Source organism: Mustela nivalis, assembly GCF_964662115.1.
Source record: "Mustela nivalis genome assembly, chromosome: X".
Taxonomy (NCBI): Eukaryota; Metazoa; Chordata; class Mammalia; order Carnivora; family Mustelidae; genus Mustela; species Mustela nivalis.
The window spans coordinates 3,098,102-3,170,190 of NC_139040.1; the positions used below are offsets into that span (position 1 = coordinate 3,098,102).

The following is a 72,089-nucleotide window of genomic DNA, read 5'->3' on the forward strand; positions in this document are numbered from 1 at the left end:
CTGGAAAAGGCAAAACTATAGAGACAGTAAAAAGATCAGTGGTTGCCAGGGGTTGGGATGGAGGGAGGAAGGATGAATATGTTGAGTACAGAGGTGGTTTTAAGAAAGTGAGACTATTTGGGGCGCCTGGGTGGCTCAGTGGGTTAAGCCTCTGCCTTCGGCTCAGGTCATGATCTTGGGGTCCTGGGATCAAGCCCCACATGGGGCTCTCTGCTCAGCGGGGAACCTGCTTCTCCCTCTCTCTCTGCCTGCCTCTCTGCCTACTTGTGATCTCCCTCTCTGTGTCAAATAAATAAATAAAATCTTTTTTAAAAAAAAAGACAGTGAGATTATTTTGTGTGATACTACAACAGTGGATACATGTTATCATACTTTTGTCCAAACCCGTAGAATGCATTCCACCAAGAGTAAAGCCTAATGTGAACTATGGACTTTGGGTGATGATGCGTCAGTGTCGGCTCATTGATTATAATGAATGTACCACTACGGTTTGAGATGTTGATGGCAGGGGAGGCTCTGAGGAGGGGGGAGTTAAGGGGATACATGGGAACTCAGTTTTTTAAGTATACAGTTTTGCTGTATACTTAAAATTTTTGTAAAAAAATAAAGTCAATTTAAAAATTTTTAATGTGCTATAGTTCTCATTTAGGAATTTTTACAAGTCATAGGTTTGGGAATGAGAAGTTCAACACACACATTGAGCTAGTTTGCAAGATACATACAGTCTGACAGATTCTCAGAAAACCTAGTAAAAATTCTTTAGAACATGAAACATAATGACATTACACCAAAGAAGTTGAAGCTTAATGCAGAGAGAAGACCTCTTCAAGCACCAAAACACACACTGCATACTCACAATGAAAATAATTAAATATTCAACATACTGATGCTTATTTTGTTAAAGGAATTATGTGCATTTTAACATGGGATCAGAGTTCAGGAAGCTTGCTCCTTGAGTTCTGTGTGACAATTAAATCTTTTGCTGTTTCTGGCTGGAGGGATCCTGCTCAGAGTCACCCCAGTGTCCTGGGCTACACTTTCTGCACTGGAGATAATCATGAAGCTATCTGAAGGTTATTAGAAGTAAGAAACAGATTATTGCTAAGTACGCTGACTAACATAACCTAAAAAAATTAAAAAAAGAAATGGATCATTAGTAGTAAAATCAAAGCTAAATGAAACAGGTAACAACATAAAAATCACTCGTTATTATGGAATTGTTAGAGTTAAGCTTTTTTTGTTTTTGTTTTTAAGATTTTATTTATCTGAGAGAGAGAAAGAGTAGGGATGAGGGGCAGAGAGGGAGAAGCAGACTCCCACGGTGAGCGGGAGCCTGATGCAGGCCTTGATCCCAGCACCCTGAGATCATGACCTGAGCTGAAAGCAGATGTTTAACTGACTGAGACACCCAGGCGCCCCAAGTTAAACTTTTGAAACCCATCATATTAACAGAAAGAACACACACCTTCTAGAAAGAAAGCTACATCTATTTCTGTTAAATAAAGAACCATGTGTTTGGATGATATAAAAGATGAATAATGTGCATTCTGTAGAAAACATCGTGTTAAGGATAGATAGAAGTCAAAGTCTGGAGGTTTCCCTGTCACTAATGTGGGTTGAGCAGAGCTGCTCCTGTCCCCCCAGTGGACTCCCTCTCCATTGCAGGTCCAGCTGCCTGAAGGACTCAAGCAAACAGAAAGCATATGTTAATATCAAACTCAATAGAAAGAATTCTAAAACGGGACACAATATGGAATGACATTCATTCACTCAACACATCCACTGTATACCTATTCTGTGGCAGGCACAAGGCAGTGCTCTGAGCATACGGTGTCAGCAAAATTGGCTGATATGATGCTTACCTGCATGTAGATGCATAGATCTCTAACGCTCACCCAGGTGGAAATTAGGGGGGGGGGGTCAGGCCAGTTGAGAACCAAATTGTGAAGCTCCCTCTGCAACTCTCTTGGTCACCATTGGGCTCTTGGTGTTTTGCGAAGCTGGTGACTTACCCAAGGAACTGCAATCATGGGGTTCCAGGTGGAAGTTAAAAAAAAGTCCAAAATCAAGGCGTGGACACAGCCACACTCCCTCTGGAGGCTCTAGGGAAGGATCCTCCTGTCTCTTCCAGTTTCTGTGGGCCCCAGGCCTCCTTAGCTTGTGGTCACATCACTGCGGTCTTTGCCTCTGTCTTCACATGGCCTTCTCCTCTGCATGGGTCTGTTTCAAACTCCCCCTGCCTCTATCTTGTAAGGATACATGTGACTGCATTAAGGTTATGAAGGGTTATCAAAGATCACTTACCAAAATAATCCAGATAAACGCCTCCTTTCAAGATCCTTAATTTAATCACATCTTTCTCCATGTAAAGTGATATTCACTCTTGACATACAAAGTAATATTCACAGGATGTAGGAATCGGTGAGTACATCTTTGGAATGCTATTTTTTTAGTCTACCACAAAATCCCTGTGATAATATTGAGCCCATCCAGATAATCCAGGATATTCTCCTCCTAAAGTTGGCTAAATAGCAGACTTCCATCTACCTGCACCTTTATTTCTTTTTTCACAATTTCTCAGGATTAAGATGTGACCGTATTTGGGGAGTCATTATTCTGCCTAGGAGACTATATAATGAAATATTACAGGGCTGAGTTCAATCCCTATGTTGAAGGCCTAACCCCCGATGTTTCAGAACATGAAGGTATTTGGAGATCCAGTCTTTAAAAGAGGAAATTAGTTAAAATGAGGTTATCAGGGTAAACTCTAGTCCATTATGACTCATGTCCTCATTAGAAAAGATTAGGCCTTGGGCATACAGAGGGAAAAGCATGTGAAGACACAGGGAGAAGATGGTCATCTATAAGCCAAGGTTCTTCAGTTCTGCCAACACCTGGATCTTGGACTTCTGGCCTCCAAAAGAACGGCACGACAATATGTTTCTGTTATTTAAGCCACACGGTCTGTGGTACTTGGTTATGGTGGCTTGAGCAAATTCACGCACTAATCTAATCCAGAGAGTTACTACCCCATCACATTCACAGGTTCCATCCATAGTCACGAGGTGTACAAGATATAAGGCATGTACACGAGGCAGTGGCGTTCTCGGGGGCATCTTAGAATCCTACCACACAGAGCAATTCTCACCAGAGCCTCTGCCAAGTCAGTTGGAAAAAATGGTTTAACTTCTCTTACTTATTCCATTTTACTGAGCTTTCTATGCATTCCCCATTCAACTTTCAGTCCCAGTTCTAGTTGGCCCAAGATGGGTCAGGAGGGAGGACTGAGCAAAAAGTGGAGGCAGAGCACCTCATATTTAAGCAGAAGCAGTAGAAGTACTAGGGGAGGGGCACCTTGGTGGCTCAGCTCAGGTCTTGATCTCAGGGCTGTGAGTTTAAGCCCCACAATGGGCTCCATACCACTATCAAAACAAAACAAAACAAACAAACAGAAAAAAAAAGAGAGAAAAGAAATACTGGGGGGTGAGGGGGAAGCATGGTGCCTTTGGTGTGTTCTACATTCAATTTTTAGGAAAGAAATGGAATGCAGAAGTGTGAGCAGACTTCATTTTTCACAGCCCCCAAACATGTTTATTTTCTATTGTGAATATTTTTAAAGTAGTAACATCAGGCTATGCAATATACACTTTTCTTTAAAATAAGTATTTCTATAGTTACATATAGCTGAGAAAAATCAGATTATTTCTATTCTATTTTTGTTGTCTTTACGCACATTAACAGGCCAGGGGTAAACTTGATGACATTGCGGATAATTGCAGAATTACACAGCAGAGCACTGGCCAGTGGTCCCAGACCCAGGTGCTAGGCTGCCTCTTGCTACCATCACTGGGAAGTGTGTGAAGCAGGATCCTGGGTGAATGACTGCACTTGCTACGTTCTGTGAAACCTGGTGAAACAGGAAACCCCAGGTGCCATACCCACAAAGAACACATCCAGCCGCACTGCTGCTTCGCTTGAATGCAGGCACAAAGCATCCGCCCCTGGCTACCCGGGTTTATAAAGAACCACAGATGTGATGGGAAGGGGTAAGATGGGGAGGGGTTGAGAGAAGGGATGTTTTAGGGCTTCAGAGCACGGTGCAGAGTCCTGGAAACGGAAAGCCCCAGAGACAGATGGTGGAAAGATTTTGATGACTCTCCAACTATTTCAGTTTTCTTCCTAAGGCAGAACTCACAAAATTTGATACAGAGGGACTGTGCCGCTATGTTGCCCCTTACTAGGTGCCCAGCCCTGCTGCAGCTGTAAGGTCCTCCGGAGGACGGCCCCACACCAGGTCCTGTCATGTCCTGACAATGACGCTGGTTCCATGCTCCGAAGTGCACGACTCCCATCCCTGCATTCGTATCTGTCTATACCCCTAGCTACGCCTATGTCTACACTGCATACTGCCATTTTCACTTCACGAATCTGTTGAGGCCCGCAGAAAATACGCTGGGAACCTCACCAGCATCAAACTCCTTCCTCAGGGGTGCTCACTGAGTGGCCCAAGTTAACCAAGTGATGGTTTGGGATTGGTCACTTGTCCGGCATGAACCCGCAGACACTTGGCACTGCCCGGCCAAAGTGATTGTTTCACAGGTGGGTATGTGAAGCCCAGGGAGGTAGCTGAGTGGCCAGGTGACTATCTGTGGTAGACAAATGGAGCCTCGGAATGACTGTGGCCATTCTGTTATCACGAGACAGGGAAGCCTGAGACTGTCACCAACACGCTGAGGAGGACATGCAGAGGGAATCACAGAGAAATGGAACAGGAACTCTGAACTGTGCGAATAGACTGGCCCCATCTCTGACCTCTTCCATTGTTTAAGCCAGTTTGAACTGTGGTTTCCGTTACTTCCAGTTGGCCAAGAACATCCTTACTAAACCAAGTGCGAGGCAGCGGGGATTCAGGGGACATACTGAAGCATACAGCATAGTGGAGGCAGGCCAACAAACAGGGCAATTTCATCCAATACTGTGTTCTGAGAAGCATGGAGGAGGCCTTTCTGGAGAAGCAACATGAGAGCTGAGACCTAAAGGGTGAAAGAGAGCCAGCCCTGGGAGGATCTGAGGGAGAGGGTCCTGGGCAGAGGGAACAGCCAGTAGAAAGCTGAGGCATGGGAGTGAGCATAGGCAGAACAGCAGGCTGTACAGGAAGTGAAGTGGAAGATGCAAGCAGTGACAGGAAGAGTATGTGGTGGCAGGGGTTATACTATTATAGTATAGTACAGTATAGTATACTGTCCTATTCATAGAGCAGATATGCCTAGGGTTAGCTCCTTTACTTTTGAAACCAGAGTCTCTTAAATGCCTGTGCTAGGTTTTCCCCTCTCTTCAAAGACAACAGTTTAAGAATTCCAAATAAGAGGAAGGCATCAGAGGAGCAGCAGTGGTCATTTCCTAATAGGCTGAAGCGGTTTCTAAGAGGGCTGTCCCCTGCACCAGTTTTCATAGAATTCCTAAACAGTGAAGCAAAGTCAACATGATGGTCAGGTACCCAAGAAAGCTCTCCCAATTTTTTTTAAAGATGATTTATTTATTTATTTGACACACACAGAGAGAGATCACAAGTAGGCAGAAGTAGGCAGAGAGGCAGGCAGAGAGAGAGAGAGAGGAGGAAGCAGGCTCCCCGCTGAGCAGAGAGCCCGATGCGGGGCTCGATCCCAGGAACATGGGATCATGACCTGAGCTGAAGGCAGAGGCTTAACCCAATGAGCCACCCAGGCGCCCCAGCTCTCCTGATTTTAAGCAGAGCCTTCAATATATAGCATTATGCAGAACTCTACCTTTGCTTATTAAAGTATCTATTTCAGGCCAGCTTTATACAAACATCTTCAAGTCTAGCATTAAAAACAAACATTAACAATTCCCAATTCCAGCAGCAGTTCTCAAATGGGCTTCATCAGATACGGCCCGTTACCAGCAACTATTTTCATTCCAGGCCCCACCCCCAGAGGTTCTGACTTGGTAGGTCTGGGCAGTAGATCCTAGAAGGTGATTCCAGTGGTCTCTGCAATGCCGCTCTAGGTGTCCTGAGTTCCCCGGACATTTTATAATCTGTACTTTTGCATATATATATGACCACATATCATCTTTATATTTTGACACTGAGAGGTCTCAAATCTTTTTTAGAGGAGGACAGTATTTATTAAGAACTAGCTAGAGCCCTTAGAAGCACAGAGATTAGCTGGAGCGCCAGCACAAGGTGGTTAGAGGGCCGCAGGCAAAGGCAACTGCCGCAAGGAACGGACCGCCCCTCACTGAATTATTTAGCCACAAATATTACTCCTTTCGCAGTACCTGAAGCCCATTCACTCCCAAATGAATTTTCTTTAAAAAGCCACAGGGCAAGATGCTGCTTTCTTTCCCCACTGCCACACCACTTCTGATGGGGTCACCACATAGTGGGTATAACCAGCCCTCCCTGTCTTGGTACCCTTCAGAGACCCCCACCAGTCTGAGCACCTCTGGTCTACAAGTATTGCATAAAGGCCTACCCTTGACAACTCTATAGATTTTATATGGTATAAACAGAAGCAAATAAGGGCTAAAAAACAGAGATGCTAATAAACTTACTATTCATTCAATCAGGACACATCAAAGTCGCATTTCGAACACTTTTTTAATGACAACAGACGGTAAATTTATACAAATTACAGGCTGGAATATAATGGATACAAAATCCATCCAAGTAACAGTTAGAAAAGTATCACTTACAAAAGTAAATCTGATTCAAGTGGCTAAAGAACTCAAGCCCCCCATTTCAATAATTACACACAGCTTTCAAAATAGCGCATCTAATCCCCATCCCTAGTCAGGGCACTATTCAAAGACTACAGCATACTCAACGACTCTACTGAGTTAAAAGATTCTAACATCTTCGGCAAGGATGTCAAGAGACATCTCGTAGCAGATTCACTATGCAAAATTCCAACAAGAATATGTGAACGTTCTTTGCAAACTGTAAGGTGCTGTGCAGATGTTGTTAGCTATTGCTATTATTGTCCAGTGAGAGTTCACTGAACTTGAGAAAAAGGAAGACTAGCATGTATAACTGACAAATATGACTGACAGAATACCTTAAAAGGAATGCAGAATCCATTCTTAAGAACATGAAGCAATGCAACAGGAAAGGAAAGTGTGGCCAGGAATGAGGGTAAATTGGGGAATTTCAGACTATTTTAGTGAATATATAAAGCATTTGACTATTCATAAATTACATGTAATAGTTATTGTTAAATTCCCAAAGTCCCTGAAAATAATTTAGTTTCTCAGGTTACCCTTTCCCCTTCTGCCAAATGAAGAAAAAAATCTTGTCAAGTTATCCAAGTGTTGCTTTAGCCAGCTCTTGCAAAACTCATCTTCAATATAAGAGTAGAATCTGAACTAATAGAGTTGTACTCCTCTGTTGGAGGACACACATCACTTGACAGCCGAGAAAATCTGCTACTGACCTCAGACAAGTGACGAATTCTGTGCCACTGCTGAACCATTTATAAAGTGGGCCAACAATGGTCTACGACTTCACTTGATCATAAATAAAACAATAAACATGAACTTGTCTAGAGATGAGAAATACACACTAGATAGTAGTTTCATATACCTTTGGCTATCATCTTTCCTTGCGCACACCTTATTTAACTGTTTTTACTGGTCTCCGTGGGTACTCTTAGCTGTACATATAAAATTTATATGAAAATGGCAGGTAAATATCAAACATGTCAATCAGCTGGCTCTTTTGGCAAAGATAATGAGATTTTTATGATGAAAATAGCCTAATTATTACAATGTATATGCTAGATTTCCATGAAATAGGAGGTTTTTAAAAAGATGTTTAAGTTCCTTCGGTAACAGCTCAAAACTGAATTCTGCTGTTAATACGTAAAACAGTGTCTATCCACTTGAAGAGCTAAAAACATCAGATGCATTCTACAACACACTTCATTTTCTAGCACAACAGGAAAGAAAAGATTATATTCTGGCAGGTGGGCACAAAATGGGAGGTAAGATGGGGAAAGCAATGTGTTTATCAGTAGCTCGTGCTGACACTTCAAGTTACGCTTCCTAATTGAGGTTATTCTTACAATCCCTTTTCAAACAACAGTGAACATAGTCCTATCTTAAAACACATATGAGGGCTCAATTTTAGCTTTCCTTTCTATACATCCTGAAGTACGTACATTGTGCAAGAGGAAATCAGTGGGACATCTTGAATAATAAATCTGTATGTAAAATACCATATGTCATTTTAACAGCAGCGAAGTAGTGAATTAACAGAACTCCGGAAAAAAATTAACTGGTTTGAAAACAAGCCTGTACTTTAACAATCTCCAATATCAACTCTAGCTTCCAATTCTAACTTTCAAACACTTGGTACTTTTTCCAAGAGTAAATTACAACTGCTTTTGCATGAATCTCTGGTTTAAATACTTGTAGAAAAACATCCATATCATTTTCTACTCAGCAAACATCTGAAATCAGAATAATCTAACATTGGGCATTCTTATTTTACAAATAGCATGAGACCTCAACAATACAAAACCTTGGCATTATAGAAAAGAAATTAGGTGGGTAACAGTTCTACGTGTAACAAGGCTTCTAAAGGGACAACCATTTAGAAATCTACCACACAGTACCCCAAACTTAAACCAGGGTATTCTACAACTTTATATTAAATTTGTACAATTTTATACTAAAACTGTAGTCTTTAAGAAAACACTTTACAGTTAAAATAATGGCTTAAAGATATTTAAACTGCAGACAATGTTTAACTCTAAGCAAAATAAGAGTCCTACAATAGTCATCTTTCACTTTTTCGCAACAATTAAACACAAATGCCTACTTACTTTATGCTTAACCACCTCCCTATTCCTTTAGTCCAGCTGCACAACGAAAATAGGGGTGAACAGAAAAATCAGTAATGGCAAAAACAGCAACAGTAACAGGAAATTGGACTAGTAAAAAGGAGTAAGGGTAGGATGTACTTTTTCAAGAAAATGGCCAAAACCATTCATCCAGAAAAATAATGTAAATAACTGTGAGACAACACAGGCAGAATTTGAACTTAACAGAATTTGAACTAAACCAAATGTTTAGTGTGCTGAACTAGCATTAGGAAATGCACATGGAATATAAGCCAAAATAATGTTTATCTCCAGCTAGAAATATCACATGGAATTTAAATTCTCTTCCTGTTTCAATACACATTTTTCCAGGTGTGTTTTTAGACTGCACACAAGTAGTACCAAGTAGCTGGAAAGAACAGACTAAGAGTACCAAAGTAAAACGGCAGGGTCTTTTCCCATCAGATAGGACCTCACGATTACATAACTATATACATCTGGGGTATAACAGCACTGATTAAAAAAGACTCGACTACCAATCCCAGGAATACTTCCTGGATGATAAAAATAATCTACTCTCATGAAGTATGTGAAAATGGGCACACCTAAATGTAAACTCCTACCATATACACTATTGAAAAGTAGGAAAAACAAACTGAAAGGGAGTTTACACAAACCCTGTAATGAAAGCATTACTTCACTATTCAATGCCAGAGCAAAGCAGATCATTAAACAGTTAGCCTAAAAGCACAGGGTAGCCTGCAAAGGCTAAGTGCCCAGGTAGCTATCTTTTTGCTTTGCTGCCTAGATCCTTCAATGAACCAGTCCTTTCCCACAAAAGGGTGTGGGTGTGATCTGGCCTAGTCTTCCCATGAAATAATGTAATGAGAAAGATTCCTATTGACTAGGAATTACACTCGATGCAAAATTTTCAGTGACATTCAGATGAAGTCCAAAATCCACAATTCAAGCAATTTCGCACAGGAATTTACAACCTAGAATCCAATGACCCAGGACTTCAGTAAAAGTAAGGGAAAGTGCTCCAGTGAAAACCAGCTCAGATTTCCTTCACTGTGTACATCTTAACAAATCCAGAGAAATGAACCTTAAAACCAACCAAAAGACAAAATGCTGTAAAACATTTTTGGTTGTGAGATAATCAAATTCTTCCCAAATGTATAATTAAGTTAACATACTTATTTGTGACCAACTTAACATTACAAATTCTCATTTGCAAATGAGAGACTCGGACAGTTAAAACTGATGATACAAATCATTGCATTAGAAGGATCAAATTTTACACTATTCAAATGTGACTCCTTCAGATTGATTTTAACATGTTCTCAACTTTATTGAAATTATTAATACCACAGACACATTTACCATTTTTAAAAATCCATTTAATGCTATCAAAAGGTGATGTTCAATTAATCCTGTTTGCCTTCACGCCACTGTCGTGAGCCTTCATTCCAGGCCACATAAACAAAGAGGGCCAACACCACGTGGACGGCGACCACCGCAACAATAGCAGCATAAAAATAGCTGTCCCTATTGGACATTCCAAAGGCGCCTATCAAGAGAAAAAAAGTTTCCATTTTATTCCCAAATTTATCAAAGTGCAAAAAACAAAGCATACTGCTTTTTATTAGCTATATATTTATTTAACCAGTCAGGCAATTAAAAAAGGAATACTTTGGGTGGTGATAAATCAAGTTCATTTAAAGATCTGAATACCTCCTATACACAAGAACATTATTCTGAGTGAAAACTGTAATGATCACTTCACTCACAGATTTCAACATACAAAGGGGGACTTAATTTTCTTTTTCTACTAATGTCTGCTATCAAAGGTACACTGCCCCAAATTCCTCCTCCCATGTCAGCCAAGTCTTGCTGTCAGAGGTATAGTAAGAGAAAGAACTTGCAAGCCATTTCACAGAACCCTCAACAAATATACTGTCACGCTAAAATGACTCAATGATGAACAAGTTAATTTCATGAAGGAAGACTCACTTGAACAACATGATTTTTGAAAAGCAAAACAGAAACAGATGGAAGAAGCAAATTAAGAACACCCAGCTTACAGATATAAAGAGATCATAAACACATAGAATCTTAAAAATACTAAGGGGGAAATGTCTTGTTTTATCATTTAGGATTACCTTCAAAAACATAAGATTTAGTCGTGAAATATAGCCCAATAGGTACTGTGATCATTAAAGCTGTGAAGAACAGGAGCGTCTTCAGGGTAGATGCTAATGAACTTTCATTTCTGGAAGAAAGTAAACAAAGAGAAAATCAGAACCTGCACAGCCATTTCCAACTGGTTTTGTATCCATAGAAAAGATGCTGGAAACCCTGCCCCTGCCTTGGGAGCACTGGACAGAGGAAGAGGAGTCAGGAACTCAAAATGAGAAGATCCTAAAGACCTAGAGAACACCCAAGAGACTGCCGTTCAGATCCAGTGCGAGAGGAAGCATCAAACTATGAAAGTGGTTTGTAGTGTCCAAAATGCTATGCAAGCATACCCTAATTACAGAATATATAATGGAGACAGTAAAGGAAAAGAGAGAAAACAACTAATGACGTTCCTTCACAAAGCACACTATCAAAGGCCAGCTGGATACAGTACAAACAAGGCATGAGAGATCTCCAGAGAAAAAGCAGTCTAGAAATATTTAGATGCAGCTGAAGGAAACTTAATTTCTTTGTAATTAAATAGCTATAGTACACCTTAGATAAGTCTTCATGCAACATAGACTCATTAAAAATTTAATGTCAAGAGGCGCCTGGGTGGCTCAGTGGGTAAAGCCTCTGCCTTCGGCTCAGGTCATGATCCCAGGGTCCTGGGATCGAGCCCCACATCGGGCTCTCCGCTCAGCAGGAAGCCTGCTTCCCCCCCCCCTGCCTACTTGTGATCTCTGTCAAATAAATAAATAAAATTTTTTAAAAATTAATGTCAAAACACCTTCTATTCAGTGAATTCTATTTGTCCGGAGGTTATTTTAAAATCAAGGAAATATTCCAATGGAGAAAGTTTTGATCCAGAATACAAGAAAACCATTCTGAAGAACGGAATCAAGCTTTTCAAATTTATACTTGAAGAAAAACAAGTGTGATAATCTGTAATTAAAACATTAATACAAAGACTAACATAAAAAAGATTAACATAAAAGCACAAACGAAACTGGATACAATAAAAATGTCCATAATAAGAAAATGATTTCACAATTGATGTGTATCAATATATGGATCCAACAAAAAACACTCTGACCATTACTCGGAAAGTCCTTGTGTGACAAATGAACAAGGCAAACTCCATCGTATTATGTGTATCAGGGATCTGCAAAATAAGGCCTAAGGGCCCAATGCCTATTTCTATAAATAAAGTTTAACTGGAACACAGACACACCCATTTGTTTATGTATCATCTAAGGTGGCTTTGGAGCTACAAAGGACAAGCTGAGTAGTGGTACCAAACTATATGGCCCTCAAAACTTAAAATATTTGCTATCTGGTCCTTTACAGAAGAACTTCACCAACCCCTGACATATACTATTCCAATTATGTTAAAAATGTGTGCAAATATAAAAGGACTACAGATTAATATACAAAATAAAGTTATTTCCCCATTTTCAAAATGTTCCTTAATGTTGTTTCACTGACTTTTCAATAAGTAGATATATGTCAGGATTTGTCCTATGCATTGCTACAAATGAGCAGCACTACTGCAAAGTGAAGCGACAGTAGGTTTCCAGCAACCATGGACACATCTGTACCTCATACATACCACCACGTACATTGTAAACGCAGTAAACCCTACAGCTTTAATCATTTAGCTTAAGGTCCTTTTTCGTCTCTTAAATCTATCATCAGACTACCTTAACACACTTCACGCTTTATGCTTATTGTCAACACTTGACCTTAATTCTCTTTCTGGTAATCCTCAGAGGCTCCAGTTTTTGTTCGTATCTTTTTTTTTAAGCTTCTATTTATTTATTATTTGAGAGAGTCGGGGTGGGGGAGGGTCAGAGGGAGAAGCAGACTCCCTGCAGAGCAGGGAGCCCGATGCCTGAGACTCCAGGATAATGACCTGAGCCGAAGGCAGTCGCTTAACCAACTGAGCCACCCAGGCGCCCCTGTCCGTATCTTTAGGAAGGAGCTAACCGTGCCTTCATTGTCCCCCTCAAAAGAGCTTATCCTCTAGGCACTTTTCCTGATCATTCTGCCTGAAATGACTCATTGCTCTGGGATGCCATCACACTTAGCTCATACCTGTTATTACAGGACTTAACATGCCACCTTGCTTCCTATTAGACCTGCACATCTCTCTGGAGCCCTAGAAAATCCAGGCAAAGGGGTTCTTTTTTATTTTATTTTATTTATAAAAAGCAAAGGGGTTCTTTTAAGTGTGTAAATAATTATTAGCAAGGAGGTTTCTGGAAGCCCAGAAAGGAAGGGAACATCTCAAGTTTACGGTTTATAAACAATGGTCTACAAACTTTTTTGACTATTAATCCACCTTAAATATAAGTTTTGAGCACAAAGCCCATATAAGGGCATACTGATTTTTTTGAACAGATCATCTACACACATATTATCAATTCATTACTTAAAATATAAAACATGTGTGAAACTAGAAACTTAAAAAGGATACGGTTAAAATAAATTCACATAGTAGTTGTAATATTTCCTTTCCCTACTTCAGTGGAACATCTTTCAACACATCCTCCTACGATGATCACTGAGCTACACAATCCTCATCTAATATAGTTATGCTTCCTTAAACTGTTTCCTAGTAGTAAACTTTTAGGGAAATTTACTGTGTAATCCTCATAAAGAATATGAGTAGCTCTACAATAGGTCTATAAAAATTAAACGTAAGTATTTGACCACTTCTTTCATGAATCCCAACAAAAAACATGACCTGGGTGTTTCTATAGTGAGTTCAAGTATGTGTTTTAGGCATGCAAAGTTAAAATATCTAACCTGATAAAGAAACCAAGCTTGAGAATCTAGGGAAAGGGAGTGTTAACTGGTTCTTTTGTTCTTCAAATCACCTCTCTTAAATACGTAGTATCTCACCTGGCCTTCAGAAAACATCATTATTGAAAAGATGCTGTAATACCATACAAAAATGTGTTAAGGCAAACAAAGGCATTTACAATCCCACCGCTTAATCCTAGTCTTTTCTTTTCTACATGCTAATTTCTAGCCGCACACTCGTATGCCAGGCATGGGCTCAGCTTAACAATTTGCAGTTTATTTTCAACTCTTTTTCATTTTTTTACCCTAAGCTCCAAAATTTTTTATTCTGGGTTATGACCTCACAAATATGGGACTAAGTATGAAGTTAAGCACACAGACTTTTGAAAACTAGCAAACTTCCTCTAATGTTAAGAGGACATTTTCTCTTTGGCTTCCAGCCACATCCCCGCCACAGCTGGCAGTTTTGCAGGCACAAGCCAGCTTGGGTGTAACAGGTGAATTATTCTAAAACAAAGTAACTGGTATCATTCAACTGGTTTCTTCTACAACTCTCTCATTGGGTGTTACAGAGACTTCTTAGAAATAAAGAACATGAAAAATCCAGAATTAAAGTGGGCCTCCAACAAAGAAATAACTTAGGATGAATCTTACTGCTGTCCCACTCTTTAAACCACCTATAGTTTACCCAGTTGATACGAACTTCTGCAGCAAGCAGTAGCAGACACAGCTTACCACTTCCCTTCTGTGGCAATCAAGACTTCCACTGCAACTAGATTTCACTGCAAATTGCATTATGACACACGAAAATCAGGTGTAGGAGGGCTACACTGTATTCTAAGTGTACCTGACAAAATTATCTGTTGGTATCCTAGTAAAAAGCAATTTAAAAAACATCTATATTGACATCATAAGAGAGAGAAAAGGATCACGGGGCTCCAAAGATTACAGGCTTTGGAATCAGTGGGATTGGTCAAATACCAGCTTCAACACTTACTAATTGTGTGTCCTGACTGTGTGATCTTGGGCAAGTCACTTATCCTGAGTAACTTCATCTTTTTTTTTTAAAGGGCGAACAACACTTTCTTAATTTTACTAAGGTACGTAATAAAGAGCCTAAGTTGAGTCTGGCACACAGTAAGTCATCATCAAATGGCAGGTAAATCCCTCCCCACCTTTTGGCCTACCCAGGTGTCACTGGCAAGGCTAGTGGGCCACAGTGGGCCAGAACGGCCGTTCTACTCCGCCACCAAAGCTCTTTCTACTAATTCCAAGTGAAGTAGTCTCAAACCAGGGGAAGCCCTACTCTTTCCTTCGTTCATTCATACAACAAACATTTAAGCCCCTACGATGCAGGCCCCGTAGGGGACAAGCAGATGGAGAAGGCCGGGTTCCTGCCCTCAGGGAGCTCGCCCTGCAGTGGGGAGAGACTGCAGAGAGCAAGATCGCAAAATAGACGACAGCGAAAGGAAGGGCTAGAACAGAAGCATGAGCTGAAGGCCCGCCGACCTCTACCCTAGGACCCCAAGCCCCAGCTTGCGTGCGTGTAGACAATGGAGACCCCAACCTGCCTCCCCCCTGCCCCAGCCCGCAGCCCGGCCCCGAGGGTCCAGACCTCACGCCCACTGCAGGCCAGCCCGCTCGGTTCGGGCCTTCCTTTCCAGCCCACTCCAGGCCAGGGCCAGGTCGCCTTGCGGTCAGGACTCCTACCCGGCCTGGGGCCCGCTCGGGACTACCTGAAGTCGGGTGGCTGCAGCGCATTTAGCGCCGCTTTATCCAGGCGCTCCATGGTGTGGCCGCGCCCGCAGCAGGTGCTGGGAGGCGGGGGGGCTCCAGGACCGCACTCACTGCCCTCGGTAGGCGACCCGTAGAGGTGTGCCGCGCCGGAAGTGCCGGCCAGAGCCGGGCGGCGGGACGCAATGCGCAAGTGCGGCGCGCCGTGGTGACGTTGAGCGGCGCCGGCGCCGGCGTTCACGTGACTTACCGGCTCGGGCGCCGAGGCGCGCGCTCTGTGAAGAGCTGTGTGTGCTCGAGGAGCAGGCCGGGCGAGTAGCCGAGCCACCCCACGTTGAGCCGGGACTTGCCTCGCAGCATGATCCTCCGAGGTGGACGGCGGTGCCACCGCCCCCTGATCGCGCGGGAGCACCTCTGGTCCCCCTCCGGAACCGCGTCGCCAAGCGGCGGTGTCGAGGCTGCCCGAACAGACGAGCCGCAGACAGGGACGACCAGGCAGAAGACTGTGGTCCTAGGCAACCAAGCAATTTCTGAAGACAACACAAAAAAGAAGTGCACATTATTTCCCAGCCCTTGAGAAACGCCTCCTAATTATTACCAACAGTGAAAGTCCAGCCATGGGAAAGTGGGAGGAGTTAGTTTACCACTCACCGGAGTCCGAATGTCAGAGCTGAAAAGAGCCCTTGCTGAGAGTGACCGTCCGGACCTGACGATGCCAATGACCCCAACTTCCACTTCAAGTTAAAAACATTTTGCAGCTGCTCAGAAAGCTGCCAATGAGACAACAGGAACTCAAATAGTAAGGGACAGATGGGCCTCCCGGACCCGCGCAAGCCGAGAGAGGTATAAACGACAACAGTGCGGTAAGCATAGGGTCAGGCTTGACAAAATAGGGTTGCCACTGGCAGCTAGTAAGAGGACAACCCTTACATGGTCAACGCCTGGAAAGGGCCGCTGACCACACATCTATTTTCTGCATCACATGGATACAAAGACCGCATGTGAAATCATAACTAAACAGGGCAGCTTAAAACAGCGATAAGCACTGTGGGCTGGGCTGCAAGAAGCCTGGGTTTGAGTTCAAACTGATTTCCTCTCTGGCCCTCATCTAGAACCTTAGGGAGATAAGAATAATCTAATTCCAGAACTAGCGCAAAATTAAAATTTAACTGTGGAGTTGGCAAACTGTGGTCAGCTGGGTGAATACATACAGCCTGCTCATTGGCAGTTTGCAAACAGTTTGAAACTCCTGAATGAAGAAAGGGTTTTCCTTTTTCAATGGTTGAAAAAAATCAAAAGAAGAGTTAATATTTTGCCACACATGAAAATGGTATGAAATTCAAATTTCAGTGTCCATAAATACAATTTTATTGGATTTCCACCATACTCATTAGTTTCTATCATCTGTAGCTGCCTTCAAACTACAATGGCAATATTATGTACTTGGGACAGAAACTTTATTCCTTTAATATCTAGCCCTTCACAGGAAAAAATTTGCCACCCCTGCTCTAGCTAATAACCCTATACTGAAGTTCTTGTACCCCTAGGGATCCATACTTGGAGTTTCTGAGAATAATTTTCAATATGTTAAAAAAAATCCTAAAAAATTCCATGTATTTACTTGCCATAAGAGATCAACAGCTACTTAGAATATGACCTTTCTTTGATTTTAGGCACTAATCATATCACATTGATGAGGTAATCCTGGTTATCTCGTGAGAAAATATACAAATTATTACTAAACGAAGCTGTAATATACTTCACCGACTAAATCTTTTAAAACATAGAGAATAAGCTCAAGAGGAGGGAAATTTGCTTTGTGACTTTGTGTATCTCCAATGCCTACATTAAGGGCCTAGTATATGGTAGGTGCTCAATAAATATTTAAATAAATGAACTGGGTCCACAGGAGATCAAAGAGCAAAAGGGTTCTTGGTAGCAAAAAGACTGCAAGCCACTGATATAGTAGTATTAGCTTGCTGGGGCTACCTTAACAATGAACTGCAAACTGACTGGTGGGAGAGAGTCTGCATTGTGCGCATGGAGGTCTCTTGGATCCCCCACAAAGGATCTGTGCACAAATAAAGATAGCCAGAAGGAAAGTACCTAGCACAAAGCAGTTTTTTAAGGACAGTGCATTCTCAAGTTTGGAGGTCGGTTGGGCCCAGAACTGGCAACTGCACTGGAGCTAGGGGGTCTCTTCTTTTGATGTTTGCATAGGTTATAGCTCATAACTGCTGGGGGGGGGTCTCCAACTGAAGTTGTTTTGTAACACCTCAGTAACTCCCCCTACCAGTTGTGAGGGGGAGTCTTCTGGCCCTACAGGGTTCTTGCTGGAACTGTCATGGCCATTTTCCTCCACAGGGGTGGGGATTGAAACGACAGTGTAAAACTGTAGGTTACCCTGGGGGTCGAGGTTGGAGAAAAGAGTGCAAGTTCTATACCTGTGGCTCTTGTTCTGTCAACCAAAGGGTATTAGAAGACTTAAGACCAGGATGTTAAAAGTCATAAAGTCAGGATGTTGTGCCGCAGGCTTGTAATTTGTCCTGTGTCTGTCACCACCTTTGTCTCCAGCTCATGTCTAACTTACTCTATCAGAATGGTTAAAGAACAGAAATTTATTGTTACATAGTTCTGGAGGCTAAAAGTCTGCAATTGAGGGGTTAGCAAAGTTGGTTTCTTCTAAGGATGGTGAGGGAGAATTTGTTATGTGCCTCTCACCTAGTTTCTGGTAGTTTGTGGGCAATCTTTTGTGATCCTTTATTTGTAGAAGCATCCCCTGGATCTCTGCATTTCTCTTCACATGGCATTCTCCCTGTGTCTGTATCTGTATCCAAATATCTTTTTATCAAGATGCCAGTCGTATTAGATTAGGGGCCTACCATACTCCAATATGACTCAACTAATCACACCTACAACCTAATTCTTTTTTTTTTTTTTAAGATTTATTTATTTGACAGAGAGAAATCACAAGTAGACAGAGAGGCAGCCAGAGAGAGAGAGAGGGAAGCAAGCTCCCCGCCAAGCAGAGAGCTCGATGCGGGACCCGATCCCAGGACCCTGAGATCATGACCTGAGCCGAAGGCAGCGGCTTAACCCACTGAGCCACCCAGGCGCCCCCTACAACCTAATTCTTAAATAAGGTCCCATTCTGAGTTACTGGGGGTTAGGAGTTCAACATAGGATTTGGGCTAGGAGGAAGAGAGACACAATTCAGCCCATACCATTAGTCTAAACTCCTTCTTGTACAAATGACGAAACTGTGTTCCATAGAGGAAAGGGAGTTATCAGAACACACATTTATCTAGTGGGGCCAAGCTTAAATCTTGCCTCCAGACCAGCACTTTTACACTCTCACATCAGCAGCCTGCGTGGCATTTGTGTGATAACTTAGACAAGAATCATTCTTAAAAGAGATCTGATGTGGGACAAAATGCATAATCTCATTTACATATTAGTGTTTGAGGTTTTTTAGCAAACTAAAGATGTCATACCTCTTTTTGTTGCTGACTTCACACTCCTCCAGCATTTACTGTGAGCTCACTGAGGTGAAGATAGAACTTTTAGAATAAATTCAATCTGTAAGAGAAAAAAAGAAATTAGCACTCTGGCCCCTAAACAAAGTCCTGCAACCTCCTACCTGCAGCAGCTGCTAAAGAACTGGAGGTCAGTGAAGCCCAAACAGCCGTTGCCATGGGAATGAAATGGCATGTTGGGGGCGTGGTCATGATGGAGGCAACCCTAAGGGGTGCCTCCTTTATTCCCTAAGAATCAGAAAATGATTCTTAAATAGCAAAAGCCCCAGTCTGGCCCTTTCAGTTCAGTTGAGAAAACAGAGCTAAATATGAGTAGTGACTTGCCCCAGACTCACTGGATTAGTGACAGGATTCAAGAATTTTTAGTTCCCAACTCTCAGTCCCATGTTTTGTCCATTGTACATATTGTCTTGAATCTCTGTATTATAAACCCAGTGACAGGAAGAGTGTACACCCAAAGTTGAGTTTGGCAGTATCCCTCCATTTTCTTTATTGGCTCACACAGCAACCCTGCCTCCTGACCCACCGCAGTCCTCCTTTAGGTAGCTGGTGGTGGGGTTGGATGGGAATAGCCATACTTGAAACACTAACTGGCACTTTCTAAAGCCAATCCTCGTACAGTGTGATATTTTAAAAACTAAGCCACAAGGAAAATAGAAATAAGCTCTATCATACAATCAATAAAAATCATCCTGAGAAGGGGGTGGGCAAAGAGAGAGTGGGAGAGGGACAGAAAGAAACTCTGGCTTCTTTATAATGTGGGGTGTGATTTTTTTTTCCTAATACAAATTGGTAAAATATGCCCCCTGGTGAAAAAACTTAGTTCCACTTCTAGAAAGAATACATAAGTGGTTTTGGCTGGGGTTATCTAGTAAAAACTCTTCCTTCAGGAATCCCTGGGCCATGAAATGCAAGTTTTGTTGTCGTTGGCTTATTTGTTGATGTCTTTTCCAACAGAAAATTAATTTATTTCACAAACTCTAATAAAATGCAAGTTTTACTGAAGGGTGACAATTTTTCTTCGAATCTAATAAAATGCAAGTTTTACTGAAGGGTGACAATTTTTCTTCGAATCCAGCCTCTTTTCATTATCTCATCTGCACTGGCCTCCAGACACCAGCAGTGCACAGAACAGTGTGCCTGCTGGTTCAGTTTACAGAGCCTATTCACAGTGTACAATTTATATACCAGGTAAATTTTATAGGTGGAAAAACTCGGGCCAAGGAAAATTTTGAAGTTGGTTGAAGGCGTCACAGCACCTCCTGTCTCCCAGCTCTCAATCACTTTACTAAAATTTACATCAGGCTACCTCTCCCAATGCTGTCATCCGTTGGAAAGCTAAGCTGGGATCTTAGAGTTGGTGAAGGGACTTGCCAATGGCGCCAGGGAATACTTGGGGCCCATGGAGGAAAACTATGGTCACCCGGCTGTCCCCACAGAATCTGAAGCCCAGGAGTTGAGAACTGTAGAGCACTAAAGGGAGCCCTGGGGTATCTTCTAGGAAAGGGAAAGTAGATACTGGGAAACAGTGAAACAGGCCCCATCACTTGCCAAGCATGGTACAGGTCAGCCTAGAAGCCCGAAGCCCCTGGCACATCACAGGGTTTTTACTATGAAGGGAACCCGTGAGGAGCGGCTGACCACCAGTTGCCCGTGCCAAAGAGAAGGATCCTGGTCCAAGAGCTTTCCAGACAGGCCTGCCACCACAAAGGCAACCTGAGGACTGACGGGACAGGCCCACACCCCAAAACAGACATACTTTGTGCTCCACAAGGGCCAGGTTTGGAGTACTTGTGATCCGTCGGTGAACAAAGAAGTCAGTGCGCAGCGAGGAGGAAGTGAAGCAGGGTCTCGCGCAGACCCTGAGATGCCGAAACACCGCAAACACCGCACACGGAGAGCCTGCGGGCCACTGGGCCTGAGACCTCGGAGTCCGCTTTCCACGTGGTCCTCCGCAACGCCACGTGGGCCAGTGGAGGGCGCGTGAGCGCGGCCCGCCTCAGTTTTACTGGGCCGTGATTGGTCTAAAGACAATTCCAGCTCTACGCAGGAGCAGCACCGCCTTCCGGCCAGCCGAGGGCGGGGCCTGGACGGGGGGGGGGGGGGGGGGGAGGAAGTCCCGCCCACCAGCTGCAGGGCGAGGCGAGACAGGATGGGAGCCTGAGGCCCAAGGAATGTTAGCGCTCCGCCACCAAATGGGGTCCCTGGGTTGAGATCTGGGTCTCCGAGCTCTTTCATTCAACAAAGCTGACCCTCGCAGCCCAAGCTGTACTCCTAATATCCGTTGAATGAAGTTAATACATAATTGATGAATAAGCAAGAGATAAGTACCAGTGAAACCCAAAGTTCTAGCAGATTCACAATGCGAAAGAGCAGTTAAGTTTTGTTTGGAATCATTTTTAGCTTTGTTTTCCTACTGTCTGTATTTTCTTTTGCTGAGGTATAATTGACGTATATAACATGAAGTTTGTTTCAGGCGTAAAACGTAGTGATTGCTGTTCTCCATTTTTACTTTTTCATTTCCCATGAATGAGTTGAAAACAGAAACATTGGAGAAAGGAAAAATGGAGTAGTAGCAGGTAAATGAAATCTTGAAGAAGCCAGACCCAGAGGACCTGGTGGGCACCATGTGAAAAACATAGAAAAGACAATAAAAGACAAAGCATGCCAGCCTGGCCACGCAGAGCCAAGGACTTCCAGACTGAGCGGTGCCAGACTGCTCTTCCCAAGCCTGTCGAGGAAGAAGACACCAACCACCTGCCTGCAGGGAAGCAGTGAGGGCATGTGGGTGCACTGAAGCTGTGGCTGTGCATGAGTATGGGTGTGGCAGTTGTGTGGGTTTGTGTGCAATGCTGGAGAGATAGTTTCCTCCCAACCCGGGAAACCTCTCCACAGAGGCTTAAGAGAAAGCTAACAACTGTAACACTGAATAGGTGTGAGACCAGAATGTGCTGCTTGTCACAGGTAACCAGCTGAAGGGATTGCAAAGACAGAAATCTCATCTAGCTAAGTGGATACAAAGCATTACATCTCATAGGCTGAATAATTTGCAGTCAGGAAAAAGCCAAAGGCAGGCTCATCTCCTCCCAGAAAACTGGAAGACAGGACATTATTTTCCTTGAGGATTACATTGCAAGAGTTTGGCTCCCAGTCCCCTGAAGGAACTTTCTTGAGTTGTGAGGAGACAAGGAGGCTTAGCCCTTAAAAAATTTACATACATTTGAAAGGACAGAGAAAGAGAGTGTGAAAGAAAAGAAAAGGAGGGAGTCTCTTCCAGTTGCTTTTCCACAGGGAGAATGTAACTTCTTATTTTTAATTTGCATTTGCCCTTATTATATCAAATTGCTAAAGGCCAAGGTGTGTGTGTGTATGTGTGTGTGTGTGTGTGTGTGCCTGTGTACATGTATTTGCACCCAAACACACACATGTGAGAACCTGCCGCTAAGACAAATCTCTTTGCTGGCTCCTTTGGCTCCCAGAGTGGTTCCCCTAAGAGTGGGTATAGAGCTGACCAAGTTCACTTTAAATGCCTAAGGGCCAAGCCAGGTGCTTTCCCAGCTTGTCTCCCACCCTCTAGGCTCTGAGCATCCCACTATGTGAAGCCCTAGGAAATCTAGATTTTGTTGCAAGGAACTATGTCCAACACTCCCCTGTAGTGCACAGGCTGGTACTGCAGGCCCAAGGAAATCAGAGTGGGTGAAAGAGCAACCAGCTTCTTGGAGAAGCCCATCCAGGCAGGCCTATCAGTGGGCCTTTGTCAACTGAGAAGGCAAAAGTTTACACCACAAAATAGCTGCTCTTTCAGAAATCATGATTTACTGAAGTTGTACACTCAGTCCTCTGATTCCAGGTCAGGCTGAGATCTGACTGTGAGAGAATACTAGTGAAAAGATTTCCCCTAGGAAGTTCTGCACCAAGAACAGCTGCCCATCACCCACTTTACCTTAACTTTAGTGCCTTGTGCTTTTTCTGGACACATGGCACTAACATCTGCCTTTCCACATATCCCAGGGCCTGGTCAAGAAAGCCACCATTCTCTACCTCTTCTCTCAAAAAAAGCCCTCAAGCCCCACTAGACAAAGTGGAGCAAATGTTGTCTTTGGGAATGTGTGGGCCAAGGGAGGCTCACAGCATCACAAAAGAATCACAAAAATAGTTACTGGAATCACAAACTGCCAAGTGGTTATCCTGTCTTTATTCCCCAGCTCCAGAAAGAAGAAACTCAGTGCCTCCCAAGACACCTGACTTGCTTTTCCAACCTCTGTAGTAGCAGAGGTCAGCCTAACTATCCCCTCTGCTCTGTGGACGCTGGCCTCTATTAACCTTGCCAGCACTTGTTGGTGACCACATTTTACTGCTGGAACATGTTCCTCTGTCAACAAGCCCCTCAAATCTTCTCTATGCAGGTGCTGCCAGATCTTCTCTGTACTGTCTTGGGTGGATTTTTAGAGCCATGTGTGTGTCCCCACATTGGTCACTGTGGCATCTCACCTACGCATTGACAAAGCAGACACAGAGGGCCAGTGGGGAAACAGCTGGATTACCACCGGAAAGAGCTGGACTTGGAGCCAAAGCCTGGATATGAATCTGGGTTCCTCCACCACTTCCTAGCTGTGGGACTACACACAGGTTGGTGCCCCTTTCTGGCCGTTAGTTTACCTTACCTGGAAATGGTTTGTTAGGAGAAGTTGATGACCTAATAAATGGCAAGGTTATAATGTGGCACAAGAGAAAGAGAGCTGGGCTGGGAGTGACTCTGTTGCCTCTTATTTACCCAACTGTTGGTGTCAGAACTACATGTGGGAGGGACTAACGGGAACTCTCTGCCCCTTCCGGGATATGCAAAGAAAAGCGGCAGTTGAAGAACTGTCTATTTTTTTGAGAGTATACTTCCTTTTCGAAGAACCAAGTCATTTCTTTCTTCGTTTTACAATCTCAGCACACCGCTTAGGTTGTCTTTATTCCACCGGCAGCTTTGTGATCTGTGGCAAGAGAAGGATTTCGAGGATGAAACACAACAGCAAGACTCCCACAGGTGTCGCCTGACGAATGGCTTCAGGAACAGGCTATGTAGCCTGAGGAAGAAAAGAGCAGGGAGAGCTCTGCCTTCGGGTATTTGAAGCGCTTTCACAGGGAAGGAAGATGAAATTAGGAGTGAGTAGAAAGCAGAAGGGGCTGGAGAACCAGGACGCAAGAACATAAGCCATGGGAAGTTTGTTTCTTTTCATTCTAAAGAATCGCTTTCTACCTGTTGGCCTATTAGAGCTGAGGTACAAAGCTATCTTCACCCTTGGTGGATGTTCACGCTGTTCTGGAGGATGTATTGCTTTTAGATGACCAGGGCCTTCTTCCCAAAATCAGATGATTTTGTGCTCTCTAAGCCCATGGTGAGATCAGGCATATTTTTTTTATAGCAGCTAGTACAGATTTGTGTATACAGTTGGGTTTAGCTGAATGAGTGAATGAATCTTTCTTTCTTCATATAACAGGGAAAGCCTGTGATGGGGTCTTATCCTTGGCCCCTGACTCGGGGATAGCGATGGTGTCCCACAGTAAAACATTTTTGCATGTAAATAGCACTTAAGTCTTCATGGTGGTTGTCAAACAGTGATGTCCTGAGAGAAGCCAGTGCACCAACCTGGAAACATTTTTATGATAATCATCTTCCTACAGAACTCGGAGCTTCAAAAGGAGGGCATTCAAATATCCCCCTAGAATGTTGCAGGTGGAAGGAACTTTCAAGATCACAGAATCCAACCCTTTCATTTCCCAGATGGCAAAGCCAAGGCTCTGGCTGGGGGGCGAGGGGAGGAGCATGTCTTTCCTGGCCTAAGGCCTGGCACATGTTAAGTACCTACCAGAGCCTTGCTGGCTACCTGCTTGACAGTGGGCCAAACAAGGCAATAGCAGAGTGGGGTGAGAAATCAGCCTTATCCTTCACCCAGACAAGGCAGCAGGGCTTAAACTAGACACAAGGGCAGCTGGAAGATGACACAGCAATTTAGACAGGAGCTGGAAATGAAACGGTGACATGAGATGACTAAGAACACTAGCCCACATGTCCCTCAGAGGTGACATGGAAGCCCAAGGAAGGACCATTTTTGTAGAGGAGGTGCTGGCAAATAAGCAGGGCCCACAAAACCAAGCCTAGTCTCTGCTCTGCATGGACAACACCCCTTCTGGGGATGCTGTGTCCCAAATTTACAAATCCAACAGCTTTCAAGGCTCCCTGAGTTTGTCTTCACTTGGAATGTGCTTCTCACTGATACTTTCGAAATCCTGCCCATCTAATAAGTTCAGCTAAAACGCCACCTCTTCTGAGAAGGATTTTTAAATGCCCAAGTCCTACTTCTTTATCTCCAAGACCCTAGTTGTCCTCTTCTTCAACTTACCTTAGTCTGCTTTGGACCAGTTTGGCGTGCTGGGTCTCTCTCCCTTGCCCAGATTGTCCTTCCCACTGTTCACTTACCAAACTCAGAGAACTTGCTTCATGCATACTTGCTGCTTCTCCAGTCCCAGGGATTATAGGTGCTAAGAGATCCCAGCAGAACACCCAGAGAAAGGGAGAGCTGAAAAAGAGGCTTGCTGCCTACCCGAATCCCCTTCACAAAACAGCACTCTGCCTCTGACAAGGCCCAGAGGAAGGAGGGAGCAAGGAGGGGAGGGAAGGACACGAAAAGAAGGGAGAGGAAAAAAAGAGAGAGGGAGAGGGGTGGAAAGAGATGGGGAAGCATTATTGAGAACTGAAAAAAACCCACACAAACTTTTATTATCCAGAGAGCCTCCTAGGGAGAGAGACACACAAAGGGTGGTGGAGTGGTGGTGGAACAGTAGACCAGATTCCCCATGTGAGGGGGAACACTTCACAGTTCCGTCCATTGATTCAACCATTTGTTCAATAATTGAGGGCCTACTATGGGCATGGTACTGTTTTGTTTCGGCTTTTGGTGGTATGGCCTAGTGGTTAAGGATACACAAGGGTTCAAATACCAGCTAGTCGTTTACTAGCTATGTGACCTTGGATAGGTTACTTAACTTCCCTGTGCCTCAGTTTCTTTATCTGTGAAATGGGATCATAATGGTACCTTCCTTAAAGGCTCTTGTGAAAATTAAGTGATTTAATTGACACCAAGTGCTTTGAACAGTGATCTGCACAAAGCACAAAGTCTATGTTAACCTTGGCGATTGCTTCAGGCACTGCAAATATATACATCAGTGAAAAAAACTGACAAAAATTTTTGCCCCTATTGAGCTTAAATCCTAATGGAGAGAGATAGACAATGGACAGAAACAACAAAGGAACTCAATCACATTAGGAGGTAATAAATTATGCATGAAAAAAAAAGTAAGTCAGGGAAGCTGGGAGTAGGTAGGTGCGGCCTTGCAATTTTAGGTACTGTGGTCACTGCGGGCTTCGCAGAGAGACCTTTTTGTCAACTGCATCAACTTGAACCTGCAGCTTGGGGTGGGGCCATCTCACTATCCAAATCTCACCAAGGCACCCAAGGTTGCTTGTGCTCAGGAATGTCTTTTGGGACCAAGAAAAGATCTTTCGAGGGAGTTCTCAGAGACCAGGTGCCTTGAGGGTGAGAAGCTGTTTGCTGTTGAGTTAGAGGAGGTGCGGAAGTCTGCAAGGTAAACAGTTGCGGCCAAGTTTGGCTGCTGCTGGGCCTCTGAGGAGCACACTGGACCCTTGCAGCTGGCACAGAGGTGGCTGAGGGAGCCAGAGCCCTTCATTAGCCCTTAGCTAATGAAGACCTGCAGTGCAAAGCTTGGCTCAGCCTTTCCACTCCCTGGACCTACATCACTTTTTCCCTAAACTCAGCTTCCTCTTACCTGGAAGGTCTGGTGGAACAGACTGGGAGGGCCCTGAATTCTTTTTTTTTTTTTTTAAGATTTTATTTATTTGACAGACAGAGATCACAAGTAGGCAGAGAGGCAGGCAGAGAGAGAGAGAGAGGAGGAAGCAGGCTCCCTGCAGAGCAGAGAGTCCGTTGCGGGACTCGATCCCAGGCTCCTGGGATCATGACCTGAGCCGAAGGCAGAGGCCTTAACCCACTGAACCACCCAGGTGCCCCGGGCCCTGAATTCTTAATGATGCATGAAGTACAGCAGGTTTTGCTGTGGGTGATTCAGAGAGAGTCCTTTCTGGTTTTCTTGGAGGCAGTGACTCCAGGAAGATCTATAAGCTCAAGGTATCTCCCAAGGGCAAGGTTTCTTATGAGAGGCCTCTCAGTTGGCACCCCTGCAACTCTAGTCACACAGGTCATCCTCAGAAGCCACTTTGCCAACCCCAACTCCCCCTTTTCACTTTTGGACTCCACAACTCCCCTTCATTCTATCCCAGTGCTGCTTGCAGAGGCTCAAGAGGTAGCTGTTTCACTTTGGAGTTGTTTCCCTGCTGTTGGATTATAAATTTCTCAAGGTCATGAATGTTTTTGAGAAGGTGACAAATTCTAGAAGCCTCCCACTGTAGCATGCATTCAACCATTTATTTGATAAATACTTATTGAGTACCTACCAAGTGCCATGCATTGTTCTCGATGCTGAGGAAGCAACAGTGAAGAAAACAAACCAAAGATCTTTCCTCACAGAGCTCATATTCTACTGGGACAAACAAGCAAAGAACATAATACATACATAAGACAATGTCAGCACAGTGAACGCTGCCATTAAGAAGAAATAAAGCAAAGTAAGGGGACTAAGAATGATGGGGTCCTTTCCAGTCATCGGGGACAGAGAAGGCTTCTGAGGTGGTGACATTCAAGCTCAATCTGAATGAAGCTATGGGCCAAGCCATGTCCCAGGCAAAGGAACAGGGAGGGAACAGCAAGTACAAAGGCCCTGAGACTAAGAAAAAATGCTATTATAGTATTATCAACTAGCTACTACAGAAATTTAGGTCAAAAGAGAGAACATGTCTTTTTCAAAGCATATATCAAGGAAGGAATGAATGAGTGAGAGATCTTCATATCAATGGATTACCACTATTAATATTTTTATGTATTTTCTTTCAGATATATTAACATATGGACACATGTACATACACTGTTTTTCTTTAATTGTTGCTCTGCAAACTTTTTTTTTTTTTTTACTAACTGGAAACAAGGACAATTTCCAATGTCCATAAACATTGATCTACATTGTCATTTTTTTTTCAACTTAATGTTTGTACCAATTTGAAGTATCTTTTTATTTATTGAGGTATAATTTACTTAGTAAAATTGATCCTTTTTAGGTAGACAGTTCTATGAATTTTTACAAACTTAGTAAGTCGTGTAGGATTCACCATCAAGAGAGTGAATTTCCAGGGGTGCCTGGGTGGCTCAGTCATTAAGCTTCTGCCTTCGGCTCAGGTCCTGATCCCAGAGTCCTGGGATGGAGCCCCGCGTTGGGCTCCCTGCTCAGCAGGAAACCTGCTTCTCCCTCTCCCATTCCCCCTGCTGTGTTCCCTCTCTTGCTGTATCTCTTTCTGTCAAATGAATAAATAGAATCTTTAAAAGAGAGAGAGAGAGAGAGAGAGAGAGAGAATTTCCCTATTATCCCAAATAGTCCTTTTCTGCTCCTTTGTAGTCAAATTGCTTTCTCCCACCTGCAGATCAGATTCCTGGCAAGCAGTTGTCTGATTTCTGTCAAAATAGTTCTGATTTTTTCAGAACGTCATATAAATGGAATCACATAGTATGGAGACCTTTGTGTCTAGCCTAGTTCTCTTAGAATAATGCTTTCGGAGGTTCATCCACAATCCTGTTTATCAGTAATTTATTATTTTTATTGCTGAATAACACTCCATCATATGGATGTACTGCAATTTGTTTATCCATTCACTAGTGGAGGGATACTTGGGTTGCTTCCAGCTTTTAGTGGTCACAAATAAAGCTATTATAAGCATTCATGTAAAGATTCTTTTCCAAATGATTATGTCTTTATTTCTCTTGGGTATATACTTAGAAGTGGGATTGCTAAATTGTATGGTAAAAGTGTGTTTAACTTTGTAGGAAACTGCCAAACTTTTGTCCAAAGTATCTGTACCATTTTGCATTTCCACCAGCAAAATATGAGAAGTCTAGTTGCTCCACATGGTTATTTACTTTGTAAATTTTTAGCCACTGTAATAAAAGTGGTTTTTTAAAAATTGGTTTTTCAAATATTGTTTTAAATTTTATTTTATTATTTTTACTGAAGTATAATCAACATACAGTGTTATGTTTGTTTCACCTGATACAATATAATGATTCAATGTTTCTATGCATTACTCAGTGCCCCATGATAAGTCTATTCTTAATCCCCTTCCCCTATTTGACCCATTCTCGCCACCCACCCCTATTTGACCCATTCTCGCCACCCACTTCCCTTCTGGCAATAGCAGTTTGTCTGTTGTTTTAATTCACTTTTTCTCTAATGATTAATGCTGTTGAGCTTCTTTCATGTGCTTATTTGCCATTCTTACTTCCTCTTTGGTGAAGTGTCAGTTCAAATCTTTGTCCATGTTGTAATTAGACTGTTTGCTTACTGCTGAGCTACATTAATTTCCTAGGGTTCCTGTAACAAATTAACACACATTTAACAGTTCAAAACAACCAAAATAAATTCTCTAACAGTTCTGGAAGGCAGAAGTACAAACCGAGTCTTATGTGTGTCAAAGTGTCAGCAGAGTTGGTTCCTTCTGGGGGCTCCAAGAGAGAATCTGTTCTTGCCTCTTCCAGCTTCTAGTGGCTGCTGATCATTCCATGGCCTTGTTGCTCCAGTCTGTGCCTCTGCGGTCCCATTGCCTTCTCCTTTTCTGTAGTCAAATCTCCTCCTGCCTCCCTCTTATCAGGACATTTGTGATGACATTTAGGGTCCATCCAGATAGTCCAGGATAATCTCTCCATCTCGAGATTGTTAACTTCATCACATTAGCGAAGTCCCTTTTTGTCACATAAGGTAACATTCATAGGCTCCAGGGGTTAGGACCTGCATGACTTTGGGGAACCATACAAACTTAGAGACTCTTTCAGATTTTGATTCACTGTCTTTTATTAGATATGTGCTTCGCAAATATTTTTTCCCTGCCTGTGGCTCATCTCTACATTTTCTCAACAGATCTCTTGAAGAACACAATTTTATAATTTTTGTTTTGATGAAGTCCAATTTATATATGTCATCAAATTCTTTTCTATTATGGCTTATACTTTGTTTATCCTCTCAAAATAATCTTTGCATAAGCCAAGGTCTTGAAGATTTTCTCTTATATTTACTTCCAGAAATTTTATAGTTTTAGGTTTTACATTTAAGCCATTGAACAATTTTCAGTTAGTTTTTTGTAAGTGGTGCAAGACACAGGTCCAAATTCATTACTTTGTATGTGAATGGTCAATTGTTCCAGGACCATTTGGTAAAAAAAAACTATTCTTTCTCCTTTGAATTGCCTTTGTACCTTGCCAAAAACCAGTTATATTCAGTTGATCTACGTGCTGGGTCTTTCACCATACCACCTTGTCTTGATTAGCATAGTTTTATAATAAATCTTGGAATTTAACAGTATGAATACTCCAACTCTGTTCTTTTTTCAAAATCATACTTTTGCTATTTTTTTGCTACTACATAGAAACACAATTGACTTTTTGTATATTGGCCTTGTATTCTGTTCCAGTAGCTTTTCTGTAGATTTCTTGGGAAATCTACATACACAATCATGTTGCCTGTGAATATAAACAGCTTTATTTTCTCCATTCCAATCTGAAGCCTCCTATATCTTGTCCTTGCCTTACTGCATCAACCAAAGCCTTGGAAATGATGTTGAGTACGAGTGATGACAGTGCACATTCTTATACTCCAAATCTTATTGGGGAAGCATTTGGTCTTTCACTGTTAATTATGATGTTAGGGATGTACTGTTTGGGTTTTGCTGTTGTTGTTGTTGTTGCTGCTGCTGTTGTAGATGTCCTTTTTCAAGAAGAGAAAATCCCCTTTTATTCCTAGGTTGCTGAGAGTTTTATTACAAATGGATGTGTCATCATGTGATTTTTGCTTCTTTAGACCGTTAGTGTGATGGATTACATTGATTTCTTTTTGAATGTTGAACCAACTTTGCATTGCCAGAGTAAACATCACTTGTTTTTTTATATATTATTTGATCCATATATTTTATGGATCAAATATATATCTGATATATATTTTATCCATATATTTTATGGATCAAATAATATATTTTATATATTATTTTATATATTATATGATCTACTGTTGTTGAAGATTTTCTCATTCTGTTCATAAGACATATTGGCTTTTAGTTTACTTGAGTTTTTTTCTTATACCGTGTTGTCTGGATTTGGTGTTGGAGTAATGCTGGCATCATATAATACTTTAAGAAGTATCCCCTTGTCTTCTCTTTTCTGGAATAGTTTTTGTAGAATTGGTATTACATATTCCTTAAATGTTTGGTAGAAGGTGAAAGTGAATTCATGTGCTTGAATTTGTGGAAAGATTTTAACTCAATTCCCTTCAATTCACTTAGTAGGTGTAGAGTTTCCTGATTGTATCTTTTCAACTTCTGTTTCATTGAAGTTGTGAAATTTATGGGCACGGAGTATGGTTTGTAGTCCCTTATTATCCTGTTAATGTTTATGGTATATTGTTATTGTTAATGGTTGTCTGATAGCACATTATGTAAAGTAAAAATTTATTTAACCATTCTGTTGTTGTTGAACTTTTAGGTTACATTTCACCATTATAAATATGATCAGTATATATGTATATACATCTTTATAGAGATGTCTGATTTCTTTAGATAAATCCAGCAAGCAGACCTTATATTTGTCTGTATTGCCCCATAAAAATCACCCCTAAACTCAGTGGTTTAAAACAACAAACACTTATTTATGGATTTAAAAGATTGTATTTATTTATTTATTTATTTGAGAGAGAGAGAGAGAGCACACAAGCAGGGGGACAGGCAAAGTGAGAGAGAGGGAGAAGCAGGCTTCCCACTGAACATGGAGCCTGACAGACCAGGGGCTTGATCTCAGGACCCCAGGATCATGACCTGAGCTGGAGGCAGATGCTTAACCAACTGAGCCACCCAGGCACCCAAACAACAAACATTTATGGTCTCATAGGTTGTGTAGGTCTGGAATCTAGGTGTGGCTTGACTAAGCCTTCTGGCTAAGGGTCTCTCACAGGGCTACAGTCAAGTGTTGGCTGGAGCTACAGTCATCTCAAGACTTGACTGTGGGAAGATCTGCTTCCCAGCTCACTTACATGATTGTAGGCAGGATTTCATTCCTTCTAGGCCATTGCACAGAGGGCCCCAGCTCCTCACTGGCCAGCCATTGACCAGAGGCTGTCCTTAGTTTCTTCCCACATGAGCATCCCTGTGGGGCAGTTCACAACATAGCAGGCGACTTCCTTCAAAGAAACAAGGGACTGAGAGACCAGGAAACAGCCAGCAAGACAGAAGCCACAGGCTTTTTGTACCTACTCTTGGAAGTGCATCCCATCACGCATGCCATATTCTATTTATTAGAAATGAGTCACTAAGTCTGGCCCACATTTAAGGAGAGGGGATTACAAAAGGCCATAAATACAAAGAGGTAAGGTTGTTTAGGGAGCATTTTATTATTTTTTTTTAAAATTTTTTTTTTTACTTTTTTATTTTTATTTTTTTTATGTTTTATTTTTTTTTAATTTTTTATTTTTTATAAACATATATTTTTATCCCCAGGGGTACAGGTCTGTGAATCACCAGGTTTACACACTTCACAGCACTCACCAAAGCACATACCCTCCCCAATGTCCATAATCCCACCCCCTTCTCCCAAACCCCCTCCCCCCAGCATTTTAGAGCTTTCAAGAGTATGTAGAATCTTTACATTGTTTCTTATAAAGAACTGTGATTATGGGTTCAATTCCAGCTCTTTCTTTCCTGTTCTTCAAATGACTAGTTTTTACAGATAATTTAAAAATAAAATAATGAGTCAATAGAAAATATTTATAATATATGTGTAAATAAAGGGGGAGGGGGTTTGGGAGAAGGGGGTGGGATGATGGACATTGGGGAGGGTATGTGCTTTGGTGAGTGCTGTGAAGTGTGTAAACCTGGTGATTCACAGACCTGTACCCCTGGGGATAAAAATATATGTTTATAAAAAATAAAAAGTTAAAAAAAAAAAAAAAGAATAGTAATTCAAGGATGCCTGGGTGGCTTGGTCATTAAGTGTCTGCCTTTGGTTCAGGTCATGATCCCAGCGCCCTGGGTTCGAGTCCCACATTGGGCTCCCTGCTCAGTGGGGAGCCTGCTTCTCCCTCTCCCACTCCCCCTACTTGTGTTCCCTCTCTTGCTGTCTCTCTGTCAAATAAATAAATAAATCTTAAAAAAAAAGAATAGTAATTCATTGAACACCCATGTAACTACTACTCAGTTTATTTTTTAAAACATATATCTCTTTCCTTTCCATCTCAGGACTAACCAATATTCTATTTTTTGGTTTTTGTTTATTATCCCCTTGATTTTATTTAAATAAACACCTATAGTTATTTTAATACAACATATTACTGAGTTTTGTTTGTTTTTAAACGTTGTACTGTACTGCATGTATTGTTGTGACTTTGCTTTTTTTGCAAGAGATGCTCCTGAGATTCATCTATTTTATTGCATCTAACTGCATTTATTGTATCTACTATATAGGATCCCATTGTTATACAACTACTATAATTTATTAATGCTTCCTATTAGTAGTAAATATTTGCTATAACCAACATGTGTGTGTCTCCAGGTGCACATGTACACAGGCTTCTCTTGAAGAAAAACATTGCCATTCTGATGGGTATATGTTATAGACTGAATTGTGTATCCCCCACCCCATTCCTATGTTAATATCCTAATCCCCAGTACTCACAATGTGACTATTTGGAGATTGGGTCTTTAAAGAGGTAATTAAGGTAAAATGAGGTTATTAGGTGAGCCATGATCCAATATGACAGGTAACCGTATAAGTAGAGATTAGGACACAGATAACATTTAAAGACCACCAGGGAGGACACAGTGAGAAAGTGGTCATCTGCAAGCCAAGGAGTGAGGCCTCAGGAGAAGCTGATCCTGCCAGAACCTGAATGTTAAACAAATTTCTATTGTTAAACTCACCAAGCCTGAGGTATTTTGTTATGGCAGCCCTAGGAAACCAGTAGAGTGTGGGTCTTTTGCGGTCTTTGTAATTTGTGTTTATTGAGTTTGAACATCTTTTCATACGTGTATGGACTATTTGGCTTCCTCCCTCCTTGAAATGCCTAGTAATGTCATTTGCCCATTTGTTGTTATTGTTGTTGGGTTATTTGTCTTTTCCCTGTTCTTTTATTGACCATCTTTCTTTATGTATTCCAGACTTGAACCATTTGTCAACGTATGTATTATAAACTATTCCTTCTCCAGTGTGTGGCTTCTCTTTCTACTCTCTTGATTTTTTTTACCATCCTCACTGGTCTATGCTGGAATATCTTGTGTATTTTTTTAATTTTAATAATATAGTGAATCCATGTGACCCCACCACCAATCACAAACTAGAAAATGAGTGATAACTTACATTCACCAATGGCCTCATCACCTATTCCATCCCTCTGCCATTCATTTTCTCAACATAGCTAACACTACATGCCAGGGTTTGTTTTATGCTCTTTATAGGTATTTATTCTTTCAAACCTGACCATAACCCTGTGAATTAGCTACATTTTACACGAGGCCACAGCAGCATAATCTTAAATTATTTGGCAAGGTCATGCCACATTTGATGACAACACCAGGATTTGAACCTAGGCTGTCTGTTCCTTAACCATTTTGCTATATTGCCCATTGTTAATCCCTATACAAAATGTGGTGTATCTCATTTAACTGCTTTTTAAAATTGGTGTTACCTATTAATGTTTGTCCATATAACCAACTCTTTAGTTCTGAAGTTTTATTAACTTTATTAGAAGGCAGCATACAATATGTGATTAGTTAGTTGAACAGAAGTTTTTTGTCACATATTTTAAATTATCAATTTCTTTATGGTTTTTACTTTTTTGTATCTTATTCAAGAATTCATTCCCAACTCCAAGGTTTTAAAGATCTGGTCTTGCATTACCTTCTAAAAATCTATAGCTTTGCCATTCAATTTTGTGATTTAAAAAAATTTTATTTTGAAATAATTTTAGATTCATAACAATTGGAAAAAATATTACAGAGAGTTCCTGTACTCTCCATTTATCTTCCACAAATGATAATAGTTACCTAGACATAGTTAACAATTATCAAAGCAAGGAAATTGATGTTGTGTGTCATACATAGTATCACAGTGTGATACAATTAACGAAACCACAGATCTTATTTAGATTGTACCACTTTTTACGTACAAGCTTTTTAAATTTGGGCGTACAGTTCATGAAATTTTTAAAATTTTATTTATTTTTTTGAGAGAGAGAGAGAGAGAGAGAGAGAGCACAAGTGGGGTAAGGGGCAGAGGAAGAATCAGACTTCCTGCTGAGCAGGGAGCCTAATGCGGGACTCCATCCCAGGGCTCCAGGATTTTGACCTGAGCTGAAGGCAGACACTTAATGGACTAAGCCACCCAAGTGCCCACACTATGAAATTGTCACAGCTGGCACGACAAATCAACCAGGAACGTGAGGGTAAAAGGATGGTGAAAAGAACTTAAGAGACAAAGAGATGGGGACAGGAGAAGCACTGAGGAGGACATCCAACAGTGCTAAGTTTATTCAAAGCATTAAGGCCATATATATAGTGATATTACTATAGGAGAAGCAATACACCTGTGTCTAGTTAAACTACCACGAGTTCCTCATGATGCCAAATGACTGATGCCAGTACAAATACAGCAAACCTGAAAGTAATTTATGGGCTGTACTGGGCAGCAAGGACCAGCAGTGAACTTTTGACCCCGACGAATGGTTCTCATTTGTTTAGCAAGCATGTGGGAAGTCACGTAGGTGAGTGCACAACATATAGCACAGACCCTTTCCCAGTGCTACTCAACTTTTCCCGTCCTAAACCTTTTGTTAGGTTATTCGGACTTTAAAGGAGGTGCAAGTCAGGGCCTGGTTTGGTCCTCGTCTCAAGCCTTATTGCGGCCTCCCACATGAAATTTTTACCCCAAGTTTACATTTATGCAACCACTATCACAATCGATATACTCTCTTGAGCCACCTTCCCCACAACTCTACCCCCTGCAGTTAACCATTGATTTTCATTATGACAGCTTAGGGGCGCCTGGGTGGCTCAGTGGGTTAAGCCGCTGCCTTCGGCTCAGGTCATGATCTCAGGGTCCTGGGATCGAGTCCCGCGTCGGGCTCTCTGCTCAGCAGGGAGCCTGCTTCCCTCTCTCTCTCTCTCTGCCTGCCTCTCCGTCTACTTGTGATTTCTCTCTGTCAAATAAATAATAAAATCTTTAAAAAAAAATCTCATTATGACAGCTCTGTCATTTTGAGAATGTGATATAAATGCAATCATACAGTATGTAACCTTTTAAAACTGGCTTTTTTTTTTTTTTTTTTACTCAGCATAACACCTTTGAGATCCACCCAGTATATATGTGTATCAATAGTTTGTTCATTTTTGTTGCTAAGCAGTATTCTGCAGTATGGATATCTGACATTTTCTTTATCCCTTCACCCACTGAGTGACTTTTGAGCTGTTTCTAGCTTTTGCATGTTACAAAGCTCCTATGAACATTCATAAGCAGGTTTATGTGTGAACATATGGTTTCATTTCTCTGGAATAAATGTGCAAAAGTGGGATTGCTGGATCATATGGTAAGTGTATGTTTAACTTTATTAGAAACTGCAAAAATGTTTTACAGAGTGGCCATACCTTTTTACATTCCCACCAGCCGTGTAAGAGTATTCTCACAATATTTCATTGATTTACTATTTGTTATTTTTATTTTAGCCATTCTAGTGTGTACTGATGTTTCATTGTGGTTTTGCCTTGTGTTTTCCTAATGACTAATGATAATAAGTATATTTTCATGTGCTTATTTACCATCTGTATTTCCTCTTTGGTCAAGTGTCAGTTTGAGTCTCTTACCTAACTGACTTCTTTGCTTTCTTACCACTGAGTTTAGGGAATTCTTAGAGATTTTATTTATTTATTTGACAGACAGAGGTCACAAGTAGGCAGAGAAGCAGGCAGAGAGAGAGAGGAGGAAGCAGGCTCCCTGCCAAGCAGAGGGCCCAATGCGGAGCTCAATGCAGAGCTTGATCCCAGGACCCTGGGATTATGACCTGAACCAAGGGCAGAGGCTTTAACCCACTGAGCCACCCAGGCGCCCAAGAAATTTTTATATATTTTGCATACAAGTCCTTTGTCAGAATGGTGTTGATGTGCAAATATTTGCTACTAGTCTGTGGCTTCTCTTTTTATTTTCTTATCAGTGTCTTTCACAGAACAAAGATTTATTTTTAATTTTGAAGAAGTCTTCAACTTTTAATGGTTATGCTTTTGATGTTCTGTCTAAAAATCCTAAGGCAAAACAATTCTCTCCTTTTCTTCTAAACATTGTAGAGTTTTATGCTTTACATTTAAACTTATGATCTATAATCGAGGAACTACAGAACACTCATGAAAGAAATTGAAGAAGACACAGAAAGATGGAAAACCATTCCACGCTCATGGATCGGAAGAATAAACATTGTTAAAATGTCCATGCTCCCCAGAACAATCTATACTTTCAATGTCATCCTATTCAAAATACCATCGGCATTTTTTGAAGTGCTGGAACAAACAATTCTAAAATTTGTATGGAACCAGGAAAGACCCTGAATTGCCAATGAAATGCTGAAAAAGAAAAACAAAGAAGGGAGCATCACAGTGCCTGATTTCAAGCTCTATTACAAAGCTGTGATCACCAAAAAAAGCATGGTACTGACACAAAAACAGACACATAGACCAATGGAACAGAGTAGAGACCCCAGAAATGGACCTGCAACTCTATGGTCAAATAATCTGCGACAAAGCAATAAAAAATATCCAGCAGAAAAAAAAGAAATCCTTGTCAATAAATGGTGCTGGGATGAAACTGGACAATTCTTTTACACCGTACACAAAAAGACAAACTCAAAATGGATAAAAGACTTCAATGTGAGACAGGAATCCCTCAAAATCCTAGAGGAGAGCATAGGCAGTAAGTTCTTCAACATCAGCCACAGCAACTTCTTTCAAGACACATTTCCAAAGGCAAAGGAAACAAAACCAAAAATGAACTTTTGGGATTTCATCAAGAAAAAAAGATTCTGAACAGCAAAGGAAATAGTCAACAAAACAAAGAGGCAACCCGCAGAATGGGAGAAGATACTTACAAATGACACTACAGACAAAGGGCTGATTTCCAAAATCTTTAAAGAACTTCTCAAACTCAACACCTAAGACACAGACAATCAAGTCAAAAAATGGGCAGAAGACATGAACAGACACTTCTCCAATAAAAACATACAAATGGCTAACAGACACACGAAAAAATGCTCAACATCACTCAGCATTAGAGAAATAAAAATCAAAACCACATTGTGATACCACCTTACACCAGTCAGAATGGCCAAAATCAACAAGACAACGAACAAGTGTTGGAAAGGATGTGTAGAAAGGTGAAACCTCTTACATTATTGATTGTGGGAGGCCACGTTAAGGCTTGAGACGAGGACCAAACCAAGCCCTGACTTGTGACTCCTTTAAAGGCTGAATAGCCGAACAAAAGGCTTAGGTGGATGAAGTCGAGTAGCACTGAGAAAGGGTCTGTGCTATGTGTTGGGTGCTCCCCTACTTGACCTCCCACACATTTGCTAGTCAGATAGAAATGATTTGGTCGGGGTCAGAAATTCTTGGCTGGTCCTTGCTGTCCTTGCATGGGCTCTAGACTACACCACTGTAAGACTGTGCTGTGCTTACACAAACTAGGTCTTGAGTGCCCTTGAAGTCAGTACATCTGGCGCTAGAGGGTCTGCTATTGGTGTTTGTGAAATAGATAATGGGAAAGCTTGAAGGATTTTCTGTGCATGTTGCAAACTCTTTAGTAATCAGCTAAAAATAGATACTTTCTTATGATTGTTTCTGTTAGCTATATAATGCCTCACAGCCTTGAATAAAATTGGCACTATTGGACATCCTCCTTGGTGCTCCTCCTGCCCCCATCTCTTTGTCTCTTAATTTCTTCTCACCATCCTCTTACCCTCTCGACCCTGGTCGGTTTGTCGCACCGGCCACGACAGTTGATGGGAATACAAGTTGGTGCAGCCACTTTGGAAAACAGTGTGGAGATTCCTCAAAAAATTACAAATAGAGCTTCCCTATGACCCTGCAATTGCACTACTGGGTATTTACCCCAAAGATACAGATGTAGTGGAAAGAAGGATCATATGCACCCCAATGTTCATAGCAGCAGTGTCCACAATACCCAAACTGTGGAAAGAGCTGAGATGCCCTTCAACAGACAAATGGAAAAAGAAGATTTGGTTCATAGATACAATGGAATATTACGCAGCCATCAGAAATGAATACCCAACATTTGCATCAACATGGATGGGACTGGAGGAGATTATGCTGAGTGAAATAAGTCGTGCAAAGAAAGTCAATTATCATATGGTCTCACTTACTTGTGGAGCATAAGGAATAGCATGGAGGACATTAGGAGAAGGAAGGAAAAAGTGAATAGGGGCATATCAGAGCGGGAGACGAACCATGAGAGACTGGACTCTGAGAAACAAACTGAGGGTTTTAGAGGGGAGGCGGTGGGGAATGGGTGATCCTGGTGGTGGGTATTAAGGAAAGCATGTATTGCATGGAGTGCTTAGTGTTATATGCAGACAATGAATCTTGGAACACTACATCAAAGACTAATGACTTACTGTATGGTAACTAAAATAATAATAAAAACAACACTGATAAAAAACACAAAAAATAAACTTATGATTCATTTTGAGTTAATTTTTTAGTAAAGTGGGGCCTGGTGGTTAGGAAAGGGGTAACCCCTTATTCAGATAGGTCAGGATGGCCAATAGGGGTCGACCTCACAGCGTCTGCAACACCTGCTGGGGGAACAATCATGCCCATTAGTGTTTCCAGGTTATGGACTGTTCTAGCTCCTAGGTTATAAGGCAAAAAACAAACAAAACAAAACAAAACAAAACAAAACAAAAACAATAACATCCAGAAGATTTACTGCTAGGCCCTCCATTCAGTCCTGAGGTCCCTAATCAGTCCTTCTCTTCCTTTTAGTCTTCTGATAACTATGTATTTTCATGGGTTTTCGATTACAATTAGTGAGAGGAACATGATGAAATGCATTTACTTCATCTGGTGTAGTTAGAGACCTACCTTTAAGTCACATGAAATTTATTTTTGTGTATGATAAGAGGTAGGGATCCAGTTTCATGTTTTCAATACACATGATCAGTTGTTTCATTACCATTTTACAAATAATCCACTCCTTCCCTTTCAATTATTTATAGAGACAGCTCTGATACCTGCTAAGGTCAGGCTCCTCACCTTATTCTCCTTCTTTGGGAATGCTTCAATTTTTCTTGGCATTTGTTCTCTCATATAAAGTTTTGAATCCACTTGTCAGGTACCACTGGAAAAAAATAAAAGTGTTGTGATTTTTGTTAGAAAAGCATTGAGGGGTGCCTGGGTGGCTCGGTCAGTTAGCATCTGACTCTTGATTTCAGCTCAGGTTTTGATCTCAGGGTCATGAGTTCAAGCCCCATGTTGAGCTCTGTGCCCAATTCAAAAGGGAAAAAAAAGGAAAGGCATTGGATTTGCAGATTAATTTGGAAATAAATGGACATTTTTACACAGTTGAGACTTCCAAACCATGAATACCATATATTTCTTAATTTAATATCCTAATTATTTCTTTAATATCCTTTTGTTAAATTTATCCCCATTTACTTTATATTTTTGATGCTAGGAAACTCTGAAGAGCCCACTGGAAAATTGCTGGTACTAATGAAAGAGTTCAGTAAAGTGACTAGACACAGACAAAACATGCAAAAAGCCAAGGTGGCAATATTTACTGGAATATATAATAGAAAAATGCTCCCCACTCACAACTGTAATATAAAATGTATAAAATATCCAGGAATGAATCTAACCTGAGAGATATAGTTGGCAGTAAACACTTTCAACAAACATAGGCCACGGAATAATAGGCTTAACATAAATAATAATAATAATGGCCTTAACATAAAACATTATTGCTAGGCAACAAGAAAAATACTAGCCTCCCAGGAGGAAAATGGGTAAAAGACTTGAATAATCACACAAGAAGTTATGTAAATTAATAGTAAATATTTTTTTTAATTTTTTATTTTTTTTAAACATATATTTTTATCCCCAGGGGTACAGGTCTGTGAATCACCAGGTTTACACACTTCACAGCACTCACCAAAGCACATACCCTCCCCAATGTCCATAGTCCCACCCCCTTCTCCCAAACCCCCTCCCCCCAGCAACCCTCAGTTTGTTTTGTGAGATTAAGAGTCACTTATGGTTTGTTTCCCTCCCAATCCCATCTTGTTTCATTTATTCTTCTCAACTATCCTATGATCTCCCTGATATGAGGAAATAGTAAATATTTTTAAAAGCTAACCTCACTAGCAAAGAAAGAGATTAAAACAATTAGACATATTCCACCCGTAAGTCTGGGCAGTACTTCAAAGATTGTTTCTTTGTGGGGTGACAAGGGAACAGAAACATCTGCTTCCTATGGCTCTGGTGGAAATATAATAAATGCACATTTCTGTACATCAACTCTTTTAATTCTAGACATTTGTTTTAAGGAAGTCATCAGACTAGCATGTTTTACTTTCCTCACCTGCAAAATGGGGATAATAGTGCTTTCCTCATAGAATTGTTATGAACGAACATTAATGAGAAAATTCCCTTAGCGATGCTAACCTGTACAATTTTTTGAGGAAACTGGGAAAAGGTGTCCCTACTCTGTGGATAAACTGTGCCTTTCCCAGACAGATGTCCAGGACTTGGCAAGTAGACAGGGCCTTTGTGCAAAAGAAACCTCTAGATGGATACAGTCACATGCCAGGGTACTTTGCCTTCAGAATGGAGAATTTGCTTTGATTTAAGGACCTATTTTGCCCCCTGGCTGGCACCTATGTTCAGTACACCTATATGGTGACCTTGGATTCATGTGGTTTTTAGCAAAGGGCCTAGCATTAAATGATAATTATATATCTTCTATTACTTTGTTCAAAGACACTCATAGACTGGTATTATAGTGGTGAAAAATTGAAACCCAAATGTCCAATAGGGGAATAATTATATTAATTTGGCACTTTCATATGATGGAGCTGTTTTAATCCATTTTTTAAAAGATTTTATTTATTTATTTGAGTGAGAGAGAGCATGAGAGGGGAGAAGGTCAGAGGGAGAAGCAGACTCCCCATGGAGCTGGGAGCCCAATGTGGGACTTGATCCCAGGACTCCAGGATCATGACCTGAGCTGAAAGCAATTGCTTAATCAACTGAGCCACCCAGGCACCCCAATTCATGTTTTTGAAGACAATTGAAAAATGTCAGAAAATTCTCAGAAAATATTAAGTTAAAAAATCAAGATCCAAACTGGATAGTGTGGTCCCAATTTTATAAAAATTCTAGTATATTTACATAAATACACACCAAAACTTTTGCAATTGTTTATACTGGTTGGGAGGCTTAGGGCCAATTTTTATTTCATGTTTTACCCTTTCTAATGGTTTTACAACTTGTCTGGGGTGTATATATTACTTTTAAAAGCAGAAAAAAATCACTTAAGAGGTCTCTTCCCTCTCTGACCTGCCTTCCTGGTCTTGCGGCCCTGGTCCTGTAATTGCTGCCTGGGAGCAGGATGCAGTCTGGTTTGTCATCAAGCTCTGAGCCCTTCTGAACCTCACCAGGTTTAAGCAAGTTGCCTGTGAACTGCCTAGGCCACTCAAGAGAAGTACTGTGTTTTTTTCAGGAAGTCTCCCGCAGCAGGTGGCCAAGGGCAGGTTGCTCTGCAGGACCACAAGAAGGGAGAAAAATGAAATCTTGACCCAAGTGTCTTATGAGGGAGCCAGACATCTCTGTCTTGCTCTTGGCCTTCTTTGCAAAGTGTGGCAGGGAAAAAAGTAGGTAAGATCCATTCATGGAACAATCTATCCCCGGGTCCATGAACACAAGTGGAACACCCTGCCTAGGAGATGAGGCGAGACATGTCTTGGGCAGAACAGATGGCTTGACTGGGGCAGCTGCCCAGACTTGTTAGACCAATTGAGGGAGCTATTTCCCATGATTTGTCAGTAGGTGGGAATAATGGCCAATCTCAAAAGAGAGGATTGAAAATAGTTAGGGAGGAGATCATGCTATTTACAACAACATGGACATACCTAAAGAAGGTATTACACTAAGTGAAATAAGTCAGACTGAGAAAGACAACTATCATATGATTTCACTCATAAGTGGAATGCAAAAAAAAAAAAAAAAACCACCCACAAATGAATAAATAAGCAGCAGATTCAGACCTATATATACAGACCACAAACTGCTAGTTGCTAGAAGGGAAGGGGGTGGGGGATAGGCAGAAGGAGAGAGGGGGAGTGGGAGATACAGACTTCCAGTAATGGGATGAGTAAGGCATGGCAATAAGAGGCATAGCAGAAGAAATATAGTCAATGGTATTGTAATAGCCAAGTATAGGGACAGATGGGAGCTACACTTGTGCTGAGCATGGCATAATGGATAAACTTGTGGAATATGTTGTACACCTGAAACTAGTGTAATGTGTGTGAACTATTCTGAAATAAAAAAGAAGAAAACAGAAACAACATTTTTATGGATTCAAAAAAAAAAAAAAAAAAAAGGTCGAGCCAGCAGGCAATAGAACAATGAGCTTCAGAGAGGACATTGTGGAATCAGAGCAGCTGGTTTCAAATTGCCTCAGACTTGCTAGCTGTGTGATCTTGGGCAAGATACTTAACTTCTCTGTGCCTCTGCATTCTCATTTGTGACATGAGCAGAATAATAGAGGCCACTTACCCCTAGAGTAGATATAAAAATGATACAATGATACGCACTCTTGCTTATGGTAAAGTCTATCCTGGGTAGAAGGGCAAGGGTGGGGTGAAGTATCCTCTGCCTCCCCACACCACCCATGGGCAGTTCCCAATGCCTTGATCTCAGTGCTTACCATTGGAAGCCAAGCATGGGTTTCTCATCACGCATCTGAACTCCGGAGGCTCATAGGCAGTCTCCTGGGTGTGGTAGAAAGCCCAGTGGTCTGGAGATCCAAGACCCTGGTTCCAGGTCCAACTCTACCACACACTTGATGTTGCTGCGGTAGTAACAGCTGCAATCTGCTTGTCTCCCAAATGAGGATAATCATCCTGCCCTTTATCCCTCACAGGGCTGCTGTGAGGATCAGATGAGATAATGGAAGGAAAATAATTTTGTAAAGGAGGGGTGATTAGTCTATGAAAGGCCTGGTGAATATTTTCGCATAAAAACTACCTCAATTTTGTACTCAAAGGGTGTTCTTTTCTGTACCATCTCTCCTAGAGTGCTTATCTGGGTCTGAATAATTGTGATACCTAGTCACATGGATTCGCAATTATCTCCAGTTGGTTTGCGCTCTTTCTATATTGAAAAAGGTGTGTTGTTGTCTTTTTTAATTCAGAACCACAGCTTTGTTGCATTTACCTTTATTTCTACCCTAAATCTCTCTGTCCATGAAATTACTCAGAGTAGGGGCCTACATTTTCTACCAGGAACTCATCTGGTAAGAGAGGTGGAGGGTTTACTCCAGATCTTCCATGGAGACACTAATCCCTGTGGGCCCACAGGTAAAGCTGATGCTCTTTGTCCAGGGCTGCACTGCTCTCTGACTAGGCTGTCACAAGGATGAACTAAGATGTGGTGGGGGGAATCAGGAAGACAGAGGCTAGTAGAAGCAGGCATTTCACTTCCTCAAGCAGAGTGTGGCGCTCTATGCACTTTGTCTAATTTGATTGAGTTGTCTTTGGGCCAGTAGTTTTGTTTTGTCTTTTATGTTCTACAGTTTAACTGTCATCTCCTTAAAAAAAAAATTACTATGGGGCGCCTGGGTGGCTCAGTTGGTTAAGCGTCGGACTCTGTTTCAGCTCAGGTCATGAACTCAGGGTCCTGATCTCAGGGTCTTGAGATCAAGCCCCACATGGGTCTCCACATTCAGCAGTCTGCTTAGAGATTCTCTCTCTCTCCCTCTGCCCCTCCCACTCATTCTCTCTCTCTCTCACAAATAAATAAATAAAATCTTTAAAAGAATTAGTACAGGTAGCTTCCTTTGAAGACATGTTTCTTTAGTGAAATCCCGGCGCCAATAGTGTACATTTTCTTTCTGGGCTCCCTTTTCCCAAAGGGGTGCTTACTTTCATGGAGAATTATGTCTGGCATCATGTGAGTAAAGTGGCTTTAAAAAACACGAAGGTGCCCACTTCCAGGATCATCTGAATGACATATGACATGGTAAAGATCTTTTGGGTGGGTGTTTCCAACACTCTTCACAACCCTGACCTATATGGTCACCTCTGCATAATGGGGGCAATGGCACATGGAAGGCAGAACTGCTTCTGGACTATTCATTTTTGGGGTGGGACTGTCACAAGCACAGAGCCTGTCCCCAAGCCACCACCTTCAGCTGCTACGAGTCATCTGCAACTATTTTAACAAACTGCCTAGTGTTTTAAAATTAAATAATTTTGTGGGATTCTGGCTTGGCAGAAAGCAAACAAATAGAATGAAGCTCATTTTTTTATGGGATTTGCTGTCTCAAACCTCAGGCATATTCAATGGTGGCACCTGTTTGATGGAGCTACTTAGATGTTTCATTTAACAAACACTTAGAGCACTTATTTTGAGCAGGGACTATTCTGGGTGATTTATAGCCATGAAACTCCCACTGAATCTTAGTAACCATACTTGATCAGAGGTGAATGCCTGCCCTGTCCACTGAGGAGCTTGGCTATCCTTGGTTGGGCAATATCAAGAAACTTCTAAGAAAACCTGAGGGTCAGGGTGAGGAAGTCATCAGTAGTAGAACATCTGACTCCAGACTCAATAGACCGCGCTGCTGTCCTGGCAGGAGCCAGGAGATCAGCCAGAAGAGCTGCCACGGGGAAGCTTACCTTAACATCCACTGACATTTGCAGAGGGTGGACACATCTATGTCCCACAGAGCATGCCTACGGGAGGTGTCCAGTAAGCGCTTGTGACAGGTACGGGGGTATTAGCCATTTTCCTAGGTATGGAAGCATTATAAAGGAGAGAAATTTCAAGCTGGAAGGGCCTGTGGAGACCGTTTAATGCACTCCTGCTGCTTACTAATGAGAAGACTGAGGCCTGGCACAAGAACTGAGCTGGGGTGTCTGGAAGGATCAGTTGCCTGCCTTTGGCTCAGGTCATGATCCCAGAATTCTAGGTCAAGCCCTGCATGGGGCTTCCTGCTCAGTGGAAAGCCTGCTTCTCCCTCTCCCAGTGCCCCTGCTTGTGCTCTCTCTGTTGCTGTCTCTCTCTGTGGCAAATAAATAAATAAAATCTTTATAAAAGAAAGAGAGAGAGAGAAAGAGAGAGAGAGAGAGAGAGAGAGAGAGAACTGCCCCAGATGCACTGCTAGTTAGGGGCAGAACTTGGGGTGTCCTATTCATGCTCAATCCAGAACTCATTGTGGGTACATGTGCTTTCAGTCCTCTGGGCACAGACAAAGGACAGCAGAGGACAGCAATGATGAGTGAGAAAAAGAGTTCAAGGCCTAGGCCTCTTGTAATTACAGTGAACATACCATTTATCTTCCAAACTCATATCCTTTTTAGAACAGAAGGGAGAACTGTTAATGATTACTGGGACACTAGCATAAACGGGTCTGTCCCTAGGAACCAGAGCATATGTTCACCATAATTAAAATTAATAAGACAATATAAAAAGCCCAACAAGTACTGCAAAGATGCTCATGAAATTCCAACATTGGCTGAGTGCTTTGCCTCCGCTAGCTCATTTGGTCTTCTCCACAGACTCACCAGGCCGGTCTGCTCTGCACACTGAGGAAACTGAGGCTCCAAGAGGTCAAGTCACTTGCTTGAGGTTACATAGTGGGTTAGGGCTCAATATGGACTGGAATCCAGGTCTGTCTTGAGTCCAAAACTCTTGCTGTCCACACCACCCTGAACTGCCTCACCTTTTGCTCACCCTTTTCACTCCTGAAACATTTCCACATGGAGAAGGGGTCTGGAGATCTGATGGGTGGTGGCAATTCACCGGCATGGGTATCAGGTGTACAACTTTGTGCAAGTCCCTTTATCACCATACCATCCACTCCCACCCCTAGGCCTCAATTTCCTTATCTAGGCCTCTCATTCAAGACCTTCTACAGGCTGGCCCCTGGGGATTGGTCTGGCTTTATTCCTACTCGCTCCCTGATCTTCAGCTAGACCGGCCTCCATGCAATTCCTCATGCACACTTTGGGCTCTCCTGATGCCAGGCCTGGACTCTTACACTGGCATGCCTTCCCCCACCTCACCCAGTGCAGTGCTCCCTCGTATTGGTCTTGCCATGCCCACTCTTGGTCTCCCCCAGTAAAGATAACTCACCCCAAGGGCATCTGCCTCCACTCCTAAAGATAGCTTTATGAGATCCCGGAGGGACACTCACAGTGGTGGGTAGCTCTCTCTTCACTAAAGATCCTGAAGCTCTGGCACCTGTGGTGGTAAAACCAAGTCCAGACATTAAGCAGAACTTGAACGATAAAGCTAAAACGCCCAATGCCTCAATCTCACACTTGGAGCCAAACCAGGGGTAACAAAGCGTGCCTGCTCTCCTGGAACCCAAGACAAACGCTGCTTTCAAGATGCTGAGCCACATAGCCAGGCAAGAGGACAGAAAGAAAAATACATATACACATCCATAGGAAGTAAGAAGGGAAACTTAGGAACAGTCTGCCACAGAAAGGCAGTGGAATTGTGTCTTTTTCTTACTTCTGCTTTTTTTTTAAAGATTTTATTTATTTGACACAGAGAGATCACAAGTAGGCAGAGAGGCAGGCAGATGGAGAGTGAGAGAAGGAAGCAGGCTCCCCACTGAGCAGAGAGCCCGATGCGGGACTCGATCCCAGGACCCTGAGATCATGACCTGAGCCGAATGCAGCGGCTTAACCCACTGAGCCACCCAGGCGCCCTCTTACTTCTGCTTTTATATTTACTGTCCACATTTTGTGATTAGTGTGTATACATTTTATGATGGAAAAGAAAGTTTTATTCTTGAAATAGTCTTGGTAAATGGAAAAAGAAAAGGAAAAAAAGGAAGGACAGGAAAGATATTAGTGAATCAGTGTCAGATTTGCTGAGTCTTCAGCTCACCTCTGTCGCCTACTCCCTGCAGGCCTTGGACTTGGCCCTTCCCTTCTCTGGGCCTCTTTCTCTCTGTAAAAGAAGGCAGGCAAACTGGGCCATCTTAAGGCAAACTTCCAGTGCTCATACCTAGAGACAGGCCACTTGTGTGTGGTTTGTGGGAGAGATCTAGGGGGCTTTTGTCTGCTCCTAGACAAGAGATTAAAATGTGGTTTTGGGGGGGGCACCTGGGTGGCTCAGTCGTTTAAGCACCTGCCTTCAGCTCAGATCGTGATCCCAGAGTCCTGGGATTGAGTCCCGTGGGAGAACATGCTTCTCCCTCTGCCCTTCTCCTGCTAGTGTGCTCACTCCTTCTCTCTCGCAAATAAATAAATAAAATCTTCTTTAAAAAATTTAAGAGGTGGGGTTTTTTTGCTGCTCTAACTGTTCTTGTTATTATGGGTTTTGTTTCTAGTTTTATGGTTGCTTTCTTCTATCAGTGTCACTGGAGTCCCAGCTCAGACCTCTGGTTTGACACAGGCCTTCTCTAAGCCTGGAGCCCTGGACTGAACAAGGCCACCAGAAAGCCCAGAGTCCCTGGACTTCTTTTCTTTCATCATGGAACAAGTGGCTCTTTTCATCTGGACCTAATCAAACCGTGAAATCTCTCCAGAATCAAAGGTAGCTCCCAAGGAGAAGAGGCCCCAAATCCACAGGAATGTGAACAAATGAGATCTTTTTCCACGTTCCCTCCTTTCTCTCTCTTTTACTTTCTGTTTTGTTCCAGAAAATATCTTATTATATCTCCATCATACAAGTAAAACATAATCGTTGTAGAACTTCAGGAAAAAAAATTTGAATATATCTGTCCATGGTAACAATATGCAGCTGTTGAAAGACAGATATGTTCTCATTTTGAGTATAAGGGTATATCTGTATGTGTTGACATGGAACTATGCCCATGGCATATTTATTGAGTGAAAAAAAAAACAAGTTAAAGCACAGTGTATATAGTGTGATCCCATTTGAATTTAAATATACATGTATATGTTTATGCGTGCAGGCAAATGTGTGGGAAAATCTATCCCAACAGGTGCACTATCATCTTCTCTGGGGAATGCAGTGCTAAAAGGGAAAGCCTCTTTATACAGCTGTCTGGCTTTGCACTTTTTAAAAGCCTGTATTACTCTCATAATTTTAAAAAAAATTTGAAGAAAGTAAAGAAAAATAAAGGCAACAAAAGAGCTACTACGGTTACTTCTACATTGAAATGAAAAGAAAATACCACACATCGTGGGGAGCATTGAGTGATGTTTAGAATTGTTGAATCAATATGTTGTACACCTAAAACAAATATAACTTTTTATATTAATTCTACTTCAATAAAAAAATCAAATGGAAAAAAACGTCAAAAAGCCAAAAGAAAAAATAGTCATGTATAATTCTTATTCTTCCTTCCTTGCCTTGAGGCGATCACTGTTAATTTTTTTGTTGCATAACCCAATCTATTTTTTAAACATGTGATGCATACATTATTTTTATTTACATAAAAGGGAATAAATTATGCATACCATTTCCATTTAACCTGCGTTTCTCACCTAATATTGTAGCATGAACATCTTTCCAGGTTGATGAAAATGCAACTCTCTTTTCATTCTAAATGGTTGTACACATATTTAGGTTATTTCCTTTTTATGCCCCTATTTTTTATGTTTTTATTTATTTATTTATTTATTTAATCAATACATAAAGTATTATTTGCCCCAGGGGTACAGGTCTGTGAATCATCAGGCTTACACACTTCACAGCCCTCACCATAGCACGTGCCCTCCCCAATGTCCATAACCCAGCCGCCCTATCCCTACCCACCCCCAGCAACCCTCAGTTTGTTTTGTGAGATTAAGAGTCTCTTATGGTTGGTCTCCCTCCCCAGTCCCATCTGGTTTCATTTTTTCCCTCCCTACCCCCCCCAACCCAACCTCCCCCCCTCCACTGCCTCTCAAATTCCTCATATCAAAGAGATCATATGATAATTGTCTTTCTCTGATTAACTTATTTCGCTTAGCATAATACCCTCTAGTTCCATCCATGTCATTGCAAATGGCAAGATTTCAGGGGTTTTTTGTTTTTGTTTTTGTTTTTAATGTATACCCTTATTTTTTAAAGAAACTGCTGTCAACATCCTTGGGCAGTTAAATCTTTGCACATATCCAGTATTATGTCCTCAGGATAAATTCCTGAAACTGCTTGGTATAAGGATGTGCAACATTTGTTAAGGGTTTTCACCTATGACACCAAAGTGCCTTCCAGAAAGGCCTTGCCACTTCTCCCTCCACCGGGTCAGCGTCGTAGAGACCCATCTGATTTCCACATCATTCATTCACCCCTCCACAAGTTAGTCCCACTCTTTGAAATTTTTGTTCATTTGATAGCTGAAAAATATGCAGTTTCTGCGTCTTTTTAATGATCACTCCCTGATTACTACTAGGTCATCTCTCTCTCTCTCTCTCTCTTTTTTTTTTTAAGATTTATTTATCTATTTGAGAGAGGGGGAGTACAGGAGAAAGGACTTCAGTGAGGGGAAGAGGAATCCAGAGGAAGAGCATCTTCAAGCAGACGCCCTAACCCTGCTGAGTGCTAAGCCTTATGCATGGCTTGATTTCAAGACTCTTGGTTTTGGCTCAGGTAATGATCAATCCCATGACTCTACAATCATTACCTGAGCCAAAACCAAGAGTCTGAGGCTTAACCAATTGAGCCACCCAGGCGCCCCAAGTGCTGGACATTTCTTAATGGTTCTCATTCCTCTGCCTTTTGACGAGTTGTTTGTTCATGTAGTGTTGCAATTTTCCCACTGGGGTGTTTGTCTTTTTCCTATTGATTTGTAAAAACTCCTTATATGTTAAAGAAATTAATCACTGCTTTTCATATATGTCATTCTTCCAAGTATGTTATTTTGGTTTTTAATTTTATCTGTGGTGTTTGTTAATCCACAGAATATATTTTCTTTTTTTTTTTAATTTAAATTCACCTAATTAACATATAATGTATTATTAGTTTCAGAGGCGGAGGTCAGTGATTCATCAGTCTTATATAATACCCAGGGCTCATTACATCACATGCCCACAGAAACTTTTAATTTTTGAGTTAAATTTATCAATATTTTCCTTTATAATTTCTGTTTGGTGTTTTATCTAGAATACCCTCCCACTGCAAGTGTATAAAAATATTTAACAGTACTTTCTTCTAGTGTGACATTAAATTCTTTGATCTGTGTTATGGGAATGTGGGATGTGAGGTAGTGATTTATATGTACTTTTTGAAATGGCTAGCTATCCATCCCAGCACCCACACTGGTGGTCTCTCCACTTCATTTTGTTGGGAATGCTATCTGTATCTCATCTACTGAACAACTCTTACACATGGGTATATTGCAGGACTTGATCTCCTGTTTCAAATTTTTAATCAAGACTAGAGGTTTTGAAGTAACTCCTGGGTTTCCTCTGGAGCTTCCCATGTCACAATAGCTGTAAGTGTGCGCACCAGAAGTAGGGATGCAGCTACAGGAGACAAGCTCCAAGGGAACTGAAGGTACAGCCATACAGTAAGAAATGACCTTCTCCAAATATAGCTCAGTCAGGCACACGTCCAAACCTCCAAAGTACCAACCACTGTCCAGCAATCCCCCAAAGCCCAAACTCAGACAAAAACTCTCTCTGCCCACTGGCGCTGTTGGCCTCTGGGTGGCACTGCAGAACTGTCCTGTGTCTCCTGGAGGGCGTAGGATGGAGGAAGCGGCTCCTGGGGCTCTGGGGTACCCAGGTCCTTTTGGGATCCAGAAGCCTGGGCAGTGGGATGCAGGCAAAGGCTGCTGCTCCCCAAGACCACCAGCATGGCTTCACTTCTGTCTTTGGTATAGAACCACATGCTGATTCTTCAAAAGAGCCCGCATGACTGAGGTTCCAGGGGCAAGGACATTACAGCCAAGACTCTTTATAAATCACTCAATTTTGTGTTACTTTACAAGGTCTTTCACAGCCAGGATATCCTTTAAGGAAATGCTTTAAGGAAAGCAGCTCCACACACAATCATCTCTGCTTTCTGAATATCTGAGGAACCAGTGGAAAAAACCCTTGTGGAAACTTGACCAAGTTCTTATCCCTCTCTTATGGACACTTTTCTTCAATATAGCTAGCAGTCTAGAGAGAAGGCTAGAGCCTGTCATGCCAGATGAGAAGGGTTCACAAGAGGCAAGGAAGCAGATTAGTGTTCACTTTGAAAGTGCTCTGGAAAGTTCCTGAGCTGCAGCAAGCAGCTTTCATTGGGAGGCACCGGAGCATATAACTTGGGAGCTTCTAGGGGGCTGTTGCCGTCATCCAGGTAGGAGAAAGACAGCCCTGCTGGTATTCGAGATATATTTTGGAGGTAGTCCTAGAACTTATTGATGGATAGAACTTGTAGAGTGAGGAAAAGAGGACAACCAAGGATGGGATGTAGGTTTTGTCTTAAATATGGCCAAAAAATGACTAGGGAGGAGTGGATTTGAGGGTAGAAATGGGAAAACTTATGGTACTTCCTCTGTGCCAAGAATTGTTTGTTTCTTTTTTTTTTTTGAATTGTTTGTTTCTTGTACAGTAGCAGATTTTATCCCCTAACATTCTCACGAGTAGGTATCATTATTATCATGTTTGCTACACAGATAAGAAATTAAGGCACAAAGAATGCTTTGGCAAGGTCATATGGTAAGCTAGCAGAGATGGGACACAAACTCAAGTGACCTACTCCAGTCATTACTCTTTTTTTTTATATCACTTATTTTTTAAAATTTATTATTTTATTTTATTTTTTTATTTTCAGCATAACAGTATTCATTGTTTTTGCACCACACCCAGTGCTCCACGCAATCCGTGCCCTCTATAATACCCACCACCTGGTACCCCGACCTCCCACCCCCCACCCCTTCAAAACCCTCAGATTGTTTTTCAGAGTCCATAGTCTCTCATGGTTCACCTCCCCTTCCAATCAGTGTCATTACTCTTAATTATGATGCTATACTGCCTCTCCAGACTAACATGCTTAGGGACAGGGATTTAGATTTGGACCAAGTTAAATCTAAGAAGTCTATTAGACATCCAAATGGAGAGTTCCAGAACACAGTTGAATAATAGGTTTACCTAAGATGGTGGCTTCAATGGGTATGTATGCCTCCTGGAGCTGCAAGCAGCATCAGTTAATGTCCATGATGATGATGATGATGATGATGATGATGCTATGTAAAAAGCACAGGACATACCTAAGAGTCCTAAAGATAACAACTATCATTATCACTAGGATGTTCTACAGGTACCTCAAACACAACTTGTCCAAATGGAATATATTATCTTCCTCAAAAATGGGCTCCATCTCCTCTTTCTCCTTTAGTTGATCAAACTGGAAATGTGGAGTCAGCCTCTAGTCTTCCATTTCTCTGAGCTGCCACATCTAATTATCACCAAGTCCTGTCCACATGGACTCAAAAATGAATCCTGACTTCTTTTTCTCCTCCTCTCTATTCTCACTACCATTTGATCCAAACAAAAGATTCTCATTTCTTTTTGCTTAAGTGGTGGCCACAGCCTGCTGACTGATCTCTTACCTTTCATCTTGGGTCCCACTAAACCTTCTTCCACACATGAGCCCAAGATCTGGATCTAGATCTAGATCTAAAACAGAGATTCGATCATGTCACTGCTCTTCTAAAAATGCTTCAAGGCCTTCTCCAGCTGCCACAATTTCTGCCTCCTTGTATGTCACAGCCCAGTTTGGAGGCCACTTTCCACACATGCAGATGATGAGTTCTGTGAACAGGAAAGCCCAGGAAGCTGTGGAAACAGAGAGGAGTGTTACCTGCCCCAGCCATGTGTGAGAGTGGAGAGGAGTTGGGAGAGGCCTTCTGGAATAGGTGACATATAAGCCAAACCTTGAGTAATCAGTGGGAGGCCAGCAAATAAAATGGAAGAAAGGAATTCCAGCATGCAAAAAGGCACAAGCAAGGGAGAAAACAAGGTAAGTTCAGTGGGCCTGGTGCACTAAGGATCAGTGGTGTGAGACTGGGGAGGTCCACAGGGCCAAGTTATACTCATCCTATAGCCCTTGGGAAGGAGTTTGGATTTTATCTTCGGGGCCACAGAAAACCCACAGAAGTTTCAGAGAGTGAGAAGACCTGGTTATATTTGTGTTTCTGGAAGTTTCATTCTTAAAACAGCATAATCTCTAAGGAGGAGAATTTGGCAATGTTTAGCAGAATTGCATATTCATTTATCCTTTTAGCCAATAATCCTACATTCATGAATGTATTCCAAAGATAAACTAACAAAAATATGAAATTGTATATGCACAGGATATTTATCACAGCAGTATTTGTAATAGCAAATATTTGCCAACTACTTAATGTACATCAGTAGGGGATTGATTGAGTAAATGAAAGTCCCATCTAAATAAATGCTAAAAAAAAAAAACCTAAGGATACACTGCTATCGAATATATATAGCTAAGTAAAGAAAGCAAGGTGCACAAGAACATACATAGTATGTAATTGTTTGTGTAAACAAAATGGGGATTTGGAGATATAGATGCATATATTAGTGAAAGAATAAGTGAAAAAGCAGAAAAAAGTGGTTGCCTGTGGGGAAAGAATGAGGAAAGGAGACAATGATGGAAGTTAAATCTCTATAACTTGTTTTATAGGTTTGGATTTAGAAGCATTTAATATTTCATATAACTTAAAAGCAAAATTAAATCAAAGAGAAAAAATCAATCCCTTAAAGTTGAAAACAATTTCAAATAAATGAAGGTATCTGTATATCAAGTTGATGGCATAATCATACAAAGCAGAATATTTTGAAGATTTGGAAACACCGTATTTTGACAGCAAATCCCTGATGGAATACATATTGAAGACAAAGAGAAAGAAGTACTAAATTACATTCAGTCTTTTGTTACTAGTTATGATGGTGTTATTTTAACACACAAGTATTAGAATAAAACAAATTGTATATATGTATATGTATATACATTTTAGAAAAAGCCAAATAAGTAATAATGTTAATATTACTAAGAACCATGGTTTTCAGCATAAAAGAGATATTATAAAACCAAAGAAGTTAAGTAAAATGTACTATAATCTTTCTCATGAATTGAAGTCATCAGTGTGAACTCTTCAGTTTTGCTTTCTAAGAGGTACATATTTCTTAACCCTATCCAGTGAAAAGGCTAAGTAACCCTGCAACCCAGTAGTAAATACCCAGCTTATAATCTTTTACTACTATTTCCCACTGAAATCTGCCAAGGCTCCTTGGAAAAATGGTTGGTTGCAGGTTTCTGGCAGAAAATATACAAATGAGCTGAAAACCTCTGATGGTTTTATCAAAGGCTACTTGAGTCAAATAAAAAAGACATAAGAGGATAAATATTCCCTTCTGATAATCCAGAATAGCTTGTTACAGACCAACCTTTCTGCTGAGAACTAGAATGGTTGAACAAAATATGGGGGGAAACTATTTTGAGGCAATGGGGAACTACCACTGCAGTGAGGACTTGACAAACCAAGATTTCAAAAAGAAGGGAAACATAAAGAGGCGAGCCTGACACTGAGCATCACTTTTTCCCTCAAGGCATTTGCTAATTCTAAGCAGTGGCTAAGAGACAGAGAAGCTGAGCAAGATTCCCATAGTTTTTTGGGTTTGAAGGGTCAAATACAGGCAATCAGGGCCCACTAAGAAGGACGAGTCTGGTAAACAGACTCTAAATTGGTATCCCCAATGGGATATTGGATAAGGAGCTTTGTCTTATGAGGTGGCAAGGATGACTTCCAGACATCTTATACCTTTCTTAAAGCCAATGGGCTCCTCCCCCTGTTTTTCTGCCTCTCAGCTTTCTGGCCCTTGGGCTATGTCTCCTTTGATGGTACTGTCCAAAGCTGCAGTTCTGTCCATCAGTAATTTTTAGGATTTTGATTATGTTACACCATGTAGTCACAAATCAGATTAGGATTTTTTTATGACTTAATCCAGATGATAGCATGTTGATCAGTTAAATCACCTGCAGCACCTACAAGGACCTAATTGTTCTGGCATAAAATAATTTATTCCCCTTTTTCCACATAACTATTATGAGACACCTTGTTAAAATCTTACTGAAATCCAGATCCACTACATTTTGCTGATGTACTAGCCGGGTTACCTTGGCAGAGGAGGAAATGGGACACATGGGGAATGATTTACTATTGGCAGATCCATTCTAGGTCCTGCAGACAATTTCTTCCTTTTCTAGCAGTTCTCAAACAAGTCATAAATAGTGCCCTTCAGACCTGGCCCTCACTTAGATGGTAAGCTACTTGATCTGTAGTTTAGCATCAGAAGACTGGAGAGGTGTAAAAGGTATTACAGTTTCTGCAATCTCTTCTCCACCACAGGTCCTCATTTATAAGTCTCTCAGTGTTCTGGGGTAGAATCTTGTAAGACCAGAGAACTGAACCCATTTTGAGAGCCCACAATACCCTCTGAATACGTCATTGGTGTTCTGACTGCCCACTCCTTTGGAGTGAGTCCTGTACCATGTTTGGCTCCCCAGCTCTTGTCCCTCATCCCATGTTTCTCTATTTCCTCACCAGTGTTCCGTTCATGTCAGAGCATGATCAAACTATGAAAGACTGGTTAAAAGTCATGTTCATTGTAATGATTTATTTAGGTCACTTACTGTCTGTGTTTATAAATGGCTTCAGTAACTGCTCATCAGTCATTGACTACAGCCCACATTACCTTTGTACTATGTAATTGCAGTAGGAAAATCTACATATGAATGGTCAGTCTTCAAAGTTCGGTGATAGTTTGAGATTTATGCATAAAGTGAATGATTGGACAAGTCAGGTTCTCAAACTTTTTTTTACCCCAGTTGTGGTAACCACCTCCAAGATGGCCTCTGATAAGCCTTGTCTCTTGGTACTTGTACCCCTGTATAGTCTCTTCCAACATTATATCAGTGTTAGTCTGTATTACTAGCCAAATATGGACAAAGTGATGGTATGTGATTTCTGAGACTAGGTCATAAAAGACGTTGCCATTACTGCCTTGTTCTCTCGGGTTGCTTCCTCCAGGGAAGCCAGCACCACATTTCAAGAGCACTCAAGCAACCCAACAGAGAGATCCACATAGTGAGAAACTGAGGCCTCAATCAATAACCAGGACCAACTTTCTAGCCATGTGAGTGAGACATCTTGAAAGTAAACCCTCCAGCTCCTGGCTCACACCATAACTGCAACCCCATAAAGGACTCTGACCCAGAACTATCTAGCTACATTGTTCCTGAATTCCTGACCATCAGAAACGGTAAGATAACAAGTGCTTATTGTCTTAGGCAAGTAAGTTTTGAAGTAATTTTTATGCAGAAATATATGTGATATAGCAACTCCCAGTAAGATATAAATTATATATCATGACTCAATATACATATATATGTATGTGAAAATACAATAAATTTAATGAAACTGAATAAGATCAATCTGATATTTTCACTTTATTTTCATTTTTAAAAATTGCTGTTCATGACCCACTAAATCAATTTTATGATCTGCTAATGGGTCATCATGCAAAGTTTGAAAAACACAGCAGTAGAGGATATTATCCCTCTACTTCTGAAATCCTATAGTTTCATGTGGTATGGATATATGCTCATAATATGAACAAAACAGAACATTGGCTCCAATGAGTAAAACATATAGGCATTTCAGTAAGAGCCAATAGGAAAAGAGGGTGGATAGAGGCTGTTGTAATTCTCCTTTGTGCTTCCCATTGTCTCAATCCTTTGGGCCTAAATCTCTCTTTGTTGGTTTTAGATCTTTCTTATGGAATAACCTGGGCTTCTCATATAGATGTGTCTTTCCCACTTGGATGTGTAACTGCCCATCTGCAGCATTTGGAGTGAAGTCAGTCATCTTCTGTTTTTTTATCTTGTCCTTGGCTTTTTATGAACATATGTCAGGCAGTGATAGTCTGCATTCACACAACCCGCAATCAATTCAGGGGAATTCCTTGAATGATTTAAGACTCTCCTTCCTGTGCACTACCTTAAAGGAAAACATTGTTAATGAACTCCTAAGATAATTTTCCCATACTATGGTATAAGAGGACTGCAACAGGTATACACGGAATTAAAATAGGGAGCCAATTGTTGATATCCAGTGGAAATACTGATCATCATATGAGAGCGAGATAGAGAGAGAAGAATGGAACAGACAAAATGGAGAGGGAGGTAAAGAGGGAGGAAGAGAGTAGGAGGAGAAGGATGAAGGGAAAGAAGGAATAAGGGGAAGGAAGAAAAGAGGAAGGAAGCAAGCAAACCAATTTGCTACAATATAGCATCCACCAACTGGGACATAAGAACAGCATGTTTTAAGATTTATAATATAACCAGGCATAGCCAGAACCACACAGCAGCTGGGAACCACAGAGTGACAAAGCTGGAGGAAATATGCCCACTTCACAGAGGAAAACCTGTGGTACAACTCTACAGTTTTCACTAACAGTTATAGGTTCCCTCTGGAAGAACTTGAGAGCAGGGGGAAGCAGCATGCCTAAGAGATTGATGAGGGTTTCGGAAACCTGGCCTCAAGAAACAGTTAATCCTATAGCCAGCACCCAGTTTTCTAATTTCCTGCTCCTGGCGAATGAACTGCCTGCTTGACCCCCACTTACTTCCATCCCTCTTAAGTACCCCAAGCCTGTGGTTGAACATGAGGTTTCCCATGCATGATGTCCATAGACCATAATTCATAGCTGAGGAGGGCTGGGTTCATTTCAGTCTGACCCCAGACATCCAGGTAACATTCTATGATTTTCTGCAGTTTTTGAATATCCAGATATGGAAAAAGTTATTAGGAGCTAGATGTTTACTAAGGAATTAAATAGAACATTAAGAAGGAACATTTGAAGATGCATAACCAAACCGGGTTTCTCTCTGTACACCCTTGAAGCTTTCCTTCTTCCATGTACTTGTCTCTAAATTGGATGGATTCTCTTTCCTCTCACTGAGTCTAAATTAAATCACACCCTTATTTGAAGGTTCAACTCATAAGCCACGTCCCCTTTGAAGTGTCTTTTAATTGTCTTAGTAAAAAGGTTTAGTAAAAGGTTTCCCCTAGTGACTGAAAACTCCTACAGTAGGGCTCAGCTTTGAACACATGAGGTACTTAAGAGACATATGAATTAAGGCGACCAAAAGACAACTGAGTGTATGGATCTGGATTCTCAGGAAAGAGGTCTACATAGAAACTAAAGATCTGAAAATCAGCAGCATGTAAATGGTAGTTGAAATCATGACAAAAACAAACAAACAAACAAACAAACAAAAAAACCTTAAGATGTACTATATGTTGGCTAAATGAATATAATAAAATAATAGTAATAAATAAATTAAAAGAAGAAATCATGAGAGTAGGCAAAATATTGCTCAGGGAGACCAAGAAGAAAAGTATGAGTCATGTAAAAGTCGTTTTCACAGTGCAAAAAAAGTCTGTTGATTAGCTCGGAATGACATGAGAATTGAGTGCGTAGAAAATCAGGAATTTGCACCCCAAGATCTTGATTGATTCTAATAATGACAGCACTCGAATCTGACAACAGATTGGACACTCTGCTAAGGATTTTCCATGTGTGTCTCAGCGAATTTTTCAACCATTGGGGCAGATATTAACATCCCCATTTGATGGATGAGGAAACTAAGGCACATACAGATCAAGCAACTACCCAACAAGGTCACACTATTGGCAAAGGATGAAGCTGGGATGTAGGCTCAGGTGTGTGGGACTCAGAAGTTTGAGCTCTTTCTTAGTAGCTTGCATCATACTGCTTCTCACTATGCTAGTTGCCAGTTGCCATTATATTGCTAATTATATTATTCTGCATCTGATCTAGACAAGCATCTGTCACTGGGGTCCATCTCAGAGATGAGACAATGACAAAAAAACAAACAAACAAACAAAAAACAAAAAACCAAGAAATGCTACTTAACAGATGAGTAACACAGAAAGAAGTCGCATTCTCAACATTATCCCTATAACAAGGCTTCAACCATCCTGAGAGTTGCTTCCAGTTTCCTTCAATTCTCACAGTTTGACTACCTCCTACATGTAGATGACAGCAGGAGATAAGATAAAGAATAGAGTTGCACTAAAGTGACCAGTAGAGGCTTTCTTAGATCAAGTACATGCTTTCATTTCCTCAAGTCTTTGCTGAATTTTGGGGGAAAGTGTATTTTAACATCCAAAGAGAAAACTGAAATATCTTATGGGCTGCAGACTTCCTGTATTCCCCCAATAGGAGCAAATCTCTGCTTTCTCTGGGTTCCTACAACACATCATTCTTTTGTATCCCTATTAAAGTCCCTTCTCACTGCCTTCCACAAACCCCAGTTATTTGTGTCCCTGGTGGTGTCCCTCAATAGATTATGAGCCCTAAGAGGACAAAATCCTGCCTCATTCACCTGGGCAGCTCCCACGGAAGCTATTGCTGTGCTCTTTAAGTGGTGGACTGAGGGACGCACTAGTAAATGCTTGTTGAAGTGGGGGAAATATGGCTGATGACTGTAGTGCTTTCTCTTCCTCAGAGAAACCAATTTCCATTGTCTATCCTAACTTGTGGGGACCCCTATCTCCATCTCTCCTTGACCCTTCCTCTGCTTTCCAGCAGCTCCTTCTGCTTTCCCTAATCACATTACCATAACATAATGTCACTGCCTATTTTCTTGTCTATCCTATAGACTGAAAGCAAATTAAGGGTAGGTACTCTGTCTGATCCACCTCAGTGCCCCTAGTATCTCAAACATAATGCCTAATGAGTGTGTTATGAATGAATGAACCAAAAGAAGGAAGGAAAAAGGGAGAGAAGGAAAGAAAGAGGGAAAGAGGGAAGCAGAGAGGGAGGTAGGAGGGAAAAAAGATGATCTTGGGATTTTAAGTCTTTTGGAAGTTAAAAAAACAAACTAGTGGGGGCGCCTGGGTGCCTTCGTCTCAGGTCATGATCCAAGGGTCCTGGGATCGAGCCCTATATCCAGCTCTCTGCTCAGCAGGGAGCCTGCTTCCCCATCTCTCTCTCTTTCTGCCTGCCTCTCTGCCTACTTGTGATCTTTGTCTGTCAAATAAATAAATTCGTTTAAAAAAAAAAGAAAATATACCAGTGTGGGTGGGAGGAGGAAGAAGTCACCAATTCTTCTGTGAGAAAAAATACTCCTGACCTTTGTAAGAAAATAAAAGAATGCTAGTTTACAAGTAGAAGTGACCGGATCTTTGATTAAACGGCAGGAAAATCATCCAGCATGATTTACTGCTCTATTTATGTAACACCTAGTTTCCAACTCTGTCTAACTTAAAGTCTTCAACTTTGTGAGTCTTTTCACTCACTCAGACTACTTGGAATTAATCTAGGGTGTGTGGAGGCACATTTGTTATCACACATCTAAAACATACTGCCACTTAACAGTAAGTCAATTGCTGCTTTTAGGAATGTGAAGTGTTAAGAACAGTGTTGATATTTTGGAATATGTAATGACTGATTGATAGGAGAATTTGCTTCAAGAAAGAACATGTCAAGTCCCAAACCTACAGAAAGATGACACAGGGGGAGAGTACGTAGGAAGTCAGTTAAAAAAAAAAAAAGTCAATGAGCTAGCAAGAGAAATTGTTCACTTGAGAACATGCAGCTCCATTTTTCCTGCAAAAAGTCAGAATGGGGTGTGAGAAGGAAAATCCTGACCAAGATCAGAATCAAATAAGAGAAAATGAGCTTTCAATGGAGCAATGCTCATTTTGGTTAGACATATGGGAGAATTTTCTGACCTCCAGGAACACTAAAAAGATCTGCTAAAGAGGTCATGAATTATTCAGCTATGAACATCTTCAAAACAGAAACAGATTAAGAGTCACTTATGGTTTGTCTCCCTCCCAATCCCATCTTGTTTCATTTATTCTTCTCCTACCCACTTAAGCCCCCATGTTGCATCACCACTTCCTCATATCAGGGAGACCATATGATAGTTGTCTTTCTCTGCTTGACTTATTTCGCTGAGGGTTGCTGGGGGGAGGGGGTTTGGGAGAAGAGGGTGGGATTATGGACATTGGGGAGGATATGTGCTTTGGTGAGTGCTGTGAAGTGTGTAAACCTGGTGATTCACAGACCTGTACCCCTGGGGATAAAAATAAATGTTTATAAAAAATAAAAAATTTAAAAAACAAACAAACAAACAAACAAACAAAAAACAGAAACAGACCTTCACACATTCTTTTTTTTTTTTATTAATTTTTTATTTTTTATAAACATATATTTTTATCCCCAGGGGTACAGGTCTGTGAATCACCAGGTTTACACACTTCACAGCACTCACCAAAGCACATACCCTCCCCAATGTCCATAATCCCACCCTCTTTTCCCAAACCCCCTCCCCCCAGCAACCCTCAGTTTGTTTTGTGAGATTAAGAGTCACTTATGGTTTGTCTCCCTCCCTAGTGTAGTCTGTCCCTTTCCTGGAGTAAGTGTGGTGCTGAGAGGTGGGTGGACAGCTTAATATAGGGACAGTGCACTGCACTAGAGGTTTAAAATGCCAGAACCTAGGGCAAAATCTCCTGCTTACCAGTTATGTGTCCTTTACCAAATCCTCTGATTATCGTGAATCTCTGTTTATCCAGGGTAAAAATGATGATAATACCTCATGGGTTTCCTGCAAAGATCAAGTAAGAGATTGTGTATATAGTACTTTGTAAACTGTAGAGCAATGTATGCATGTTCATAATTACTTTGAATTTTAGAGTTTAAAATAATAATCACTACCCTTATCTTAAATTCACAAAGCAGGCATCCAAGGCGGTCTTCTCAGGCTAAAGTCACACACACACACACACACACACACACAAACACACACACACATTTTCTCTATCTTCTCTTCCTAGATCTTCTGTTTTCTAAATTTCTCAATGATGTATTTGTATTTCCCATATATTTGCATTCCCCCTCATTAAGGTTTATTTTCTTGTGTAGTTTGTAATTTTTCTTTTAGGGTGAGGTGATATTTAGTGAAGGTTGTTTATTATGTTGGAAGACAATATGTCCTGATTTGTGAAGACTGGCTGGGTGCTTTTGTTTGCCCTGAATTCCAGGGGCTTCAATGGTTTTGGACCAACTTTTATAATAATGCCTTGACTGGTCATTCCTGTCCCATGAAAGTAGTATATATTCTGACCCTAGATCCATGGAAAATGTGAAATTTGGAGGTTTTGATTTTTCATAAGGGACATTTTTCCTCATCTAAAGCATGGATGGACATTAAATGTCCTCACTCCTTCTCTGGGATGATGAAGTTTTTTTCTAGTCTGTAAAGAAGAGGGATAGTTCAAGGTCCTGGGCTTTATGCAAGGGGCTCAGTCCTAACCTCCCAGCCCAATCTTGGCATGTCTTCTTGCACATGTCTCTTCACAAGGCCTGGGTCCCAACATCTAGCCCCTGGGTCCTATATCAAGTTCAAATTCCCTAAAGACTACTCCAGGATTAGCTCATCCTTACTGGGCTGGCTTTGAGATTTCTCTATTTGGGGGTTCCTAGAGATTTCTGTGGGGTTTTGGGGGAGTTTGGCAATGTATTTTTAATTATTATGGGTTTTTTTGTTTTTTTTTTTAATTTTTCATTTTTTATAAACATGTATTTTTATCCCCAGGGGTACAGGTCTGTGAATCGCCAGGTTTACACACTTCACAGCACTCCCCAAAGCACATCCCCTCCCCAATGTCCATAACCCCACCCCCCCTTCGCCCAACCCCCCTCCCCCCAGCAACCCTCAAAGGCAGAAAGAATAGTATAATAAATACCCAAATACCATATCCTAGATTTAAAAGTGTGTGAGGGGTTTTGCCACACTTACTTTATTATTAGGTCTCTGAACCTTAAAATAATTCGCAGTCATCATGGCATCGTACATAAGCACATACTTAATAAAATCAATCTACTATCAAATAATATTAATATTTCACAAATTGTTTCCAAACTGTATTTGCTTTTGAAAAAATCAGAACCCAATCAAATATAACAAATTACACTTTTTGTTATGTCTTTTTACCATTTTATTTTTTTAATGTTTCTTAAACATTTTTTTAAAGATTTTATTTATTTATTTGAGAGATGGAGATCACAAGTAGGCAGAGACACAGGCAGAGAGAGAGGAGGAAGCAGGCTCCCCGCTGAGCAGAGAGCCTGGGATCATGACCTGAGCTGAAGGCAGAGGCTTTAACCCACTGAGCCACCCAGGGGCCCCCCTCTTTTTATCATTTTAATCTGGAACCATCCTTATGACACTGAGTTTTGGAAGAAATCAGACTGCTTGTGTTGTAAAATTGTCCAATATTCTGGCTTTGTCTGATTATTTCCTTGTGATTTTTTAACTTAATCCTCTCTCCATACTTTCTGTAAATTGAAAATCAGGTTAAATGACTTGATTCTTTGCAATATATTTCATGGGGGGTGCTGTGTTGTTTCTTTTGTAAACATTAGGAGGCACATATGCTCTAGTCGTTTAATCTAGATTATTAATCTAATCTAGATTATTAATCGTTAATCTAGATCATTAGGGATCTGGATTAAGGTGATGACAGCCTGATCGCTCTATCTTTCCCCTTATGGCAAAAAACGTGATCCGTGAGGTGTTGATTATGTATTAAAAGCAAATTTGGGTTGTGTTTGATCCATACTTCTCTACGTTTGTTGGAAGAGGAGGTACCCCAATTAGCTCACTACTCAGTGTTGGTGAGATCCTGACCTGGGTAGGCACAGGGCTGGGCGCTTGGGGAACGTGGAGGCAAGAGGGGCACAATCCTCACTAAAGGAGCTCACAGCCCAGTTGGACAGACAACACGAAGACACACGTATTTCCGACCCCTGCTTCTCGGCTGAAATGGCTCACCTCCCTCCTTATAGGGAAAAAAAAAAAATGCAGCTCTTTCAGAATAAGCTTTCCTTTTCTCGCTCAGTTCAGCAAAGCTTTCCTGAGGCCCTTCTGTGTGGGGGGACTGTGGCTGGCCCTGGGAATAGGGATTTGAACAAAGCATGCCCCTTGCCCTCTCAGGGCTCGAGGTCTAATTGGAGAGACAGACATATAAACAGACAATTGCAGTCCAGCATGCTGAGCGCTCGACCAGAGGAGTAAACAATGTGCTGTGGGAGGTCAGAGCAATTACTGAAGCCCCCTTCTCTGAAGAGCTGCCAGGCCGGGCCTGAGGCCCCACCACTCCAGGTGGGAGCAAGCCCTCCTATTTTCAATGCCACTAACACTGTCTCTGGGCGTCCCTTATACTATTCAGCATTAACTATGTTATACTACTGTGACTTAGGGATAAACTCTTGAGCTCCTTAGATAGGAAGATGGCTAACAATCAACCGGGTTTCCCCATAGAACCTTGTACTCTTCCCCATACGCTCAGTGACACTTTTCTTGGACTCTACTGCAGTCTGGATGCTCCCCGCTCGGGACTCCACAATATTCCAAAGGGCAGCCAAAAAGTGCACCCTCTTTGGGGTGACCACCAGTGGCTTTTTTTGTTGTTGCATTTCAACCTCCTTGAATAGCCCTCACTGTCGAGGCTCCTGGATTTACCCCCAAAGCTCCAGAGCAATCCAATCCATTTCTGATTAAGAATTAAACATTTTTTGCTTCTAATCCAAGGCAGTGTTCAGTTTATTGCCTTTTAGACTTCATGGTTTTCTGACTGACTGAGTGGGCAGACATGTCCATTAGCTATGGGGAATTTCCTGGAATTAACAGTACAATAAAGAAAAACCTTGGCTTAAAAGCATTAAGGCAACTACAGCTAAAAAATAAATTTTAACCATGGTATAAAAGCAAACAGTTAATCCCAGTTGCAATTAATTTCAATTTCTAATCAATTCCTCCTGTGAGTAAAGCACATGAGAAATATGATCTCCAAACGATTAATTCATAGCAAAAGGTCACTTCTTTGAGGTATGAGCAGTGTCTGGAATCTTTCCCTCCTTACAGGTCTCGACAAGGCTAACTTAAGCACGTTCTTCTTCGGCTACTTGCCCTGCTTTCCTGCTTGGGTTTCAACTTTAATCAGGGATCACAATCTATTATTTATTCTTCACGAAGAAGAAAAAGAAGTGTGAATATATGAGTCTGGTGTCACCCATAGATCAATTAAGGGGGGAAACCCCAAAACAACAGATTTCTTCAAGCTGAGGAGTCTCTACAATTTGTGCCAACTTCAACATACCCAAATGTTTATATAATAATAAAATGGGCACATCTAGGAGGACTGCTTATGGCTAATGAGAAAGGTAGCACTCAAGCAATCATGTTCTGTGCCAATTTTAGGCACAAGTGAGACAGAGAGAGAAAAAGGTGGAGAAGAAAGAGTGGCCTCTAAGAGAAGTGCAGAAGCCATGTGGCTCAGAGCGCCCTCTTTCCACATGGCTGGCTGCCCCTCAGAGTGGAGCAATCTTTGGGCCACTTTCAGGACTCCATCTGGGGATAATGGCTGCACTTTTGAAGGTGCCTCACTGTACTTGCTGTGGGGTCTGCTTTGCACCAGCATAGCTATGCTGGGTGCCAGGTTGCCAGGGAAACCAGGAAGTTTGAGTTGGTTCTTGCACATGACTCTGGCCCAGGTGTTCTTTAATGGATGGTTGGCCCCAATGTTCATGTCCCATCATCTGGCCCTTCAGGCTGCTCCCATTTGGAGCCATTACTGCCCAACACAGAAGAGCATTCTGAGAATGTCCCACTGTAGTGTTTTGAATACCATTAATGCCCCATCCCCACCTCTACCATCAACAAAAAAGTAGAAAAATATTCCCCATAGAAGAACTAACTTTAAGGATAGTTTTTGTTTGGATGGTTTATGTACAGATGGTTTTTGTTTGTTTTGTTTTATTTTGTTGTGCAGGGAAGAAGGGAAGAGGAATCAGGTACTGTCTGTTTGTGCTTTGCTGTGCATGAGAAACATTTTTCCTGTCGATGCCAGACAATGGGAAGGCACCCAGGAGTTCCCATTTTGCTGTTCACCTGCAGTACTTCATGAGCTTTCAAGAAATCTTCAGTTGAGGACCCAAAAGGAGCTGACAAGCACTAGTTCTGTAGCAAGAATGTGCCCTGTCCCTATGAAAGTGGCATGCAGGGTCACTGTCCTAGAGTGGAGGCTATAGAGGGGATGAGGGCACATGATAGACCAGGGACTGTTTGCTCAAATTGATGTTTCCCTTAGACTTCATGCAGGAGAGACTTGCCCAGTACCTCACAGCAAACTGGTTGCCAGACTAGAATTGGGCCTCAGCCCAAAAGACTCCTGGTTCAGTGTTCTCCCTGCCAGCACTGCCAACCTTCCCTTTCAGTATGGGATCAGTGATTTTCAGATGCAAACTTACTTTTCTCCATCCCCCAGCAAAGAAAACACACACCTATATTAAAACCTATATTAAACATCCTGAAATGGGAGGAGACTGGTGCATTTGTCATAGACACCATAAAAAAAATCTCTATTAATTTCCAGTGCAGATAACTCCATGGTCTATAGAAGGAGACAATTCTTTATAGATAAACTTTAATTAAACTTTGCACAGAGACATGGTGAAAATTTGGCCTTCTGCAACCTGAGACCACCAGCATGAAGACCAAAGCTGTTACAGGATACAAAAAGTGGCATTTGTGAATTACCCAGGTTACTTTTAATTGTTTCCCCTTTAGAGTGACTGGGCTTCATCTCTGAGCACAGAACACCATTGCTTTGTCTTAGCAATAGTGAAAGATGAGAGTATGGCATGAGAGAGGAGAGAGAACATTCTACTCTGTTTTAGAATAACTGGGGTGAAGAAGCTGTCATTCTGAATGCTAAAACCTTAAGCGGGATATGGTCCAGTGAACCCCAAATGGCAACTGGTAACCCAGAGCCCAGGTGATAGAAATCACCCAGAGAACTTGTTAAAATTGTAGCTCTAAGAGCATATCACCAAAGAGCTGAATTCAAAGCCTGAGGTTTGCTCAGTTATCTATACTTTTATGCATGTACTCCTGGGAATTTGAGGAACCACAGACTGAGCTATCAGCCTCCCCAAACTCTGCCAGTAGGGTCAGAGGTGGAGGTCAGGAAAAGATGTATCCAAGGAGGGAGATACCCTGACTCTGCAGGGTAGATGTGTTCAGGAGTTTGGGAGCTGCTTTCTCTGGAAAAGAGCAGAGAGATGGCCTCCTTAGAAGAGAGTCCCAGTCTCCTCCAGATGATGCTCAGTGCACCTTTTGAGATCATTGGGAGAGTAAACAAGGATTCATGTTGCTAGAGGAGAACACAGAAGCAGCCCTAGAGCTATGGAATGCCACACATTGGGAGAGTGGTGCCCAGAGTAGGAGACAGGCTTGACTTCAAGTCACATGGACAACATGCATGAGCATCAGCTAAATTCTGTTTCCCAGCCAGGTATCCCTGTTTGTGCAGTACACCCTCCACTTTGCTCATTTTTCACCCTCCACAAATATTGATTAAGTACTGTAGGCGAGAAGGTGAAGGCTGAGACAGGAATCAGACCCGGCCCTTACTGTCAGGGTATCCCAGATTGCTAGAAGAGATGACTAAAACCCAAGGCTAGACAATGCCTGAGGAGTGATACAGATAAAGGGGTAGGGATTCCACTGAAGCAGCCATTGCTTTGGCCTGGCAGGAAACTCTGGAGCTAGTCCGCATGGGAGACACCTTCCTCCCAGATGGTAATTTAGGTATCCTAGTCACTAAAGTCCCCAACATCAGAGGTAAACATAAGCCCTAAACTCTACAAAAGAGATGGTGCAGAGGTGCAGAGGTTGGAGATGATTTGCCAAAGGTTACATAATCAGCAGGTGATGGAGCCGGAACTTGATCCCAAATCATCTCCCTCCTAGGTGGTCTAGTACTTGTACCTCTTTCCCACAGGAGTTCTAAAGTCAAGCAAAGAAACCACTGAGAGCTCTGCTGAGACTTACAAACCTCAGTGAAACAAAAGAGTTGTGTCTCCTTCCATTAAGTAAGTTGTAGCCTGAACAAGGAAATATTCATAAATGCACTAGAAGCAGGCAACACTAGGTGTGGCCCTGGGCATGGTAGCTACTGGTGTAATCCTCCAGCTGAGTTGCTACATTCTCCTCTGCAGTGAATGCATCAGAGGCAGTTCCTTCAGATCGTTTCCTCTATAACTGGGTGTGTTTTATTTCCAATGACCAGAGAATGAAGAGGAAGACAGACAGAAGGCATCTGTTTCTAGGGGATCTGTTGCTCTTTGCCATAGAAGTTGAAATACTTGCAGGTACATTAATGAGCTGCCTGATTTTGTCTAATTACAACAGTTTACTCCACTGCTCATTTGCCCTGAATTTTTCCTGACAATTTCCATGTTTCTTCCTCACTTTCTCATCATTGGAGTAATAATGGTAATATAATGGCAAATACTCATATAGAACCTACCATGAGCCAGGCATTGTACTAACCACCTTGCAAATACTAACTTATTAAATTCTCCCACAATCTTATGATGTGCGTACTGACATAAACCCCATTTTACACATTAGAGAACAGAGGCAGATGGAGGGTAAGTAACTTGTCTAAGATCACACAGCTAGAAAGTACTGGAGTTGGGATTTGGACCCAAGTAATTTGGGTCTAGAATCTGTGCCCTTAATCTCTATGAGGAGAGCCTCCCCAGATAGAAAAGAAAGGAGGATGAAAAATCAGAAGTAAATCCTATCCTTGAAAACAGATGTTGATATCATCCTAAGACAAAGTCCTAAAACTCTAACTACAAGTTTATATGCTGGATGAGAGGTGGGAAAAAAATCAAATCTTACATCTTATTTGATTGATCCCCATTTTAAATGAAGAACATGAAGAGCCTGGTGCTACACCTGGCACCGCAGAAGCCAGTAGTTAATACTTGCTGAGTAAATAATAGATGAATAAATAAATGGATGAATATATGGATGAATTTTCCTCTGAGTTTACATGTAAAAAACTGCATTGTTGGCACCCTCTGTCCTTAACAACCCCAAACTCAAAACTTCTTTGGATCATGGGAAAAGCTTCCACAAGCCTGAATGAATACTTGGGTATAAGCTCAACAACAGTCTCTTGTAAGCTATAGACTTTAGACAAGTCATTCAACCTCTCTGATCTTTACTTTCCTCTTCTAGGAAATGGACATAATAATGTTTGCCTTTCGGAATGCCTGAATAGATAAAAGAATTTATTTGAAACCACTTTATAGATGGCCAAATGCTATCCAAGTATAAGAATTAGTTAGGACACCCCCCACCCCTGCAGAGGCCAGTCACATTGTTTCTTCCTCCACACAACCAGGAGCTACAGAAGCAGCTCTGTCCACATCAGATTGTGGTACAGACCAGGCCTCCTACCACTGGCATAGCCCAGGGGCCATGATTCGTACTATGTATTCAGTGCTAATGGTGTCCTCAAAGGCCTTGGCAAGTGTCTTCCCTTTGGAGATAACAGGACACACTGGACAGTGATTGACAGTTGATTTCATGATTTCCTAGTGGTGACTTTATCCTCTGGTGGTCCTGGTGGTCCTGTGAATTGAACGGGTAGCCAGGTCAAGTATGCCATGACCCTGACTTCAAAGGAGAGAACCTGACTCCAAAGAAGGTCATGGGTGAGAAATAACTTGGACAAGCTCAAGAAGCTGGTAAGTAGTGATAAGTGTGGGAGGTGGATGTAAAATCCAAGTGCCACTTTCTACTGACCCCAGAGCTTTCTGGATTTATAGAAGCACATAGAACTTCTACATGCAAAGGCCCATGGAAAGGAAACTGTCAAGACTGCTTTGAAAGATACATCTCATGGTTTTATTGTATGGAAAATAGTGACAGAATCTTGATTCTCTCTCATCTGTCCCAAATGATTAATTTGTAGGAGTTCATAAAATATAACCCGTATTTCCCTCTTTGGTGAACATATGTCACTAGCTTCAGTTCAGAAAGAACACTCATAAAAAATGAGCCACAAGAAAACATCTGAAAAGAGATAAATCAAGCTCAGGTAATTGGACAAATAATTATAAACCATCCCTGGGAATTGGCTCCAGAGAGACACACGTATGTGTGTGTCATATGTGTGGATATGTGTGCAGGTTTGAGTGTGGAGAGGGCCACTGGAGTCATGATCTTCTGGCCTCAGTCTCTCCTCTTTCTCTCCCAGAGAAAAGGTCTGTTCTTGTTCTTGGTCTTGGGTTTCTTAGGAAGCAAAGCTAATGGGGTCCTGGGACTGAGACTTATAGGTGTTGGTTGTTCATTGCAAATAAGTGTCACTTTATCCAGGGGCTAGAATTAGGGAGTGGAGTAAGGTCAACAATTTCTGATGTAGGAGACATTGAAACTAATATCTTTGTCTAAACTCAGCTTAATTTTGACCTGTGCAAAACAGTTTCTCCAGAAGCATCATCAATAGAGAAGTAAAAAGACTGTTATGGAAATATCCTCAGAGACCACTTGGTCTAATCCTTTATTTTACACTAAAAAAAAAAAAATTGGAGCGCAGAGAGGGAAAAGATTGTGATCAAAGTGACACAGTTGGTA

The 72,089-nt window shown here is 41.6% G+C and overlaps 1 protein-coding gene and 1 long non-coding RNA gene across 2 annotated transcripts; both read right to left on the reverse strand.

Annotated features, from left to right (window-relative positions):
• Positions 1–6,603: 6,603 nt before the first annotated feature.
• VMA21 (vacuolar ATPase assembly factor VMA21) lies at positions 6,604–15,803 on the reverse strand. Its single transcript, XM_082716483.1, has 3 exons — positions 15,566–15,803; positions 11,006–11,115; positions 6,604–10,413 (listed from the first exon to the last, which is right to left on the reverse strand). Exons 1-3 carry the CDS (start codon positions 15,616–15,618, stop codon positions 10,271–10,273), a joined length of 306 nt encoding a protein of 101 aa, XP_082572609.1. The 5' UTR covers positions 15,619–15,803; the 3' UTR covers positions 6,604–10,270.
• A 10-nt stretch (positions 15,804–15,813) lies between these two features.
• LOC309855831 lies at positions 15,814–19,217 on the reverse strand. Its single transcript, XR_014307003.1, has 3 exons — positions 19,058–19,217; positions 16,235–16,333; positions 15,814–16,093 (listed from the first exon to the last, which is right to left on the reverse strand). It is a non-coding gene; the product is annotated as an uncharacterized lncRNA (long non-coding RNA).
• Between the last annotated feature and the right edge of the window lie 52,872 nt (positions 19,218–72,089).

Bases quoted from the DNA above. Each gene is read 5' to 3' on its own strand.
- VMA21 (XM_082716483.1), bottom strand. From the start codon at position 15,618: ATGGAGCGCCTGGATAAAGCGGCGCTAAATGCGCTGCAGCCACCCGAC. The intron at 11,116-15,565 runs GTAGTCCCGAGC...ACTTTCTTCCAG, and splicing joins CTGCAGCCACCCGACTTCAG to AAATGAAAGTTCATTAGCAT. The intron at 10,414-11,005 runs GTAATCCTAAAT...TTCTCTTGATAG, and splicing joins TAAATCTTATGTTTTTGAAG to GCGCCTTTGGAATGTCCAAT.